This window comes from Monodelphis domestica, chromosome 2, assembly GCF_027887165.1.
Source record: "Monodelphis domestica isolate mMonDom1 chromosome 2, mMonDom1.pri, whole genome shotgun sequence".
NCBI classification, from domain to species: Eukaryota; Metazoa; Chordata; class Mammalia; order Didelphimorphia; family Didelphidae; genus Monodelphis; species Monodelphis domestica.
Genome location: NC_077228.1, coordinates 195,982,686 through 196,054,774, shown reverse-complemented (window position 1 = coordinate 196,054,774; position 72,089 = coordinate 195,982,686). Strand labels below are relative to the sequence as shown.

The 72,089-nt window shown below is 36.6% G+C and overlaps 3 protein-coding genes across 3 annotated transcripts; 1 reads left to right on the top strand and 2 right to left on the bottom strand.

Moving 5' to 3' along the window:
- Positions 1-17,767: 17,767 nt before the first annotated feature.
- LOC100013378 (keratin-associated protein 4-3-like) lies at positions 17,768-18,857 on the bottom strand. Its single transcript, XM_007482226.2, has one exon. It carries the CDS (start codon positions 18,832-18,834, stop codon positions 18,298-18,300), a length of 537 nt encoding a protein of 178 aa, XP_007482288.2. The 5' UTR covers positions 18,835-18,857; the 3' UTR covers positions 17,768-18,297.
- Positions 18,858-28,216: 9,359 nt separating this feature from the next.
- Positions 28,217-53,227, top strand: LOC103101854 (kielin/chordin-like protein). Its single transcript, XM_056814664.1, has 5 exons — positions 28,217-28,716; positions 31,486-31,527; positions 31,647-31,677; positions 42,177-42,753; positions 52,127-53,227. The coding sequence occupies exons 1-5, from the start codon at positions 28,239-28,241 to the stop codon at positions 52,685-52,687; spliced, it is 1,689 nt and encodes a 562-aa protein (XP_056670642.1). The 5' UTR covers positions 28,217-28,238; the 3' UTR covers positions 52,688-53,227.
- LOC103094450 (keratin-associated protein 9-1-like) lies at positions 41,838-42,768 on the bottom strand. Its single transcript, XM_007505530.3, has one exon. The coding sequence runs from the start codon at positions 42,744-42,746 to the stop codon at positions 42,249-42,251; it is 498 nt and encodes a 165-aa protein (XP_007505592.1). The 5' UTR covers positions 42,747-42,768; the 3' UTR covers positions 41,838-42,248.
- Positions 53,228-72,089: the final 18,862 nt, after the last annotated feature.

The following is a 72,089-nucleotide window of genomic DNA, read 5'->3' as shown; positions in this document are numbered from 1 at the left end:
GTTATTTTAATTTGCATTTCTATAATCAAAAGGGATTTAGAACATTTTCCATATGATTGCTTATTGATAGTTTTGAGACCTTCATCTGAAAACAGCCTATTCATTAACTTTGACCATTTATCAATTGGGGAATTACTTGCATTCTTATGAATTTGATTAATTTCTTTATATACTTGAGAAATTAGTCCTTTATCCAAGAAATTTTTTATGAATTTTTTTTCACATTTTGTTGCTTCCCTTCTAGTCTTGGTTGAATTGGTTTTGTTTGTACAAAACTTTTTAATTTAATATAATCAAAATCATTCATTTTACATCTTGTTGTAATGTTCTCTATTTTATTTGGTCTTATATTCTTCCCTTCTCTGTAAATCTGACAGGGAAACTATTCTATGCCCCCCTAATTTACTTACAATATCACTCTTTATGTTTAAATATCATACCCATTTTGACCTTATCTTGGTATATAAGCTGTAAGATGTTAATCTAAAGTCTAAACCTAACATTAGTCACACTATTTTCCAATTTTCCCAGAATTTTTGTCAAATAGTGAGTTCTTATGCCCAAAGCTAGGATCTTTGGGTTTATCAAACACTAGATTGCTGAGGTCATTTACCTATAGTCTATTGTATTGATCTATTCTTCTATCTCTTAGCCAGGCCAGATTGTTTGGATGATTACTGCTTTATAGTAAAATCTAAGATCTGGTACTGGTAAGTCAGCATCCATCACAGTTTTTTCATTAGTTCCCTTAATATTCTTGACAATTTGGTCTTTCAGATGATTTTTATTATTTTTCCTAGTTCTGTAAAATAGTTTTGGTGGTTTGATAGATATGGCACTGAATAAGTAAATTGATGTAGATAAGATTATCATTTTCATTATATTAGCTCAACCTGCCAATGGGCAATTAATGTTTTTCCAATTGTTTACACCCAATTTTATTAGTGTGAAAAATACTTTCTAATTGTGTTCATATCATTCCTATGTTTCTATTGGCAAATAGATTCCTCAAATGACAACTGATGGTTTTTAAAAAATACTGCTTATTATTTTGAGGAAAGACCCTTTTATTCCTATACTTTCTAGTGTTTTAAATAGGAATGGGAGTTGTATTTTGTCTATGGCTTTTTCTGCATCTATTGAGATAATCATCTTATTTATGTTAGTTTGATTATTGATATGGTCAATTTTGCTGATGGTTTTCCTAATATTAAATCAGCCTTGTATTCCTAGTGTAAATCCCACCTGGTCATAGTGAAGAATCCTTATGTTGTATTGCTATAGTCTCTTTATATATCAAATCATACACACACATATATTGTACATATCATTTCATATTGTCATATGTACATATACATCATATCATCATACATCATCATATACTTCATATCATCATAATCAGCTTACTTCCCCACCCCCTTTCTAAGTATATTCCATCTATCTACTCTACTAATAAGAGTAAATTTTGAGAATTAAATATATCCTCTTTCCATGTAGAGATATATGCAATTTGACCGTAATGAGTTCCTTAAATTTTCTCTTTCATATTTACCTCTTTAGGCTTCTCTTGGGTTTGGACTCATGTTTGGACTTTGTTTTTTTTTTTTTTGGTCTGGCTTATTCCTTAGGAATGCTTGGAAATCTATCTTATTGAATGTCCATTCCCCCCCTCCCCCACAAAAAGGAATATACTTAGTTTTGCTGGATAGATAACTCTGGGTTGTAAACCTAGATCTTTCAACTTCCTAAATATCATATCCCATGCCTTCCAATACTTCAATGAAGAAGCTGATAGGTCATATGTGATCCTGATTGTAGCTCCATGGTATTTGAATTGTTTCTTTCTAACTGATTACTGTATTTTATCTTTGGCTTAGTGGCTCTTAAATTTAGTTATTATATTCCTGGAAGTTGTCATTTGAGGATTTCTCTCTGGAGGTGATCTGTGAATTCTTTCAATTTCAATTTTATTTTCTTGTTCAAGTATATGTGGGCAGTTTTCTTGCATAATTTCTTGCATTAAGATGTCCAAGCTTTTTTTTTTTCTTTTGGATTGTGGCGTTCAGGGAGTCTAATAATTCTTAAATTATCTCTCATCGATCTACTTTCTAGGTTAGTTGTTTTTTCAATAAGCAATTTCATGTTTCCTTCTGTTTTTTTTTTCACTGTTTTGATTTTGTTTTATTGTTTCTTGATTTCTCATGGAATCATTTGTTTCTAGCTGTTCAATTATATTTTTCAGGACCTGATTTTCCTCTGTCAGTTTTTGTTTCTCCTTTTTCAATGGGCCCATTTCTTTTTAGACTGCTTTCATTTCTCTTTCCCACATTTCCTCTACCTCTCTTAATTGGCTTCTGAAATCTTTTTTGACTTCTTCCATAATATGTGTCCAGTCCATATATTTCTTTTGGACTTTGTATGTCTTAGCTTTGCTTTCACCATTCCCTTCTGTGTGTGAAACTTGCTCTTTGCCTAAATAGAAATTCTTTAGAGTTAGGTGCTTTTTTGTTTGCTCATTTTTCCTATCTTTTTATAGGTAGATCCTGTTTTCTTTGGTGTTGGGGTGCCCTTTTAAACTTCATTTCTTCCTTGATGCCACCCTTAGCTTATTTTCTGAGTTTCTACTAATTTTGTTATTTGGAGATGGTATAATGGCCTGACAGCTGGGAGCTCTGAGGGCTTCCACCCACTACTAATTTAATTAATCCTTGAAATTATGATGGCTACATATTGGTTCTTTCACTCCTGTATTCATTTTGTGGCATTATTTTAATATTGGTTGGTATCTATTGCTCTTCTATGGATTCATATTGATTGTGTTGAGCTTGAGTTTTTTTTTCTGACATTTTCTTGCTGATATCTAATACTTATCTATCAACTCCAACAATTGTCCCTATGAATCAAAGGAAGCACTTTTTTAGGAGCTGATATCCCACCATGGTAAAAGGTCCTAGATCTCATGGCATGTTTGGTTCAATCCCTTTTCAGTCCCAATTTTCCCCTTTTTGAAAGCACTAGGGGACCATCATCCCTGGCTCACCTTGCAGCACCCAAAGGGCTCAGAGAAAATAATTCATGTACTTCTACTGCCACCACTACCACTTCCTCCTGCTCAAAGCTACTCGGAAATTTGTTTTTCAGGTAAAAAAGAAAGGTCACATCTAGTTATTTCTACAATGAATAGAAATTTCAATAGAACAGAATGCTATTGTCTATCAGTGATCATCAGTGATTCAGAAAATATTCTGAGGAACCACCCCCTGTGACAGAGGCTGGCACTAAAGAAAACGTGCCAGGCTGAAGAGTGTGTGAAAGTGATCACCTCAATGGGGGAGGGACACCAGGAGTTTGGAATCTGGAGGAGGAGAAGACTCAGGCTGGTAGAGGAGTTGGTCACCCTTGGTCTTGAGAAGCCAAAGACAGAAGGTGGGAAGAAGACTCTCCTGAGGGTTACCCACTTTTCCTGCTGGTGACTGGAAATCCTTCCCACCCCCCAACATTTCCCATTTGAAGGGACTTTCTGAAGAGAAATGCGAGCACACTTTACTTCAACTCCTGTTGCCCAGGGGTGAGTCAACCTGACTTTCTCTCAGGGGTCTCAGGCTGCCAAAGACTGAGTTCACCCCCAAACTCAAGGAGGGAGGGGAAAGGGTTTAGATAGAGACAGGGACCCACTTTTCCCCACTTTCCTTTTCCCATCCTTCCCTGCCCATTTTTCCTTTTGTATTACCTGATTGAGTTGACATTAAAAGTTGTCTGTTCCCCAAGGTGACTGTGAGTGAACAGATCAAGGGGAGACCCTTTGGTCTCGAGTAGTGGAGGGGGGACAAGAGCAAATTGGAGAGAGCAGCTTTAGCTAAGGAGGGAAGGCAGAAGGGGGAAAATCTTCAAACCCCCTATCCTTTCTCTGAGCCAACCCTAAATATCAGCTCTCTCCCCTGTACCACCCTTTGTGAAGGGAAGTTCTCCTCTCTTTCTGCCTCTCTATACTGAAAGACTGAACCCCTCGAAAAAAATTAACCTCCACCTTAAAATATACCCCTTATCCCTATACCCAATCGTTACTTTAATTGTGTGTGGACAGTCAGTGAATTAGTTGATGTATATATTAATTAAATACCAACAACATGCCAGACATAGTACTATGCCCTGGGGATAAAAATAATAGATAAACAACATAAAAACAATTATCCAAAAAGAAGTTACATCTGTAATGCATTTGAATTAATTGACAGAGACAGGTACTTGAATTTAGGACAATTCAAAAATATAGAGCACTTTTCTCAAGTTAATTTAGCTCTAGAAACAAGGGGCAACTTATCAGGAATGTTTTTGTATTTTCATGAGCATTTACTCAAGGTATTTTCACCATATACAAATTACATCCCTCTGTGAGTGATACAAAGACAGGGGAGAATTACATCAAAGACTAGCCTTTCAGCATCTCTCTCATGAGGACTAGAAATTGGAAAAAGGAAAAAAATAAACAGAGGACATGCATCTAATTTGGTTCAAAAGAAGAGTTTACATTTTATTTATGTTATTCAGACACACATGGGGAAAAGATCTCTGAGGTTGCTTTCAATTCTGTTATTCTGTGTGACACAGTGGCATGAAATTGAGCAGACAGAATAGAAAAGTAGAAGCATCCTAACAGATTAGAGGAAATACATTTTTCCCATCATCACAGAAATTATCTAATTTGAAGATCATTTTTTCCTCTTCCTAATTAATAATGAGAAAATAGGCAATTTCAAGTAATAAAGTGATAGCTGCTATTCGGCATGGTATAAAATAGCCCTGTCAAGTGAGGAGAAAATTAAACTCACGCTAACTCATTCCCATGGAAACCAACCCAGACACCTAACCCACCAACACCAAACTGTCAGCTCCTGTTGTGGCTCCACCTGTTGTGTCCTGAGCTGTGGCTCTGGCTGCTGTGCCTCTTGCTGTTGCTACCCTGCCTGATGCTTCAGGCCAGCCTGCTGCCAGAGCACCTACTGAAGAACCAACTCTAATAGGCCCACCTGCATTGTGTCCACCTGCTGCCACCCCAGCTGCTGTGGCCCTGCTGCTGCCAGCCTTGCTGCCTCCCCAGCTGTTGTGTGTCCAGCTGCTGCCATCCAACTTGCTGTGGATATAGATGCTCCCAACCTTGTTGCTGCCCCACCTGCTATCAGACCACGTGCTGCAGAACTACCTGCTGCTGACCAGCCTGCTGTTGCTCCTCTAGCTGTTAAATGTATGGACTAGTGCATGACTGCTGACCATCCTCACCCCATCCCAGGAAGACATCAATTCCCTTACTCATGTGAATCAGTATGAGTTCAGTTTGTACAATAAACTAATCATAAGCTGCCCTTCATGAGGCCATGTGGAAACCTCCATCAGTGGCTCCCTCCTTAGGTACCTTCTTCAGTGCAAATTATCACTTATCTGTTGGTCTCTTCCTCTTTCCTGGTCAACAACTTTGAAGGTATTATTTAGTCCATCAAGTCAAACCCTTACTTAATTCCCTAACTTTCTTCTTCCCATTGTTGGCCTCCAATCACCAGACTGTTCTGCTTCAGACGAAAATTAAATGCCATGCTTTATCTCACCCTAAGATTTTAATACTGAGATTTCAAAGATTTTTCATTCCTAGAGTCTCTCTTATGCTGATTTTACATAGTCTTCATGTCTGACAATGTCCAAATAAAACTCATGCTTCCTGGTAATAAACCAACCACAAACAAAGCACAGAGGTCCTGCTAATTCTTTCTTGTTTTGTTGATTTTCAGTATTGGAACAATTCGTAGAATCACATAATCACAGGACTTCAGATTCCATAGGATACTTAGCATCTATCTAGTGTCTCTGTTTAAAAATCTCCGAAGATGAGTAACTTATCATTGACCAAGGCTATTTTGGACAGCTATGATTGTTGGGAAAATTCCCCTATTAAAAAACCTAAAGTTTCCTCTTTGCTACTTCTTCTGGCTCCTGGTTCTGCCATCTAATTAAAACAAAATAAGTCCCTTTTCCACATGACATAACTTTAAATACTTGAAGACAGCTATCATGCCCATCTTGAGTCTTCTTTTTTCTAAGACAAATTCCTCTGTTTTTTCAAACTCTTCTCAGATGGTATGACCTTAAACCTTCACCATATTTGTATTTTTCCTCTGTATGCTCTCCAGCTTAAGGAGAAGAACATGGGCCTAGTCAATTTCCATCACATGTTTTTAAATTATGTTTTGAAAACAACATGCTATAGTTGAATACTGCCTATCCCATAAAGTCCAAATTAGTTGATGCTTCATTTCTCTGCTACCCTATTCTTTTTTAAGCTTAATCTGTAGTATTAACATTTTCTCTATTTTATTTTTTGGGGGTCACCATTTATTTTAATTTTCATAAATGACAATATAATATGTAGCGCAGCAATAATATAAAATAAAATTCTTTCAATATATAATAAATTGTAACAAATATTCTTATATAAAAGAAGCATATCCTCATATCAACTATGTCCAAAAATCTGTCTCACTATCTTTTATCCCTCCTTTCCACTTTTCCCCCCACTCTAAGAAGGCAGGTAATATGATATAGTTTGTACATATGTTATCATATTTTCCAACTGTACATGTGGTGAAACAAGACATATATCTCTGTTGCCCCAATTCTTTACCTATTACACTTGCATTTTGTGATAATAAAAAACACAAAGGAAAGATTTCTTCATGAATGACCTCGATTTTTTTTCTTTGGCATACTAGGAAAGATTTTCAGAAGTAAGGAAGTAGAAGAGAGAGCTATGAGAAGTTTAAGAATGGATTTTTAAGATTGTGGATAAAAACAACCTAGTAATTATCTGTGTCTAACATAAAAGAATATACAGAACATTAATAAATTTTTTATCTAATCTGACTTGAAAAAACCAATCAGGTAATTGAAATCTCATTCTTTAAAAATTACAGGTGCTGTAGCAATTGTAGAGCACAATTCCTTGAGTATGCACATGTTAAAACTGGAAATTTGATCATCTAAAAAATGCAAAACCATGGATGATGGAAGTTTTAGCCTTGGAAATAATGAAAAATGAGATAAAAGACTTTGCATATAAGTACTTTCTCTTTCATTCAGTATTGGAAAAATTAAGTGTTTTATATAGACAGACAGACAGATTCTTCCAATCATGTTCTGGAAATAAACATAAACCATTTATCTATAACTGTAATGTATGTCTCATTGGAATATCCTGACCATTTATGTTTGGGAAATATCAATAGGATTATTACAAAGTAGGGAAAGATGTAAAAGTGGATAATTTAAATGATCTGGGAGATTGGAGTACATACATGAAAAGGAACTTAAAAATTAATACAGGACTTCCAGGTAAACATGGTAGCAGTATAGATCCAGGACTCTTGGTCTCCCCACCACCTACTGATATAGACTACCTCAGAAGGCTAAAAAAAACACCCAAATTCATATGAATGATGGGACTCCACAGTAGGGTACAGCTTTGATGGTATGTGGGATTTGGGCATTTCTATACTATAAGGGGGTGAAATAGCTTCCACTAAAACATGAGCTCATCAACTCTCCCCCACCTCACACACATGGAAATAGTGCCCTAGAGTCAAAACCAGTGCACTAGAAACAGTGAGTGAGTGAGGAGCACCTCTAGAGTGAGTGAGGGGCACCTCTAGGTCCTTGTCAGCTGACTAAGAGGACCAAAGGCCTACACCTGAGAGGAGCTAGACCTGATGATACTCCAACAGACTGAAGAGCACAGACCTTGGGCACCCATGGAGATAGCACAGAAAAGGTCAGGAAACAGTAGAAGCTGCTGAGAATCGAGAGGTGGACTGTGGCAAAAATCATGCTCCTTAGATCCATACCCTGAGAGCCTGCCCTCCTCACTCAGATTTCTGACTCTAAAGGGAAGGAAAAAGAAGCATAATGATGGCAAACAATGCCCAGGAAAAAAACAACTTCCCAACACCAAGAAGAACAAGAAGGCATTGACCCCAAATAATGTTTATGGAGGAAAAATCCAGACTACAGAGGAAATAGGAGAAGAGGACATACAATTAAATGCATCCAAACCTTACAAAAAATGGAAATTGGCCATAAGCTCTTGAAGAATTTAAATTGGAGCTTATAAAAAAGATTGATGAATTTTGGCAAGAAAAGTGGGAAATATTTCAAATAGAAAATAATAGTTTAAAGGACAAGGACTCCCAACTGGAGACCAAAATTAAATAGCTAGAAGACATGAAAAGCAGGATAGACCAAACCAAAAAGGGAAATCAAAAGATTATAGTGAAAAACCAGTCTTTAAAGACCATAATTAGGCAATTGGAAGTCAATGATCTCTCAAAACAACAAGAATTAATGAAGCCAAGTCAAAAGACTGAAAATAGAAGAGAACAAAAATATCTCACTGACAAGATGATAGACCATAAAAACTGGTCTTGAAGAGACAATTTTAGAATCATTGGTCTACCTGAAAACCCAGAAATAAACAGAAATCTTGATATCATTCTACCAGAAATTATTAAAAAAAAAAACTGCCTCGATTTTCTTCAACAAGAGGGCAAAATAGACATTGAAAGAGTTCATCAAATACCCTCTACAGTAGATCCTCAAAAGATAAACCCCGGGAATGTAATTGCCAAGTTCAAGAGCTTCCAAGCAAAGGAGAAATTTTTACAAGAAGCCAAAAATTGACAATTCAGATAACAAGGGGCACTAATCAGGATTACACAAGATCTGGCAGATTCCCCACTAAAAGACCTCAAGGCTTGGAATTTGATATTCAGAAAGGCAAGAGAATTGGATCATCAACCAAGGATCACCCACCCATCAAAATTGATTATATATTTCTAGGGGAAAATATGGGAATTCAACAAAATAGAAGATTTACTAGTATTTGTAAAGAAAAGATCAGAAATAAGTAGAAAGTTTTTATATACAAACACAAAAAAATCAAAAGAAATATGAAAAGGTAAATAAGAGACGGGAAAAGGGAAAAAAAATCATTGAAATTTTCTTCCTTAAGGGCTTAAATAAGATCAAATTGTTCATATTCAAATATGGAAAATGTTATTTGTAACTCTCAAAATTATATTCACTATTATAATAATTAGAAGAATTATTCATAGGTAAAGATTGAGGGGTCTAAAATGGTATGGGAAAAAAAGAAAAAGGGAGGGGAAAATGGATGATGGCACCAAGAGAAACTTGAAGGAATAAGATAAATAGGATAAAAATTGTCCATGTATTAGGACATAAAAACATTGCAAACCAGTACAATAAAGCAGAAATAATAAATGCAACCTTCTCAGATCACAATGCACTGAAAAAAATAATTAGTAAGGGTACATGGAGAGGCAAATTAAAAATTAACTGGAAATTAAACAACACGATTCTCCAAAATCAATTAGTTAAAGAACATATCATAAAAACATTTAATAATTTCATTGAAGAAAATGACAATGATGAGACATCATTTCAAAATCTATGGGATGCAGCCAAAGCAGTACACAGGGGGAAATTTATATCCTTGAGTTCATATATTAAGAAACTAGAGAGGGCAGAGGTCAATGAATTGGACATGCAAATTAAAAAACTAGAAAGTGAACAAATTAAAAATCCTCAGATGAAGACTAAATTAGAGATCCTAAAAATCAAAGGAGAAATGAATAAAACTGAATGTCAAAGAACTATTGATTTAATAAATAAGACTAGAATCTGGTCACCGAGGCTGAGACGCTCCATATTGTTCCGCCCTTCCAGGAGGGTTTGGCCTCAGAGCACATTCAGCCCAACCTAGCTGAACTTAATCCCATCAAAGTCTTCAGAGTTCAGGGAAGCCCAAGCTCCAACACCCCTCCCCCACAGACTGCACAGAGAGAGATCTTCTGTCAAAGCTCCAAGAGGTGAGTCTGACAGAAAAGCCCAAAACCAAAAATAAAATAAAATAAGAGGAGCAAGAGCACAGACAAATATGGGGAGGGAAGAAGGGGGCAAATATGAGCAAACACCAGAAAAAGAAGAAAGAAATTACAATAGACAGCTTCTATACAGGCAATGAAGAGAGAGGCAATGGAACAGAGCAGGAGGAAATCAAACAAGCAATAAAACAGAAATCCAAGCAAATTGGATACAGGCTTTTGAAGAACTCAAAATGCAATTCAAAACACAATTAAGAGAGGCTGAAGACAATTGGGAAAATAATTTTAAAACTAAGATAAATCATCTGGAAACAGAGGCACATGAACTAAAATGAGAAAACAGTGTCCTGAAAGCCAAAATAACCAGTTTGAAAATGAGGCAAAGAAGATGAAAGGTAAGGCAAAGGAGATGAAAGATGAGGTAAAGAGGATGAAAGATGATGTCCAAAGAAAATCAGACCAGAAGGAGAAGGATGACCAAAAAGCCAGGGATGGAATCCAATCTTCAAGAACCAGAATACAACAACTAGAATCAAGTGACTTCACAAGTCAGCAGGACACTATAAAACAAAATTTAATGAATGAAAAAATTGAAGAAAATATGAAACATCTCATTCACAAAACAGAAGATTTAGAAAATTGTTCCAGGAGAGACACCTTAAGAATCGTTGGTCTACCAGAATACCATGACAAAAGGAAAAGCCTGGAAATCATACTACAGGAAATTATTCAAGAAAACTGCCCTGACATTCTAGAAAAAGAAGGAAAAGTGGAAATTGAAAGAATCCACAGATTACCTCCTGTATTTAATCCCCAACTGACAACACCCAGGAATGTTATAGCCAAATCCCAGAACTATCAAACCAAAGAAAAAAATATTACACGCTGCCAAGAAGAAGTCATTCAGATATCATGGAACGACAGTGAGGATAACATCAGATATGGCTGCATCTACACTGAAGGACCAAAAGGCATGGAATATGATATTCCACGGAAACTAAGTCTTCAACCAAGAATCAACTACCCAGCAAAACTTATTATATTCTTACTAGGCAAAGTATGGTCATTCAACAAAATAGAAGAATTCCAAGAATTAGTAAAGAAAAGACCAGACCAGAAAAGAAAATCTCATGTCCAAGAACAGAACTCAAGAGAATCATCAAAAGGTAATTGAAAAAGAGGGGAAAAAAGAAAAACAAAACAAAACAACAACAACGACAACATTTTTTAAAGAGACTCAATATGTTAAAATGATATGTATCCCTATAAGAAAAGTGGTCATTGGTAAATCTTAAGAACTGTTGTTATCACCTGGGCAGCTAGAAGAATTACATGTAGAGGGAACAGTGACAAACTGTATAGGATGAAATATCAAGACATAAATAGGTATATAGATATATGTATGCATAAATACATATACATATATAAATACATACATATATGTATATATACATATATACATATGCATAAATACATATACAAATACATATATATATACAACTAGAGCTAAAAAAGAGGTTAATACTAAAAGAAATGGGAAAATAAACTGAAGGGGGTAGATTTATATGTCACAAACAAGCACATAGCAGGAAGGGGAAGAACATCAGTACACTGGAAGGGTAAAGAGGTTGGAGATAGGAAATACTCAACTCGTACGTGAATTGAAATTGACTCAAAGAGGGAAGAACAATCCAATCCATTAGGGCAGAGAATTGATTTGTGCCCTATAGGGAAATAGAAGGGTAACAAACGGACTGGTGGGGAGAGAAGTAGATCAAGGGAGGGAGAGGGTGGGGGGGGGAATTTAAAAGGACTGTAAAGAAAATAAGGGGGAAATAAGAAGGGAGGGGGAAGAAAGGGAAGTAAAATAAGGTTGGGAATTAGGGGAACTGATAAAAATAAACAATGGTGTGGAAGGAATTAGTGAAAGAAGAAAAGAGTAATACTAGGAGTAGAAATCAAAATGCTGGGAAATATACAGCTGGTAATCATAACTCTGAATGTGAATTGAAAGAACTCACCCATAAAAAGCAAGCAAATAACAGAGTGGATTAGAATCCAAAACCCTACCATATGCTGTCTACAAGAAACACACATGAGGAAGTTAGAGATGCATAGGGTCAAAGTAATAGGATGGAGCCAAATCTACTGGGCATCAACTGATAAAAAGAAGGCAGGAGTGGCAATCATGGTATCTGACAAAGTCAAAGTAAAAATAGATCTGATTAAAAGCATAGGGGTTGTAATTACATCCTGATAAAAGACAGGATACACAATGAGGAAATAACAGTACTCAACATGTATGCACCAAATGACATGTCATCCAGATTTCTAAAGGAGAAACTAGTGGAGCTCAGGGATGAAATAGATAGAAAAGCCATGCTAGTGGAAGACATGAACCTTCCTCTCCCCGAACTAGATAAATCAAACCAAAAAATGAATAAGAAATAGGTAAGAGAAGTGAATGAAATCTTAGAAAAATTAGAGTTAGTAGATATGTGGAGGAAAATAAATAGGGACAAAAAGGATTACACCTTCTTTTCAGCAGCACATGGTACATTCACAAAAATTGACTGTGTATTAGGATATAAAAACATTGTAAACAAGTGCAATAGAGCAGAAATAATAAATGCAACCTTCTCAGATCACAATGCAATGAAAATAATAATTAGTAAGTGTATATGGAGAGGCAAATCAAAAATTAATTGGAAATTAAACAATACAATTCTCCAAAATTGATTAGCTAAAGAACAGATCATAGAAACAATTAATAATTTCATTGAAGAAAATGTCAAAGATGAGACATTGTTTCAATACCTATGGGGTGCAGCCAAAGCAGTACTCAGGGGGACTTTAATATCCTTGAGTTCATATATTAAGAAACTAGAGAGGGCAGAGGTCAATGAATTGGACATGCAAATTAAAAAACTAGAAAGTGAACAAATTAAACATCCTCAGATCAAGACTAAATTAGAAATCCTAAAAATCAAAGGAGAAATGAATAAAATTGAAAGTCAAAGAACTATTGATTTAATAAATAAGACTTGAAACTGTTACTCTGAAAAAAACCCAAATAAAATAGTCAAAGTACTGGTAAATCTAATTAAAAAAAAGAAAGAAGAAAACCAAATTGACAGTATCCAAGATGAAAAGGGAGATCTCACCAATAATGAAGAAAAATTTAAGGCAATTATTAAAAACTAGTATGTCCAATTATATGGCAATAAATATGGCAATCTAGGTGATATGGATGAATATTTACAAAAATATAAATTGCCTAGACTAACAGAGGAAGAAATAGATTAACTGAACAACCCCATATCAGAAACAGAAATTGAACAAGCCATCAAAGAACTCCTTAAGGAAAAATCCTCAGGTCCAGATGGATTCACAAATGAATTCTGGCAAACATTTAACTAATCTCAATATTATACAAACTATTTGACAGAATAAGCAAAGAAGGAGTTCTACCAAATTCCTTTTATGACACAAATATGGTTCTGATTCCAAAGCCAGGCAGGTAAAAAACAGAGAAAGAAAACTATAGACCAATCTCCTTAATGAACATAGATGCAAAAATCTTAAACAGGATACTGGCAAAAAGACTCCAGCAAGTCATCCCAAGGGTTATTTATTATGACCAGGTAGGACTCACACCAGGAGTGGAAACGTTGGTTCAATATGAGGAAAACCATACACATAATTGACCATATTAACAAGCAAATTGTCAAAAATTACATAATGATCTTAATACATGCAGAAAAAGTCTTTGACCAAATACAACACCCGTTCCTATTGAAAACAATAGGTCTTTCCTAAAAATAATAAACAGTATATATCTAAAACCATCAGCAAACATCATCTGCAATGGGGATATACTAGAAGCCTTCCCAATAAGATCAAGAGTGAAACAAGGATGCCCATTATCACCTCTATTATTTAACATTGTACTAGAAACACTTGTTGTACTGATTAGAGAAGAAAGAGGAATTGAAGGCATTCAATAATAAATTCAATAAAATAGGCAATGAGGAGACCAAGCTATCACTCTTTGCAGATGATATAATGGTCTACATAGAGAGTCCTAGAGAATCAACCAAAAAGCTAGTTGAAAGAATCAAAAACTTTAGCGAAGTTGCAGGATACAAAATAAACACATATAAGCATTGCTATATATCTCCAACACATCTCAGCAGCAAGAAAGAGAAAGAGAAATTCGACTTAAAATAACAACAGACAATATGAAGTAATTAGTAATATATCTGCCGAGACAAACAGAGGAACTCTATGAACACAACTACAAAATACTCTCCACACAATTAAAACTAGATCTAAACAATTGGAAAAACATTGATTGCTCATGGGTAGGACGAGCTAACATAATAAAAATGACAATCCTACCCAAATTAATTTACCTATTTAGTGCCATACCCATTGAACTACCAAAAACTTTTTTTTACTGAATAATAAAAAGCCATAACAAAGTTCATTTGGAGGAACAAAAGATCAAGGATATCCAGGGAAATCATGAAAAAAAAAATGCAAAGGAAGGAGGACTTGCAGTCCCAGATCTCAAACTATACTATAAAGCAGTGGTCATCAAAACAATTTGGTACTGGCTGAGAGACAGAAAAATCACAAAATGTAAAATAAATAATTTTGATTACATCAAATTAAAAAGTGTTTGTACAAACAAAACCAATGCATCCAAAATTAGAAGGGAAGCAACAAATTGGGAAACAATCTTCATAACAAAAACCTTTGACAAAGGTCTAATTACCCAAATTTATAAAGAACGAAACCAATTGTACAAAAAATCAAGCCATTCTCCAATTGATAAATGGGCAAGGGACTTGAATAGGCAATTTTCAGTTAAGGAAATCAAAACTAATAATAAGCACATGAAAACATGTTCTAAATCTCTTATAATCAGAGAAATGCAAATCAAAACAACTCTGAGGTATTACCTCACACCTAGCAGATTGGCTAACATGACAGCAATGGAAAGTAATGAATGCTGGAGGCAATGTGGCAAAGTTGGGACATGAATGCATTGCTGGTGAAGTTGTGAATTGATCCAACCAAAGTTTTTAAAACTATTTTATTTTCTCAATTGCATATAATAACAATTTGAATATGCTTTCTGAAATTATGAGGTCCAAAATAGCTGCCTTCTTTCTCTCTTTCCTCTCTGAGATGCTAAGTGATTTGAATTACATTATAAATGTATGATCATGGAAAAGCCTTTGAGAACCCAGTATGACTTTTTTTCTCATGATCAGACATTCGCAGGGAAGAATGAAGGAATTTAAGCTATTGTCTAAAAATCCTAGCTCTAGTCTATGATACTCTTGCCTTAACTAGAGTTAAGCTTCAAAAATTTATTCGTTTTTCTGGAATCTCTGATGAGAATCATTCATAGAATTAGGAACAACTAGGAAAAGAAAAATGGCACATTCACCCACATAGTTCTTCCTCAGCATGATATCATACGTGACAATGATTTCTATTCTTTTCTACAATCACTTGTTCTCTAGGGAGTCACCTGGAGTGGATGATAATCTCCAGGATTGACAGATTTGAGGAGGCATTGCCCATTCCTAACTATGGGAGCTGGGAAGAGAAAAGACTTCTTTAGTTACACAAGACAACAACTTTTCTTTGATCTGCATATTTTACAACTCAATGGGCTTTATGCAATTAATTTGGGGATCCCAAGAAGCATATAGGGCAAGAGTTACCTACTCTTGCTTAAAGACGTCATTCTGTAGAAAGTCTTGCTTTTCTGATACATGGAACGAGAAAGAGAAAACAGAGAAGGATTATATATTTTACCAGGATGCCACATGGTTGACTAGAATTTGAACAGGGAGAGAACTTTGTCAGAATAGATGTTGTTCTTCATCTTTTGGTTTTGAAGAGGACCAATGAAATCATGAGCATGAAGTCTTGACTTGCATGTGAGTTGGATTTTAGTGAGGCATAATGGAGTGAAGTGGTTTACATCATTCTCTCTTTCAGACTTATTGAAGTCCAGTGGCTGGATGAAAAGTTGAGATGACTAATAATGGCCCAGGATGAAAAGAATGACCTTTGAGGATCCTTGATTTCTGACCAAATTCTTAACTACACCAGAGTGCCTGCTTCAGCTACCTTCATGGCTATCAGAATTAACTGTTCTCATTTTTTTTCTTGCTCATTCCTTCAGGGGAAGAATTCATGAGCTTAGAAGGGAAATTTTCCAGGAGAAAAGAAATAAAGCTAAAACATTCATAGGTAGGTGAATCACATTGCAAATACTAAAATACCCTGACATTTTTGGGTGACAATGCTCCTGGAGCAAGCAACACAAATGTGCCTTCAAACCTTGAGCCAAGACCATATGGACAATGCTGGAGAAATGCAGAAGCCTTTAGACCCTTCCCCATGTGAGTGTAGACCCCAAGAGAGCAGGAGACAATTTCCAGGGACATTAAAGTATGGTGGGTGAGGTCAGTCTGAGAAGGAAATCATCTGGCAGACAGCCACTGGAAGTGGGTAGAGTGAAGCTACCTTCTGGTAGATTCCCATTTTATCAAATTATTTTTTGATAAGTAGTTATGGGACAGGTTTTGATTACTCCATTGACAATGCATGTGCCCCTAAGGGCTTTAAATATCCTATAGAAAAATATAGAAGCATAATGCTATCAAATAGCTTATTGGGTCTGTCAAATACAAAATAAACTGATTTGGGGTGGCAGTCATGGCAACCTTTAAAAAATCATTCTGGATAAGTGCAATTTTTTCCTAGGGCTGCCAATGCCATGAGAATGTCAGATCGCCATGTGACGCTCTAGTTGGGCCTCGCCAGTTATGTCTCTAATTTCGAGGAAGTGTAGGGGCCAGAGGCATTTGTATCAATTCAAGTTTTGGGTAGCATTCAATAGAGGTAGAATTTATGATAAACAATGTTTTCCTTGACTTCTTGGTGCCCCAAAAGGTTGCAGCCCTTTAAAGGCTTTTATCCTCAATGGTGGCATATGAAATTGGAATTATTATCAAACAAATACCTACATGGCATTGAAAGAGAAATTTTCCAGCATTAAAATTATCCACATTAGCATATATGAGTACAAATAAATGTTGACTTCACATCTTTTTACTTACCACATCTGGCTTGTACCTAAAGAGATCATTTGTCTTCTTTACCCTAAATCTAAACTCTACTTTGAAGAAATAATGATTCTCTAGAGAGGGCAAGAATTGGAGGAAATTTTAAGTTATGCCCAGATTTTAATTTTCCTAAGAATTTTATTCCATTTTGTTCACAGTTATTCTCCATACATTGTTGACTACAAGTAGAGATCTTTTCCCATTGTTCCTAAGTGACCCATTATAACATTTTTTCTCTTCTTCCCACACTAGCTAGCATTTTGTCTTTCTGCAAAGGTCTTTTCCCCTCAATTATAATGACAAGGATCTTGATCCCACAATGACCATTCACCAAGTCTATCTGGGCTGTGATGCAGATATAACAAAGTGATCCATGGGAGAGTGCAAGTCACACACTCCCACGGTACACTCTCTGTAGAAGAAGGAACCTGAGGGGCATGTATATATGACACATGTATGTGTGAATACTTGGTGGAAAAAAGAAAAAAGAATGAACTTCACTGACTTGGTTCAAAACAATTTACAATTTCCAAAGAATGAATGACCAAGTATATGACCGTCATTATTCTTGTTCAATTCTAGGATTTGTTTTGAGTTACTCAAGCATTGACAAAGAACACAGAAAAGGAAAGAATTAGCCAAATTTCCAGATTCTCTTAATGGCTTGGAAGTTTTATTTGGAATTTGAGAAACACTAACAAAAAGACAAATTGTTATGACAGGGAATTGGGGAGATCCATCTTTGGCATCTTGGTGTTAGCTAAAACATTGGTTGGGTTGGCAGCAGCTAGAAATACAGCAGCTGGGGTGGCAGCAGCCAGAGCCACAACTTGGATCACAGCCGGTGGAGCCACTACAGGAATAATATTCTTCTTCTAGTCAATCAGCACACCCCAGTGACCAAAAGTCAAGGAAGAAGATAATGGGCGTTGGGGGGTTGGCAGAATGAGTAAGCATTTTAGTTGATGGATTTTAATTCAATAAAAGTTAGTGTTCATATGGAGATGGATGGCCAGAGAGAGCTGTCATTAGATGATATGAAGGTACTGGTTTTTGTTTCCCAATGGTTCTCATGTGGATCGATTGGTAACTGATTACAATGAACCACCTGTTCTCCTAGTGAGGCAGATGAAGAAGGGAGCTGGTAGCTGTCTGATATAGATTAGGGATGGTAGACAATTGCACATAGATGGGAGAGCTCAACAGCAGGATGACCCACAGCAGGCTGGTCTGCAGCAGGTGGTTCTACAACAAGTAGTCTGGCAGCAGCAGGGCTGGCAGCAGCTAGATGTGCAGCAGGTAGGGCGGCAGCAAGGTTGGCAGCAGCTAGAAATACAGCAGGTGGGGCGGCAGCAGGGCTGGCAGCAGCTGGGGCGACAGCAGCTAGTTATGCAGCAGGTAGGGCGGCAGCAAGGTTGGCAGCAGCTAGGTGTGCAGCAAGTGGGGCGGCAGCAGGGTTGGCAGCAGTTGGACCCACAGCAGCTGGGGCGACAACAGCTAGAAATACAGCAGCAGGGGTGGCAGCAGGGCTGGCAGCAGCTGGACCCAGAGCAGCAGGGGCGGCAGCAGGGCTGGCAGCAGCTAGTTATGCAGCAGGTAGGGCGGCAGCAGGGCTGGCAGCAGCTGGACCCACAGCAGCTGGGGCGGCAGCAGCTAGAAATACAGCAGCTGGGCTGGCAGCAGCCAGAGCCACAGCTTGGGCCACAGCAGGTGGAGCCACAACAGGAACTGACCATGGTGTTGGTAGGTTGAGCTTCTGGGTTTGTTTGCAGGTGAGTGTGTTACTTGAGTATGAAAGTCTGCTGGCCTGGTAAGCCTCTTTTATACCCCAAGGCTAAGTAGTTGCTATTGCTAGGTCCCATTTATTTCCTTATTGTTTTTCCTCATGGAAAGGTGATACTAAAATTAGTCAGTGGCATTCTTCAGTTTAAATGTTTTAATTCAGACAGACAAATAACTTTCCATTCAAGACTTCCCAATGTAGTCTTTATATCTGAATCACCTTTTGTGTTTTACACCTTATTTATATATCCCTGAAAGCATCCCATCATTGTTTGGACACCAGTAATTAGGTAATCATTCCTTTTCTCAAGTCTAAATATACCTCACTTTCACATCTTCCCGGGGTTCCTAGTTCTAGACCAGGTAGAACAAAACGACTTCCTACCTTTAACATTCCAGTCATTCAAACACTGGAATACAGTTTTCCTTAGGACTCCAATGCTCTTTCTTCGTTCAAGAAGATTATGGATACATTTCTCTTGGATTTTTCTTTCAGTTTCTAGGTCAGGAAAGACTTGAGGAAGAATTCTGCCATTGAAACATAGAATAAGAAAACTTTCTGGTTGAAAAGTGGCTTTGTCCTCCAATCAAGGAAACAGATGTGAAGGTCAGAAGAAATGGACAATGGTTTTTTGGTTACAAACAGAGTTGATTCTAATTGTTCTACCATTTGTTTTGGAGTCCAATTAAGGGAAGCAAGAGAGATAATTGACCAAAATCCATTTATTGTGTTTAGATGTCCTTAATTAAAGTGAGCCTTATGACTGTATTCATAACTGTCTTCCACTAGAATATTTTATCAAGGGGTTTACACATATACCACAGTATTTTCTACTTGAAATATGCTCTAATAGATAGGAATCTTAAATGCATGACATTTATAGGATCTCTCATGGAGAAAGACCAGAGACTTTTGGAGGGGACACTTCTTTAATCCCATTTGATGGTGGCAGAAGAAATTTGCCTAAGAAATTGAAACATTTTTGTATGGGGCTACTTGAGCTTACTTTGCCATGAATATTAATCATACTAATGAGAAATTCTATGTATAATTAAATTAAATTCAACTAGTCTCCATTGATTTGAATATCCACTGGATTTTGGAGATAGAAGGAAGCTCAGAGTTTATATAGCCCAATACTTGAATTTTTAAATTGATGGTACTGAGCTTTAGAGAAAGGAAATATTTTCCCCTAGAATATACTCCTAGGAAATGACAAGATTTTATCAAATATCAAAAATCTATCAAATATTCTATCATAGTTAAAATTATATTTCTTTCTTTCTCTTTTTTTTCATTCATCTATAGAAACAATTTTTACAGGTTTGTGGACATTTTTTCCTTTAGATTCTCTCCCTCACTCCTTGCCCCCTCACCGAGACAGTAAATGGTCTAGTAGTGGTTATGCCAATGCTTTTATGTAGGACATATTTCCATATTCCTCAAGCTATGAGAGAAGACACATAACACACTACAATTAAAAAAAATTCATGGAGGAAATAAAGGTAGAGCTGTCATGCTTTGATTTTCAAAAAGATTCCAACAGTTCCTTCTTTGGCTTTGTATAACATTTTTTAAAAATCATGCATCCCTTGGGATTACCTTTGGACCTGGATTATTTTTTTAAACCCTTACCTTCTGTCTTGGAGTCAATACTGTGTATTGTCTCCAAGGCAAAAGAGTGGTAAGGGCTAGGCAGTGGGGGTCAAGTGACTTGCCCAGGGTCACACAGCTGGGAAGTGTCTGAGGCCAGATTTGAACCCTGGCTCTAGGCCATCTCTAGGCCTGGCTCTCAAACCACTGAGCTACCCAGTTGCCCCCCAGACCTGGATTTTTGAATAATGGTTTAATCCTTCATGTCTGATCATCATAAAGTATTTCTTTTGCTGTATATACTGTTATCCTGGTTCGGCCCACGTCATTTGCATCAGATCGTATACGTCTTTCCAGATTTTTCTGAATTCATCCAGTTTGTCATTTCTTATAACACGATGGTATTCCATTACAACCATATACCACAACTTGTTCATCCATTTCCTAATCCACCACCTCAGTTTCCTATGCTTTACCAATATAAATAGAGCTGATAAAAAATGTTTGTTCAAGTAAGTCCTGTTCCTCTCTCTCTGATCTCTTTGGGATATAGACCCAGTAGTGGTATTACTAGGTCAAAGGGTATATATGGCTTTGTGGCCCTTTGAATGCATTCCAGATTGTTCTACAAAAAGACTGTTTCACTTCACAGTTCCACCAACAGTGTTTTGGTGTCCTAATTTTCCCACAACCCCAACAACTTTTAACATTTTCCTTATTGGTCATATTAGCCAATAAGGTAAAGGTGAGGTGCTATCTCAGAGTTGTTTTAATTTACCAATAATATATATTAATAATAAATAGATTTGGAGTTTGGAATATTTTGGAATTATGGAATTTGGAATCATGCTCAAAGGGTTTTCAAAGACTGCCTGCCCCTCGATCCAAGCATACCACTGCTGGGTTTGTACCCTAGAGAGTTAATAATGAAAAATGCATGTACAAAATATTCATAGCCTCACACATTGTGATGGCAAACAATTAGAAAATGAGGGGATTTCATTTGATTGGGGAATGGCTGAACAAATTGTCATATCTGCTGGTGACGGAATCCTATTGTCCTGAAAGGAGTAATGAACTGAAGGAATTCCATGTGAACTGGAAAGACCTCCAGGCATCGATGCAGAGCAAAAGGAGAAGAACCAGGAGAACATTGAATGAAGAGATGTTTACACTGTGGCCCAATGACATGTAAGGGGCTTCGCTACTAGCAGCAATGCAATGTTCCAGGAAAATTCTGAGGGACTTAGGAGAAAGAACACTATCTTCATCCAGAGAAAGAATTGTGGGAGTAGAAACACAGATGAAAGACATTTCCTGATCTCATGGTTCAATGGGGATGTGATTGGAGATATAGACTCTAAATGATCACTGTATTGCAAATATTTTAATAATATGGAAATAGGTCTTGATCATGATACCTGTAAAACCCAGTTGAATTGTGCATGGGCTACAGGAGGGGAGATTGGGAGGGGCAGAACATGAATCATGTAAACATCGAAAAATATTCTGAATTTAGTAATTACTTTTAAAAAAGGATTATACATAGACAGTGGGTGGTGAAGTAAGGTGAATAGGATGATATGATATTTTTAATAATCATGAAGTGAAAAAGAGGATTGCACTAGAACAAAAGGGAAGGGAGAAATGGAATGGGGTGAGTTATCTCACCTAAAGAGCTGTTCAACACTATTGCAGTGGAGGGGAGGATGAGCGAGGTGATGGGCAATGCTTCAACTTTACTCTCATCATAACTGGCTCAGAGAAGGAATAACAACCATGCTCAATGAGGTGTAGAACCCTATCTTACCCTATAGAGAAGTAGGAGGTAGGGGAATAAGACAAGGGAAGGGAGATGCTAATAGGAGGGAGGGTGAAGTGTCAAGGGCAGCAAAAAGTAAAATATTGCTTAGGAGAGACAGATCATAAACAAAAAGAGCAGGATCAAAAGGGGAATGTAAGATAGGGAAGAATAATCACAATGTGAATGTGAATGGGATGAATTCACCCATAAAATGGTAAAACCTCCTAAATTATTAAAGGAGAAATTAAATGAACATCAGGAGGAAATAAGCAGAAAAACCACACTAGTGGGTGACCCCAACTTCCTCTTTCCGATCTAGATAAATCAAATGAGAAATAAATAAGAAATAAGTAAAGAAGTGAAAGAAATCTTAGTAAAGATAGAACTTACAGATGCCTGAAGAGAACTGAATGGCAATAGAAAGGAATATACCTTTTATTTTCAGCAGTTCATGGTTCCCACACAAAAGCTGACCTAGAAATAGAGCATTAAAAACTTCACAACCAAGTGCAGAAAAGCAGAAATAATAAATGTGTTCATTTCAGATCATAAATTACAATAAAATGATAGTCAATACAGTTCCATGGAAAGATGAATAATAAAAATTGGAGACTAAGTAATCTACTGGTATAAAGAAGGGTGAGTAAAAAACTAATTAGAGAAATAATCAATAGTTTTATTAATGAGAAGCACAACAAGGAGATGACATACCAAAATTTCTGGGATACAGCCAAAGCAATATTTTGGGGATATATTATCTCTCTAAAAGTCTTATATCCATAAAATGGAGAAAATGCAGATCAATGAATTGGGCATGCTATTAAAAAAAACAACAATTAGAAAAAGAGTAAATTCAGAATAGTCTTTTGAAGACTAGATTGGAAATCCTAAAATGTAAAGAGGACATTAATAAAGTGAGAATAAGAGAAGCATTGAATTAATAAATAAGAGTAGGAGTTTCATGAAAATCAAATAAAATAGACAGTATCGATTAATTAGATTTTAAAAAGGAAAGAAAAGAAAATCAAATAATCAGTATCAAAAAGGAAAAGGTTGAGCTGATCATCAATGAAGAAAAAATTAAAGCAATCATTAGAAATTATTTTGCCCATGTATTATCAACACATCTGACAATTTCAGAGAAATGGATGAATATCTACAAAAATATGAATTGCTTAGTTTAGCAAAAGAGAAATTCAAATCTTTTAATTAGCCCATATCAGAAAAAGAAGTTGAACAAGTCATCAATGAACTCCCTAAGAAAGTGTCCCCAGAGCCAGATGGATTCACAAGTGTATTTTGCCAAGCATTTAAAGAACAATTTATCCCAATACTATATAACCTATTTGGGCAAATAGGCAGAGAAGAAACCTTGCCAAATTTTTATTTTAGGAAACAGATATGGTATTGTTACTTAAGCCAAGAAGAACAAAAGTAGAGAAAGAAAATTATAGGCCAGTTTCATTAATGAATATAGTTGTGATGATTTCAAATAAGATATTAGCAAGGAGACTACAGTAAAATATCGCAAAGATCAGTCACTTTCCAAACCAACAGAAATCACATGATTATATAAGTAGATGCAGAAAAAACCTTTGAGAAAATACATCACCCTTTCTATTAAAAACACTAGAAAGCATAAGAAAAAATGGTTCACTCCTTTACATAATGAGTAATATCTACCTAAAACCTTCACCAAATATCATCTGCAGTGGGGATAAGTTAGAAGCCTTTCCAATAAGAACAGGAGTGAATCGAGGATGCCCATTATCTACACTATTATTTAATACTGTATTAGAAATGACAGCTTTAACAGCAAGGAAAGAAAGGGAAATGGAAGGAATAAAAAGTAGGCAATGGGGATACTAAACTATCACTCTTTGCAGATGATATGATGGTATACTTAGCCAATCCACTAAAGAAAAGTAGTTGGAATAATGAATTACTTTAGTAAGTTGTGGGATGCAAAATAAAAAATCATCAGCATTTCTATACATTACCAACAAAATCCAGCAGCAAAAGTTAGAAAGATCAATTCCATTCAAAATCACTCTAAGGAATATAAAAAGAAAGATATTTGCAAAGGCAAGGACAGGAATTATAGGAACACAATCACAAAACAATTTTCACAGAAATAAAATCCAGTCTAAACAATTGGAAAATATTAATTGCTCTTGGGTATGCCAAGCTAATATAATAAAAAGGATAATTTTACCTAAATTAATTTATTTTTCAGTGCCATACCCATTAAACAACCAAATAATTATTTTATAGAACTGGAAAAAATAATAACAAAATTGATGTGGAAGAACAAAGGGTCAAGAATATCAAGGGAACTAATGGAAAAAAAAATGTGAAGGAAGGAGGCCTATCAGTACCAAATCTCAAACTGTACTATAAATCAGCAATCATCTAAACAATCTGTGCTGGTTAAGGAAGAGAATGGTAGGTTAGTGGACTAGATTAGACATACAATGATAAGGGGTCAAAATGACCTTATGAACCTAATGTTTGATAAACCCAAGGATTCCAGCTTTTGGAATAAGAACTCACTCTTCAACAAATTCTGCTGGGAAAATTGGAAAAGACTAAGGCAGAAGCTTGGTATAGACCAATATCTTGCACTCTATACCAAGATAAGGTCAAAATGGATATATGATTTAGACATACACAGTAATACCATCAATAAATTAGGGGGACACGGAATAGATTACCAGGCAGAGCTTTGGAGAAGGGAAGAATTTATGACCAAACAAGAGGCCAAGATTATTAGAAGATATAAATGAATAATTTTGATTATATCCCATTAAAAAGCTTTTGTACAAACACAACGAATGTAACCAAGATTAGAAGCAATTCAACAAAATGGGAAATTTTTTTGAACAACTGTTTGTGAGAAAGGTCTAATTTCCCAAATTTATAGAGTACTAAGTCAAAATCTTTAGATCTCATTATATCCTCCTGAGCTTGTGCCTTTCTCTTCCTTATATCCACAATAATTTTCAATGACTAAAGATTTCTTTTTTATATCTGTTCATTTTCTTAGCCTTTTTCTTGACTTATATTTATATATTAAAGTTTGGCTCAGTTCTGCATGTGGAGTGGGCATTCTCCTTCACTTCAGGTTTTTGTTTTTTTTCTGCTACTCTCAGACCTAGTTCTGGGTTTTTGCAAATTTCAGCTCTTACAAGGTTGTGTTTCCTAAAGAGAGATGTGTTCAGTGCTTGTTGGGCATGAGCTCTGCTTTGCAACCCACTATAATCATTCCATTCTAACTTGCAACTACAATTCAGCTTCCTAATTCTGCTAGTCCTTCCCCTTCCCCTGAGACTGTGATCCAGAGCCTCATATGGCCTATGTAACAGAATCTTGCACTCAGTGCAACAAAGGATCCCCATAATGTCCTTCTAACCATATTTCAGACCTCCGTACTCCCTATGAACTGAGAGTTTTGATGCCTGCTTCCTACTTCTGACTCAGTTTCCCCAAAGTCCAGCTATAAGCATTCACTGACTAGACTCAGTGCCTTACTAAAGGCTTGTACTGAGGTTGAAAACCTTGAGGATTGAGTATGAAATTGCTTTATTGTTGGCTTAGGAAAAGTCTCAAGGCCTTACAACTGGCTTGGGTTCAGGTTTGAAACCTTGAGCCATGAGGGAAGAGACAGTGGCTTGCTATTGGCTTGAAGCAGGGCTCCTCACTGTGGGCTACACTCCCCTGTGGCCCCAGTGAAATGTACTTTTCCTCCTGATTTTCCAGATCATCTTGAACTAAGACATTATCTCACATTTTCCCCTTTTGTTGGTTCTAACACTCTAGAATTTCTTTTGGAATATTATTTTAATGTTGTTTGGAGGGTTTTTATGGAGGGGTTAGGGCTTCCTTGCCTCTACTCTGACAGCTTGGTTCTACTCTGTTACTATCTGAAAAATTTGGTACAAGTATTTTTATTCTCTTCAACCATTTCTCATCTCATGATTTATGTATGACCTCCCTTTATGATTATTCATCTTTGTTTCTACCTAATCCCTTTATCTAGATCTCATCATTGCCTTAATTCTCTCTAATCTCTGGTTCTTCCTCCACATAATTGTCAAAGGGAGATTCTCAAATTGTAGGTCCAACCAGGTTACTTGCTTGTTCAAGAAATTCTAGCAAGTTTCCCAAGCTGTCTTAATTCTACTGCGTTACGTGTCCTGATTATTTCCAAATTCTCCTATCCAGGATTGTTTGCGTATATTTGCTTGCTTGTTCATGCCATTAAATTGTGATCTCCTGGACATCAGACTGTCTTTTCCATCTTTTTTGTATAAAAAGAACAAAATATATTTTATTACATTATATACACATATGTATCCATGCGCACGCGCGCGCGTGTGTTTGTGCATGTACTGAGATATCTCAATACTTAGCAGATCACCTGGTACCCAGTTGAGACTTAAGAACATTCTATTGAGGAATTGACTGCCTCCCATTTTCTTTAGCATAAACCATGAACTCATCTGTTTGGCATTGACAGATCAACCTTTGCACAGTGACAACAACCTACCCTAACATAGGCACAGATGGCATGTTCCTAAAATTGTCAGATGAAACACAACTGGGCAGGACAAATGTGACACTAACTGGTGGGGTTAGAATCCAAATAGATCTTTTGAGCACGCATGAATAGAATAAAATGAAGTGTAAAGGAGAAACTACAAACTTTAATACAAAAATTATTAACTTTTCAAGTACAAAATTATAGAAGGATCCTGTCTACCAGGATGATTAGAAAGCTGTTTGTCTGAAAAAGATCGTAGTGTTTAGTGGTCAATTACTTCAGTATAAGTCATCAGTGACAGGGATGTCAAGTTAAGATCAAATACTTCCAAGTGGAAGAACATTTCAATTTCTTAATCAAATGTTTTCTGCTGCCATCAAATGGAATAGAGAGGAGTTACCTTCAAAGATTTATAATCTTTCTACTTCACTGAACTAATAGCCATGCATTTAAGACCACCATCCAGTACAGCACAGCTAGTCATCCTGAGCAGAAAGTGTTGTGGTGTGTGTTGAGATCAACATACTAGGTACAAACATTATGGTTGGGAGATACTTAGGAATACAGTCATAATGCTCACTTTAATTTGGCATATCTTAACACAACAGTGAGACATTGGTCAATTACCTCTCTCACTTCCCTCAATTTGACTCAAAGACAAATGACAGAACAATTATGTTGAACTCTAATTGTATGCAAGGAAACAGTGTACATTCCTTCTGAGCTTCAGGGCTATTTCCTGGAGGGAGGACAAAGTCACTAAGAAGATTTCATCTTCTCTATTCAGTGATGGAAATCTTCCTTAACTGGTGTAACTATTTTCTGGCACAGAAGTGAAAACAAAAGTATAAGAGAAATGTGTCCATCAAGAGAACACATTGGGGATTCATGAAAAATGTCTTCTCATCTTGGGATGATTCTTTGGTTGAAGCCAAATATTTATCTTGTGACATTAGGTCCAAGAGGCCAGAATTAGGAGAAATGAAAAGAAGTGGGAGAGAGGCATATTTAGGCTTGAGAGAAGGAACAACTACCTAATTACTGGTGTCCAAACAGTAATAGAATATTTCCAGGTATATAGATACATAGGGTAAAAGTCAAGGGATGATTCAGAAATAAAGAATGAAATGGGAAGACTTAAATAGAAAGGATGGCTGTGTTTTGTTTGCTTGTTTGTTTTTCTTTTTTTTAGTTGTATTTCTATCTGAGTTAAAATATTTATCCTAAAGAAGTCCACTGACTAATTTGATTATCACTTTTTCATCAGGAAAAACAATAAGGAAATAAATGGGACCTAGCAATAGCAACTACTTAGCCTTGGAGTATAAAAGAGGCTTACCAGGCTAGCAGACTTTCATACTCAAGTAACTCACTCACCTGGAAAGAAACCCTTCTAAAAGCTCAACCTACCAACACCATGGTCAGTTCCTGTTGTGGCTCCACCTGCTGTGGTCCAAGCTGTGGCTCTGGCTGCTGCCGGCCCAGCTGCTGTATTTCTAGCTGTTGTCGCCCCACCTGCTGTGGGTCCAGCTGCTGCCAACCTTGCTGCTGCCGCCCTACCTGCTGCATAACTAGCTGCTGTCGCCCCAGCTGCTGCCAGCCCTGCTGCTGCCCCACCTGCTGTATTTCTAGCTGCTGCCAACCTTGCTGCCGCCCTACCTGCTGCACATCTAGCTGCTGCCAGCCCTGCTGTCCCCCCTGCTGTTGTATTTCTAGCTGTTGTCGCCCCAGCTGCTGCCAGCCTTGCTGCCGCCCCACGTGCTGTATTTCTAGCTGCTGCCAACCTTGCTGCCGCCCTACCTGCTGCACATCTAGCTGTTGCCAGCCCTGCTGCTGCCGCCCCACCTGCTGCCATATTACCTGTTGCAGAACCAACTGTTGCAGACCAGCCTGCTGTGGGACTTCTTGCTGCTGAGCTCTCACACCTCTGTTCAATTGCTCACCATTCCTAACTAATGTCAGCCACCACCTCCCTTCTTCCTTCTTGCTTCAGGGCAAGGAGAGCTTTCATGGCAATCCAATAGGAAACAATCCACACCTTGATTTCTGCAATGATTAGTTTTCTGTTTACCTCCTTGTTCTACATGGATATCAAAGTTTTATCTCATTGAGCTCCATCAACTAAAAATCTTACCTATTCTCTTAAACCCTCAAGATCTTCCTTCCTCAGCTTTGGTCACAAAACTTGGCTCTGTGACAGGAACGTCATTGCTCATGTTTTAGCTCACAACAAGATTTGAATACAAAGATTCTCAAGGTGTTTCTTGTCCAGATTCCCTCTCCTAACCGTTGCTTTTGTCTTATTGTTTGTCAACTTGCAAATAAAACGTCCAGACAATTCATGAATTCTTTGTCTTGGCTAATTCTTTCTTTTTATATGTTCTTTGTCAATTCTTGGACAATTTTTTAAAAAATCACAGAATTGTCATTTCAAAGTCATTTCAGGAGCCATTTAGTATAATATGGGCTCCAAAGGAATGCTATCATGCACTTGACATGTGGTCATCCAGTCTCTACATATTATAGCGTGTTTTGTGAAAAGTCTATAAAGTTTGTTATTATTCTTTTTCCCAAATAATTCACACACATGTTTCATATATGCACACCAATTGTCCTCCATTTGCAGAGATTTTGTTATGTGACTATATGAATTACCCTCTCCCATGGATCACTTTATCATATCTTCGTGTCAAATCACGGAGAGAGTTGGTGAATGGTCATCATGGGATTAAGATCCTTGCTATGATCAAAGAGGGGGAAAGAACCAAAAATTCAGAGTGCTGGTGATGGAAGAAGAGAAAAATTTATGTTTTAATGGGCAACTTATCAACAATGGGTAAGAATCTGATTTCATACATGAACAATGTAGTATAAACATTTTTAGTAAACTCCAAATGGGCATCATTTCTAACTTCCTCCCTATTCCTCCCTTGAAAATGTTGCCAATAAATCAGTATTTCTTCATAACAGAGCTTAGACACAAGGTAGATAAGAAAAGTAGTCTCCTAAGGTATAACCAGGCTGCCCACTCTGCGCTGCCTCCCCATCTCCTTCCTCACTGCATGTGTTCAATGCTCTGAGCCTGGCACATCCCTGCTCACAAGGTGCTCCCTCCAGTCCAGCACCTTTGCCTGCCCAGAGGTTCCAGCTGTCCCTAGAGGCTTAGGTATCTAGATGGGGGTGGGGGGAATCCTGGGACCTTTCTTCTCTCTTCCGCTTAAACCCGACTGTTCTCAAATTTCAGCTTGGGGGGGGGGGGATTACCTTTTAAATCCAGTCCAGCAGGAGGGTTTTCTTGGCTCTGCCTTGTTGTTAGGTTTGATTTTCAGTCCCCTGGGAGCATTTACATTGTAATTGGTAAGGAAAGGTATTCAGAGGTCTGAACTTTCACTTCCTCTATGTGGACACCTTGACTCCACCCCTCTTTGGCAACATTTTCAAGGGAGGAATAGGGAGGAAGTTAGAAATGATGCCCATTTGGAATTTACTAAAAATGTTTATTTCCTGAATCTCCATACTATGTTGTTCATGTATGGAATCAGATTCTTACCTATTGTTGATAAATTGCCCATTATAACAGAAATTTTTCTCTCTTCCCACCCCAGCACTCTGTATTTTTTTTCTCCTCTTTGACAATAGCAAGCATCTTAATCCCATGATGACCATTCACCAACTCTCTCCATGATTTCACACAAAGATATGATAAAGTGATCTGTGGGAGAGTGTAAGTCATACAGTCCCATAAGAAAATCTCCACTGATTGAGGATAATTGGTGTGCAAATATTTGAAACATGAGAGTGTGAATTATTTGGAAAAAATAATAACATACTTTATTCACTTTTGAATCCATTTGGCTCTGGGGACATTTTCTTAGTGAATTCATTGATGACTTGTTCAATTTCTTTTACTGATATGGGATAATTAAAAGATTTGATTTCCTCTTTTGCTAATCTCAGCAATTCATATTTTTGTAGATATTCATCTATTTATCTGAAATTGTCAGATGTGTTGATAATACCTGGGCAAAATAATTTCTAATGATTGCTTTAATTTTTTCTTCATTGTTGATGATCAGTTTAGCCTTTTCATTTTTGATACTGATTATTTGATTTTCTTTTTTCCTTTTTAAAATCTAATTAATTGATACTTTATATTTTATTTGGTTTTTTTTTCATGAAACTCCTACTCTGATTTATAAATCCAATGGTTCCCTTCTCTCACTTTATTAATGTCCCCTTTACATTTTAGGATTTCCAATTTAGTCATCAAATGACAATTTTGAATTTACTCTTTTTCTAGTTGTTTTTTTTTTACTTGCATGCCCAATTCATTGATCCACATTTTCTTCTTTTTTATGGATGTAAGACTTTTAGAGAGATAATATATCCCCAAAATATTGCTTTGGCTGTATCCCAGAAATTTTGATATGTCATCTCATCATTGTGCTTCTCATTAATAAAATTGTTGATTTTTTTCTCTAATTAGTTTGTTGACTCACCCTTCTTTATACCACTAGATTATTTAGTCTCCAATTTTTTTTATTTATCTTTCCATGGAGCTGTATTGATTATCATTTTCGTTGTATTTTATGATCTGAAATGGATACATTTATTATTTCTGTTTTTCTGCACTTGGTTGTGAAGTTTTAATGCTCTATTTCTAGGTCAGCTTTTGTGTGGGAGCCATGAACTGCTGAAAATGAAAGGTATATTCCTTTCTATTGCCATTCAGTTCTCTTCAGGCATTTTTAAGTTCTAAATTTTCTAAGATTTAATTCACTTCCTTTACTTGTTTCTTGTTTATTTTTTTATTTGATTTTTCTAGATCCGAAAGAGGAAGTTGGGGTCCCCCACTAGTATGGTTTTTCTGCTTATTTCCTCCTGATGTTCATTTAATTTCTCCTTTAATAATTTAGGAGGCTATACCGTTTTATGGGTGAATTCATCCCATTCACATTCACAGTCATAATTATTCTCCTCTGTCTTATATTCCCCTTTTGATCCTGCTCTTTTACCTTATGATCTGTCTCTGCTCACCAATGTTTTACTTGTTGGCACCCTTGACACTTCACCCTCCCTCCTATTTCAACCTCCCATCCCTTGTCTTATTCCCCAACCTCCTACTTCTCTATAGGGTAATATAGGTTTCTATACCCCATTGAGTATGGTTGTTATTCTCTCTCTGAGCCAGTTATGATGAGATTAAAGTTGAAGCATTGCCCATCACCTCCCTCATCTTCCCCTCCACTGCAATAGTATTGAACATCTCTTTAGGTGAGATAACGCACCACATTCCATTTGCCCCTTCCCTTTTGTTTTAGTGCAATCTTCTTTTTCACTTCATGATTTTTAAAAAATATCATATCATCCTAGTCACCTTACTTCCCCACTCTCTGTCTATGTATAATCCTTTTTTAAATGTAATTAATTAATTTAGAATATTTTTCGATGGTTACTTGATTCATGTTCTTTTCCTCCCCTTCTCAATCCCCCTCCCCCCCCCCCGTAGCCAATGCACAATTCAACTGGCTTTTACAAGTATCATTAACCAAGATCTATTTCCATATTTTGGAAATATTTGCAATACATTGCTTTTATTGTGTACATTGTTCTCCTGATTCTACTCACTTTACTTTGTATAACTTCATATAAATCTTCACAAATCTTTCAGAAACATCAGCTTCCTCTTTCTTACATTACATTACATTACATTACATTACATTACATTACATTACATTACATTACATTACATTACATTACAAGAAATTCCCATTTCTTACATCACAGTAGTTTCATCACAATCACTCACCACAATTTGCTCAGACATTCCCCAGCTGATGAGCATCCCCTCAGTTTCCAGTTCCTTGCCACTTCAAAAAGCACTGCCATAAATATTTTTGTATGTATGGATCCTTTTGTTTTCCTTTAATATTCTTGGTATATAGACCTTGAATCAATATTGCTGGGTCAAATGGATTGCACAATATTATAGCCTTTTGCACATATTCACGAAGATGATGTCACAGGGAATGCAACATCTACCATTTACTCCCAAGGTGGGAAGGCCTCAGGTCTGAACTCAGTGATAGACTCTGTGACTCTGCTTTAGAATTTTCAACGTAGAATGCCATAGTAAATAGAGTCCTTGGTTTGAGGTCAAAAGACTTGGATTAAAATTGCATTTCTGCTATTTTCACTTTGTATGACCTGGTGCAAATTGCTTAAGCTCTGAGTTCTTCAGAGGCCATCTAAAATAATGAACTCTGATGATGAAAAAGTATGACCTCCAGAAACATTTGCATCAATTCAGCTTTTAGTTAGCACTCAATACTAGATGCAGGATTTCTGGTAAATTCCTTCCTTTCTATTTTTTTACTTCTGAGTGCTGAAAAAGGTGTAGCTCATCAAAGGACTTTAGCCTCAATAGTAGCATATGAAGTTTGAATCATTACCCAATAAATACCTACAGGGCATGGAAAGTGAACTTTTCTAGCACTAAAATTATATGAATTAATAGATATGTGTACAAATGTTCCCATATTCTCACTCCCTATATATCAGTTATACCTTAGGAGACTAGTTTTCTTATCTACCTTGTGTCTAAGCTCTGTTCTGAAGAAATACTGATTTATTGGCAACATTTTCAAGTGTAATATTTATTGGGAAAGGAAATAGGATTGGGAAAAAAGGGGGATAATGGGAGGTTTGTATGGGGTATGGAGGAGTTAAGGGGAGAGAGGATATATAGTTTGGTGAGACAAGGGAGGGAGATGCCCCCTGCTAAGAGGAAGCAGCAGGGGTCCGATAAAGCCTGTTTGTTCTGGAATGACTGAACTGAAGTTCAGCTCCCTCTATGCTCAGAAAAGATAGTCCACTTATCTGACTGCGAATTCAAATAATATAAAGTTTAATAATCCAGTTGGAATTGGAGTTTTTCCTTAGCTTCAGAGTATAGGGCCAGGCCCTAGAGGCTGTCAGAGGGTTCTATATCAGTCCAGTTTTGTATAATTCAGAATCTTAGCAGTAGATAGAAAGCAAATAAGAACAAATTTGACCTTAAGAGGCCTGTGTCTTCCAGCTGAACCAAGAAGAGTATGCCACTCCAGACTGGGAAACACTAAGTCTGGAGGATTTAAGAAAAACTGCAACTTACATATTTTCAGGTCATAAAGAACTGCTAGAGGAAAAGGATGAAATAATAAAAGACCTTAAATCCAAGATCAAGGAGGCAAATATCTCAAGTAAATATAAAGAAATTGAAGAAATAAAAAAATCTAGCCACTCTGCAATTGTACAAACCCACAAGAAATTACATACAAAGCAATCAAAGGAGAAATTTACCCAGATGTTTCTTCTGTGGAAAAATGGGTCACATGGTTCGAGACTGTTATTTAAAGGCACAATTATTCCAAGCTAATAACAAACCAAGGTCTTGGAAAAGCAATGTAAAGTATAGCAGCAATAATACACAAACAAATACAAAATGTTGTGATTGTAATTGCAAGAAATCATTGCAAGCACCAAATTTAGAAAGCATGGAGAGGTACATTCAACAAGGAGGGAAACCACGTTATTCGCAAGTAGTCTCAGGTGCTGTCAAACAAAGTCAGTTATGAAGCCAGGTGTATGGGGTATCATCAAAAAGGAAAAATGGAAAAGGAAAAGGGAAAAAGGAAAAGGAAGGAGACTGCATGCAAATAGAACTTGGGGTTCCAAAAGCTCAAAATAAAACTAAAGAACAGATAGAAGAAGAAATCCAACTAGATAATGATGTAACAGAGATTAAAGAGAAATTTTTTGGAACAGTAGAACAAACTACAAAGAAAGAGGAAGAAACTGAACTGGCAACAGTCTGTAATACACAAATTGTAAATGAATTAATTGAAGCATATGAGCAAACAATAGAAGGGTCCAATGGGGAGGAAAAGGAAATAACAGAAAACATTCAAATTAGCAGACCTCCTGGAGACAATGGCATGGAAAGCTGGGATTATATTACAAAAGAAAATACCATTGACACAATAGAAAAGTCAACTTTAAATCCTTATGCAGAAGAATTCCACCCAATAGTAAATGCACAACAAAAAGCAAACACAAACATTATGTCATCCTTAAGTCTGCATGATAAAGCAATTTCCTTGCAAACTGATGATGAATTGCAAAATGTATGTTCAAAGCAACAAGAAAAGTCTATAGATGAAGAACAAAACTGGGATTTGAATAAAATAGAAATAGAGGCACCTATGGTCCAAGTGTGGCAACAAAATGAGAACACAGAACCTAGGGTTATGATAAAAGTGGGTAATGAGATCTACCCAGCTCTTATTGATACAGGAGCAACTAAATCTGTTTTAAAAACATCTCCCGAAAACAGCCAAATCACAAGTTACATCCAAGATAAAGAGCTTGCAAAAGACTTGGGTAATATAGAAATCACCAAGCAAGAGTCAATGCAAGACAAGATTCACACGAATCACTATATTCAATAATGTTTGATTCAGAAAATGAAGAAGACCAAGAACTTTATGAATATATGAAACCTTATGATCAAGATCACAAAGCTTTACAAGAAGAGGAGATGCATGATTTAATTAACAACTCAAATCAAGAACAAACGATCTAGTCAGAAGAGTTAGTTAAGGAAATAAACTACACAATCACATTAGAAGAAATGCTGGCAGCATTGGGAGTCAAGAATTACCAAGAACTTTATGAAAAGTATGTGGAAGTGGATAAAGTGGATAAAGACACTAATTTTGCAGTACAAGAAAATCATATACCTGATCCAAAACAAAAGAAAGAAGAAGCAAACAATGTAATGCTCCTATCACATCTTTCTTTCTCTGACGTAGAACTTCTCACAAACTAGACTGTCAATTAACAAAATATATACAAGCTTTAAAGACAAGAATAGCAGAATTGCATGAAATGGACTTGATACAACAAACAGTACCCCTGGATTACAATTTGCACAACATCAAACCAGGAGACATAGTGTACTTAAAAATTTTTTTTCAATAGAAAATTGGCTACAGACATAAAATGGACTGGACCAACAGCTATAAAAGTTGCAGGGAAAGACTCATGGTTTCACTGTTCCCATGTGAAACCAGAAAAAGTTCAACATCACTGTAACAGACATAGAAGATAATTAGACAAAAGATAGTGCTGAGAAATGAAAACAAAAACTGATTAACATAAAAAATAAAACACAAAGAAATAATAGTGACACATAATGTTCGAGACAACTTTCCAGCTGAGAGGAAAAACAACCCAGAGGAAAAGCAACCCAGAGGAAAAGCATCCCAGAGGAAAAGCATCCCAGAGGAAAAGCATCCCAAAGGAAAATATTTTAAACCAGCCCAGAGGAAAAGCATCAAGAAAAGATGCTAGAGACAAGAAACAAAGAGGAAAAGCTGAAATGGACAGCTAAGATTTTGAACTTTGTAAATTTGTTTATATAAGAGGACAGATCAGAAATGAGATTTATATGTAAGACTGAGTATGTTGAAATAATAAAACAAAATAATTTCACATATTAGGGAAATAGCATGCATCACTAAATAACATGGAAGAAAGAAGAGATCCATCAGTCAACATGAGAAGTGGAAATCTGAAGAAACTTGATAAGTATTAATTCAACACAACACTATTAGACACAAAAAACAGAATCACAAACTGACATACTGAGAGACTTTGTTTATATAAACAAGTGTCTGAAATTGTATTTATGAAAAATGTAAATATGTATATAGTTAGTTCCATAAAGTCTTAGGCAAATAGAAAGATCAATAGATATTTCTAATTGACTGACATCATGACATGGAACAAGGTGTATTATTGTATTATATGTAAATAATTTCTATACATTATGTCTTAGTTTTAGTTGACGTAGAGTAAGTAGTATTAGCATTAAGATTCAAATTGTTTGTAATAGTTTTGTTCAACATTTATTGTACTGAATTTATTGTAAAAACGCCAAACTACCCTTGCCCAAACTTTCCTGCTAAGAATTCCTTAGAGTAGATGTAGTAAATTGGTAACTATAATATAAATATGTGACCTTGGGAAGGACACAACAAAAAAAAGAGGAAGATTGTGGAAAGGAAACTAGACTGACAGTTTGTGGGGGAGGGGGCCAACAGGGAGTGGCAGTTGGGTCTTGTGACTACCACTTCCTTCCTGCCATGGGGGAATTGCTGCCTGGTGTTGGAGGAGGTAGGAGCTTGTTCAGCCCAGTCTGGAGTGGCATGCTCTTCTTGGTTCAGCTGGAAGACACAGGCCTCTTAAGGTCAAATTTGTTCTTATTTGCTTTCTATCTACTGCTAAGATTCTGAATTATACAAAACTGGACTGATATAGAACCCTCTGACAGCCTCTAGGGCCTGGCCCTATACTCTGAAGCTAAGGAAAAACTCCAATTCCAACTGGATTATTAAACTTTATATTATTTGAATTCGCAGTCAGATAAGTGGACTATCTTTTCTGAGCATAGAGGGAGCTGAACTTCAGTTCAGTCATTCCAGAACAAACAGGCTTTATCGGACCCCTGCTGCTTCCTCTTAGCAGGGGGCATCTCCCTCCCTTGTCTCACCAAACTATATATCCTCTCTCCCCTTAACTCCTCCATACCCCATACAAACCTCCCATTATCCCCCTTTTTTCCCAATCCTATTTCCTTTCCCAATAAATATTACACTTGAAAATGTTGCCAATAAATCAGTATTTCTTCAGAACAGAGCTTAGACACAAGGTAGATAAGAAAACTAGTCTCCTAAGGTATAACTGATATATAGGGAGTGAGAATATGGGAACATTTGTACACATATCTATTAATTCATATAATTTTAGTGCTAGAAAAGTTCACTTTCCATGCCCTGTAGGTATTTATTGGGTAATGATTCAAACTTCATATGCTACTATTGAGGCTAAAGTCCTTTGATGAGCTACACCTTTTTCAGCACTCAGAAGTAAAAAAATAGAAAGGAAGGAATTTACCAGAAATCCTGCATCTAGTATTGAGTGCTAACTAAAAGCTGAATTGATGCAAATGTTTCTGGAGGTCATACTTTTTCATCATCAGAGTTCATTATTTTAGATGGCCTCTGAAGAACTCAGAGCTTAAGCAATTTGCACCAGGTCATACAAAGTGAAAATAGCAGAAATGCAATTTTAATCCAAGTCTTTTGACCTCAAACCAAGGACTCTATTTACTATGGCATTCTACGTTGAAAATTCTAAAGCAGAGTCACAGAGTCTATCACTGAGTTCAGACCTGAGGCCTTCCCACCTTGGGAGTAAATGGTAGATGTTGCATTCCCTGTGACATCATCTTCGTGAATATGTGCAAAAGGCTATAATATTGTGCAATCCATTTGACCCAGCAATATTGATTCAAGGTCTATATACCAAGAATATTAAAGGAAAACAAAAGGATCCATACATACAAAAATATTTATGGCAGTGCTTTTTGAAGTGGCAAGGAACTGGAAACTGAGGGGATGCTCATCAGCTGGGGAATGTCTGAGCAAATTGTGGTGAGTGATTGTGATGAAACTACTGTGATGTAAGAAATGGGAATTTCTTGTAATGTAATGTAATGTAATGTAATGTAATGTAATGTAATGTAATGTAATGTAATGTAATGTAAGAAAGAGGAAGCTGATGTTTCTGAAAGATTTGTGAAGATTTATATGAAGTTATACAAAGTAAAGTGAGTAGAATCAGGAGAACAATGTACACAATAAAAGCAATGTATTGCAAATATTTCCAAAATATGGAAATAGATCTTGGTTAATGATACTTGTAAAAGCCAGTTGAATTGTGCATTGGCTACGGGGGGGGGGGGAGGGGGATTGAGAAGGGGAGGAAAAGAACATGAATCAAGTAACCATCGAAAAATATTCTAAATTAATTAATTACATTTAAAAAAGGATTATACATAGACAGAGAGTGGGGAAGTAAGGTGACTAGGATGATATGATATTTTTTAAAAATCATGAAGTGAAAAAGAAGATTGCACTAAAACAAAAGGGAAGGGGCAAATGGAATGTGGTGCGTTATCTCACCTAAAGAGATGTTCAATACTATTGCAGTGGAGGGGAAGATGAGGGAGGTGATGGGCAATGCTTCAACTTTAATCTCATCATAACTGGCTCAGAGAGAGAATAACAACCATACTCAATGGGGTATAGAAACCTATATTACCCTATAGAGAAGTAGGAGGTTGGGGAATAAGACAAGGGATGGGAGGTTGAAATAGGAGGGAGGGTGAAGTGTCAAGGGTGCCAACAAGTAAAACATTGGTGAGCAGAGACAGATCATAAGGTAAAAGAGCAGGATCAAAAGGGGAATATAAGACAGAGGAGAATAATTATGACTGTGAATGTGAATGGGATGAATTCACCCATAAAACGGTATAGCCTCCTAAATTATTAAAGGAGAAATTAAATGAACATCAGGAGGAAATAAGCAGAAAAACCATACTAGTGGGGGACCCCAACTTCCTCTTTCGGATCTAGAAAAATCAAATAAAAAAATAAACAAGAAACAAGTAAAGGAAGTGAATTAAATCTTAGAAAATTTAGAACTTAAAAATGCCTGAAGAGAACTGAATGGCAATAGAAAGGAATATACCTTTCATTTTCAGCAGTTCATGGCTCCCACACAAAAGCTGACCTAGAAATAGAGCATTAAAACTTCACAACCAAGTGCAGAAAAACAGAAATAATAAATGTATCCATTTCAGATCATAAAATACAACGAAAATGATAATCAATACAGCTCCATGGAAAGATAAATAAAAAAAATTGGAGACTAAATAATCTAGTGGTATAAAGAAGGGTGAGTCAACAAACTAATTAGAGAAAAAAATCAACAATTTTATTAATGAGAAGCACAATGATGAGATGACATATCAAAATTTCTGGGATACAGCCAAAGCAATATTTTGGGGATATATTATCTCTCTAAAAGTCTTACATCCATAAAAAAGAAGAAAATGTGGATCAATGAATTGGGCATGCAAGTAAAAAAAAAACAACTAGAAAAAGAGTAAATTCAAAATTGTCATTTGATGACTAAATTGGAAATCCTAAAATGTAAAGGGGACATTAATAAAGTGAGAGAAGGGAACCATTGGATTTATAAATCAGAGTAGGAGTTTCATGAAAAAAAAACCAAATAAAATATAAAGTATCAATTAATTAGATTTTAAAAAGGAAAAAAGAAAATCAAATAATCAGTATCAAAAATGAAAAGGCTAAACTGATCATCAACAATGAAGAAAAAATTAAAGCAATCATTAGAAATTATTTTGCCCAGGTATTATCAACACATCTGACAATTTCAGATAAATAGATGAATATCTACAAAAATATGAATTGCTGAGATTAGCAAAAGAGGAAATCAAATCTTTTAATTATCCCATATCAGTAAAAGAAATTGAACAAGTCATCAATGAATTCACTAAGAAAATGTCCCCAGAGCCAAATGGATTCAAAAGTGAATAAAGTATGTTATTATTTTTTCCAAATAATTCACACTCTCATGTTTCAAATATTTGCACACCAATTATCCTCAATCAGTGGAGATTTTCTTATGGGACTGTATGACTTACACTCTCCCACAGATCACTTTATCATATCTTTGTGTGAAATCATGGAGAGAGTTGGTGAATGGTCATCATGGGATTAAGATGCTTGCTATTGTCAAAGAGGAGAAAAAAAATACAGAGTGCTGGGGTGGGAAGAGAGAAAAATTTCTGTTATAATGGGCAATTTATCAACAATAGGTAAGAATCTGATTCCATACATGAACAACATAGTATGGAGATTCAGGAAATAAACATTTTTAGTAAATTCCAAATGGGCATCATTTCTAACTTCCTCCCTATTCCTCCCTTGAAAATGTTGCCAAAGAGGGGTGGAGTCAAGGTGTCCACATAGAGGAAGTGAAAGTTCAGACCTCTGAATACCTTTCCTTACCAATTACAATGTAAATGCTCCCAGGGGACTGAAAATCAAACCTAACAACAAGGCAGAGCCAAGAAAACCCTCCTGCTGGACTGGATTTAAAAGGTAATCCCCCCCCCCCCAAGCTGAAATTTGAGAACAGTCGGGTTTAAGCGGAAGAGAGAAGAAAGGTCCCAGGATTCCCCCCACCCCCATCTAGATACCTAAGCCTCTAGGGACAGCTGGAACCTCTGGGCAGGCAAAGGTGCTGGACTGGAGGGAGCACCTTGTGAGCAGGGATGTGCCAGGCTCAGAGCATTGAACACATGCAGTGAGGAAGGAGATGGGGAGGCAGCGCAGAGTGGGCAGCCTGGTTATACCTTAGGAGACTACTTTTCTTATCTACCTTGTGTCTAAGCTCTGTTATGAAGAAATACTGATTTATTGGCAACATTTTCAAGGGAGGAATAGGGAGGAAGTTAGAAATGATGCCCATTTGGAGTTTACTAAAAATGTTTATACTACATTGTTCATGTATGAAATCAGATTCTTACCCATTGTTGATAAGTTGCCCATTAAAACATAAATTTTTCTCTTCTTCCATCACCAGCACTCTGAATTTTTGGTTCTTTCCCCCTCTTTGATCATAGCAAGGATCTTAATCCCATGATGACCATTCACCAACTCTCTCCGTGATTTGACACGAAGATATGATAAAGTGATCCATGGGAGAGGGTAATTCATATAGTCACATAACAAAATCTCTGCAAATGGAGGACAATTGGTGTGCATATATGAAACATGTGTGTGAATTATTTGGGAAAAAGAATAATAACAAACTTTATAGACTTTTCACAAAACACGCTATAATATGTAGAGACTGGATGACCACATGTCAAGTGCATGATAGCATTCCTTTGGAGCCCATATTATACTAAATGGCTCCTGAAATGACTTTGAAATGACAATTCTGTGATTTTTTAAAAAATTGTCCAAGAATTGACAAAGAACATATAAAAAGAAAGAATTAGCCAAGACAAAGAATTCATGAATTGTCTGGACGTTTTATTTGCAAGTTGACAAACAATAAGACAAAAGCAACGGTTAGGAGAGGGAATCTGGACAAGAAACACCTTGAGAATCTTTGTATTCAAATCTTGTTGTGAGCTAAAACATGAGCAATGACGTTCCTGTCACAGAGCCAAGTTTTGTGACCAAAGCTGAGGAAGGAAGATCTTGAGGGTTTAAGAGAATAGGTAAGATTTTTAGTTGATGGAGCTCAATGAGATAAAACTTTGATATCCATGTAGAACAAGGAGGTAAACAGAAAACTAATCATTGCAGAAATCAAGGTGTGGATTGTTTCCTATTGGATTGCCATGAAAGCTCTCCTTGCCCTGAAGCAAGAAGGAAGAAGGGAGGTGGTGGCTGACATTAGTTAGGAATGGTGAGCAATTGAACAGAGGTGTGAGAGCTCAGCAGCAAGAAGTCCCACAGCAGGCTGGTCTGCAACAGTTGGTTCTGCAACAGGTAATATGGCAGCAGGTGGGGCGGCAGCAGCAGGGCTGGCAACAGCTAGATGTGCAGCAGGTAGGGCGGCAGCAAGGTTGGCAGCAGCTAGAAATACAGCACGTGGGGCGGCAGCAAGGCTGGCAGCAGCTGGGGCGACAACAGCTAGAAATACAACAGCAGGGGGGACAGCAGGGCTGGCAGCAGCTAGATGTGCAGCAGGTAGGGCGGCAGCAAGGTTGGCAGCAGCTAGAAATACAGCAGGTGGGGCAGCAGCAGGGCTGGCAGCAGCTGGGGCGACAGCAGCTAGTTATGCAGCAGGTAGGGCGGCAGCAGCAAGGTTGGCAGCAGCTGGACCCACAGCAGGTGGGGCGACAACAGCTAGAAATACAGCAGCTGGGCCGGCAGCAGCCAGAGCCACAGCTTGGACCACAGCAGGTGGAGCCACAACAGGAACTGACCATGGTGTTGGTAGGTTGAGCTTTTAGAAGGGTTTCTTTCCAGGTGAGTGAGTTACTTGAGTATGAAAGTCTGCTAGCCTGGTAAGCCTCTTTTATACTCCAAGGCTAAGTAGTTGCTATTGCTAGGTCCCATTTATTTCCTTATTGTTTTTCCTGATGAAAAAGTGATAATCAAATTAGTCAGTGGACTTCTTTAGGATAAATATTTTAACTCAGATAGAAATACAACTAAAAAAAAGAAAAACAAACAAGCAAACAAAACACAGCCATCCTTTCTATTTAAGTCTTCCCATTTCATTCTTTATTTCTGAATCATCCCTTGACTTTTACCCTATGTATCTATATACCTGGAAATATTCTATTACTGTTTGGACACCAGTAATTAGGTAGTTGTTCCTTCTCTCAAGCCTAAATATGCCTCTCTCCCACTTCTTTTCATTTCTCCTAATTCTGGCCTCTTGGACCTAATGTCACAAGATAAATATTTGGCTTCAACCAAAGAATCATCCCAAGATGAGAAGACATTTTTCATGAATCCCCAATGTGTTCTCTTGATGGACACATTTCTCTTATACTTTTGTTTTCACTTCTGTGCCAGAAAATAGTTACACCAGTTAAGGAAGATTTCCATCACTGAATAGAGAAGATGAAATCTTCTTAGTGACTTTGTCCTCCCTCCAGGAAATAGCCCTGAAGCTCAGAAGGAATGTACACTGTTTCCTTGCATACAATTAGAGTTCAACATAATTGTTCTGTCATTTGTCTTTGAGTCAAATTGAGGGAAGTGAGAGAGGTAATTGACCAATGTCTCACTGTTGTGTTAAGATATGCCAAATTAAAGTGAGCATTATGACTGTATTCCTAAGTATCTCCCAACCATAATGTTTGTACCTAGTATGTTGATCTCAACACACACCACAACACTTTCTGCTCAGGATGACTAGCTGTGCTGTACTGGATGGTGGTCTTAAATGCATGGCTATTAGTTCAGTGAAGTAGAAAGATTATAAATCTTTGAAGGTAACTCCTCTCTATTCCATTTGATGGCAGCAGAAAACATTTGATTAAGAAATTGAAATGTTCTTCCACTTGGAAGTATTTGATCTTAACTTGACATCCCTGTCACTGATGACTTATACTGAAGTAATTGACCACTAAACACTACGATCTTTTTCAGACAAACAGCTTTCTAATCATCCTGGTAGACAGGATCCTTCTATAATTTTGTACTTGAAAAGTTAATAATTTTTGTATTAAAGTTTGTAGTTTCTCCTTTACACTTCATTTTATTCTATTCATGCGTGCTCAAAAGATCTATTTGGATTCTAACCCCACCAGTTAGTGTCACATTTGTCCTGCCCAGTTGTGTTTCATCTGACAATTTTAGGAACATGCCATCTGTGCCTATGTTAGGGTAGGTTGTTGTCACTGTGCAAAGGTTGATCTGTCAATGCCAAACAGATGAGTTCATGGTTTATGCTAAAGAAAATGGGAGGCAGTCAATTCCTCAATAGAATGTTCTTAAGTCTCAACTGGGTACCAGGTGATCTGCTAAGTATTGAGATATCTCAGTACATGCACAAACACACGCGCGCGCGTGCGCATGGATACATATGTGTATATAATGTAATAAAATATATTTTGTTCTTTTTATACAAAAAAGATGGAAAAGACAGTCTGATGTCCAGGAGATCACAATTTAATGGCATGAACAAGCAAGCAAATATACGCAAACAATCCTGGATAGGAGAATTTGGAAATAATCAGGACACGTAACGCAGTAGAATTAAGACAGCTTGGGAAACTTGCTAGAATTTCTTGAACAAGCAAGTAACCTGGTTGGACCTACAATTTGAGAATCTCCCTTTGACAATTATGTGGAGGAAGAACCAGAGATTAGAGAGAATTAAGGCAATGATGAGATCTAGATAAAGGGATTAGGTAGAAACAAAGATGAATAATCATAAAGGGAGGTCATACATAAATCATGAGATGAGAAATGGTTGAAGAGAATAAAAATACTTGTACCAAATTTTTCAGATAGTAACAGAGTAGAACCAAGCTGTCAGAGTAGAGGCAAGGAAGCCCTAACCCCTCCATAAAAACCCTCCAAACAACATTAAAATAATATTCCAAAAGAAATTCTAGAGTGTTAGAACCAACAAAAGGGGAAAATGTGAGATAATGTCTTAGTTCAAGATGATCTGGAAAATCAGGAGGAAAAGTACATTTCACTGGGGCCACAGGGGAGTGTAGCCCACAGTGAGGAGCCCTGCTTCAAGCCAATAGCAAGCCACTGTCTCTTCCCTCATGGCTCAAGGTTTCAAACCTGAACCCAAGCCAGTTGTAAGGCCTTGAGACTTTTCCTAAGCCAACAATAAAGCAATTTCATACTCAATCCTCAAGGTTTTCAACCTCAGTACAAGCCTTTAGTAAGGCACTGAGTCTAGTCAGTGAATGCTTATAGCTGGACTTTGGGGAAACTGAGTCAGAAGTAGGAAGCAGGCATCAAAACTCTCAGTTCATAGGGAGTACGGAGGTCTGAAATATGGTTAGAAGGACATTATGGGGATCCTTTGTTGCACTGAGTGCAAGATTCTGTTACATAGGCCATATGAGGCTCTGGATCACAGTCTCAGGGGAAGGGGAAGGACTAGCAGAATTAGGAAGCTGAATTGTAGTTGCAAGTTAGAATGGAATGATTATAGTGGGTTGCAAAGCAGAGCTCATGCCCAACAAGCACTGAACACATCTCTCTTTAGGAAACACAACCTTGTAAGAGCTGAAATTTGCAAAAACCCAGAACTAGGTCTGAGAGTAGCAGAAAAAAAACAAAAACCTGAAGTGAAGGAGAATGCCCACTCCACATGCAGAACTGAGCCAAACTTTAATATATAAATATAAGTCAAGAAAAAGGCTAAGAAAATGAACAGATATAAAAAAGAAATCTTTAGTCATTGAAAATTATTGTGGATATAAGGAAGAGAAAGGCACAAGCTCAGGAGGATATAATGAGATCTAAAGATTTTGACTTAGTACTCTATAAATTTGGGAAATTAGACCTTTCTCACAAACAGTTGTTCAAAAAAATTTCCCATTTTGTTGAATTGCTTCTAATCTTGGTTACATTCGTTGTGTTTGTACAAAAGCTTTTTAATGGGATATAATCAAAATTATTCATTTATATCTTCTAATAATCTTGGCCTCTTGTTTGGTCATAAATTCTTCCCTTCTCCAAAGCTCTGCCTGGTAATCTATTCCGTGTCCCCCTAATTTATTGATGGTATTACTGTGTATGTCTAAATCATATATCCATTTTGACCTTATCTTGGTATAGAGTGCAAGATATTGGTCTATACCAAGCTTCTGCCTTAGTCTTTTCCAATTTTCCCAGCAGAATTTGTTGAAGAGTGAGTTCTTATTCCAAAAGCTGGAATCCTTGGGTTTATCAAACATTAGGTTCATAAGGTCATTTTGACCCCTTATCATTGTATGTCTAATCTAGTCCACTAACCTACCATTCTCTTCCTTAACCAGCACAGATTGTTTAGATGATTGCTGATTTATAGTACAGTTTGAGATTTGGTACTGATAGGCCTCCTTCCTTCACATTTTTTTTTCCATTAGTTCCCTTGATATTCTTGACCCTTTGTTCTTCCACATCAATTTTGTTATTATTTTTTCCAGTTCTATAAAATAATTATTTGGTTGTTTAATGGGTATGGCACTGAAAAATAAATTAATTTAGGTAAAATTATCCTTTTTATTATATTAGCTTGGCATACCCAAGAGCAATTAATATTTTCCAATTGTTTAGACTGGATTTTATTTCTGTGAAAATTGTTTTGTGATTGTGTTCCTATAATTCCTGTCCTTGCCTTTGCAAATATCTTTCTTTTTATATTCCTTAGAGTGATTTTGAATGGAATTGATCTTTCTAACTTTTGCTGCTGGATTTTGTTGGTAATGTATAGAAATGCTGATGATTTTTTATTTTGCATCCCACAACTTACTAAAGTAATTCATTATTCCAACTACTTTTCTTTAGTGGATTGGCTAAGTATACCATCATATCATCTGCAAAGAGTGATAGTTTAGTATCCCCATTGCCTACTTTTTATTCCTTCCATTTCCCTTTCTTTCCTTGCTGTTAAAGCTGTCATTTCTAATACAGTATTAAATAATAGTGTAGATAATGGGCATCCTCGATTCACTCCTGTTCTTATTGGAAAGGCTTCTAACTTATCCCCACTGCAGATGATATTTGGTGAAGGTTTTAGGTAGATATTACTCATTATGTAAAGGAGTGAACCATTTTTTCTTATGCTTTCTAGTGTTTTTAATAGAAAGGGTGATGTATTTTCTCAAAGGTTTTTTCTGCATCTACTTATATAATCATGTGATTTCTGTTGGTTTGGAAAGTGACTGATCTTTGCGATATTTTACTGTAGTCTCCTTGCTAATATCTTATTTGAAATCATCACAACTATATTCATTAATGAAACTGGCCTATAATTTTCTTTCTCTACTTTTGTTCTTCTTGGCTTAAGTAACAATACCATATCTGTTTCCTAAAATAAAAATTTGGCAAGGTTTCTTCTCTGCCTATTTGCCCAAATAGGTTATATAGTATTGGGATAAATTGTTCTTTAAATGCTTGGCAAAATACACTTGTGAATCCATCTGGCTCTGGGGACACTTTCTTAGGGAGTTCATTGATGACTTGTTCAACTTCTTTTTCTGATATGGGCTAATTAAAAGATTTGAATTTCTCTTTTGCTAAACTAAGCAATTCATATTTTTGTAGATATTCATCCATTTCTCTGAAATTGTCAGATGTGTTGATAATACATGGGCAAAATAATTTCTAATGATTGCTTTAATTTTTTCTTCATTGATGATCAGCTCAACCTTTTCCTTTTTGATACTGATTATTTGATTTTCTTTTCTTTCCTTTTTAAAATCTAATTAATCGATACTGTCTATTTTATTTGATTTTCATGAAACTCCTACTCTTATTTATTAATTCAATGCTTCTCTTATTCTCACTTTATTAATGTCCTCTTTACATTTTAGGATTTCCAATCTAGTCTTCAAAAGACTATTCTGAATTTACTCTTTTTCTAATTGTTGTTTTTTTTAATAGCATGCCCAATTCATTGATCTGCATTTTCTCCATTTTATGGATATAAGACTTTTAGAGAGATAATATATCCCCAAAATATTGCTTTGGCTGTATCCCAGAAATTTTGGTATGTCATCTCCTTGTTGTGCTTCTCATTAATAAAACTATTGATTATTTCTCTAATTAGTTTTTTACTCACCCTTCTTTATACCAGTAGATTACTTAGTCTCCAATTTTTATTATTCATCTTTCCATGGAACTGTATTGACTATCATTTTATTGTAATTTATGATCTGAAATGAACACATTTATTATTTCTGCTTTTCTGCACTTGGTTGTGAAGTTTTTAATGCTCTATTTCTAGGTCAGCTTTTGTGTGGGAACCATGAACTGCTGAAAATAAAAGGTATATTCCTTTCTATTGCCATTCAGTTCTCTTCAGGCATCTGTAAGTTCTATCTTTACTAAGATTTCTTTCACTTCTTTACTTATTTCTTATTTATTTCTCATTTGATTTATCTAGATCGGAAAGAGGAAGTTGGGGTCACCCACTAGTGTGGTTTTTCTGCTTATTTCCTCCTGATGTTCATTTAATTTCTCCTTTAATAATTTAGGAGGTTTTACCATTTTATGGGTGAATTCATCCCATTCACATTCACATTGTGATTATTCTTCCCTATCTTACATTCCCCTTTTGATCCTGCTCTTTTTGTTTATGATCTGTCTCTCCTAAGCAATATTTTACTTTTTGCTGCCCTTGACACTTCACCCTCCCTCCTATTAGCATCTCCCTTCCCTTGTCTTATTCCCCTACCTCCTACTTCTCTATAGGGTAAGATAGGGTTCTACACCTCATTGAGCATGGTTGTTATTCCTTCTCTGAGCCAGTTATGATGAGAGTAAAGTTGAAGCATTGCCCATCACCTCGCTCATCCTCCCCTCCACTGCAATAGTGTTGAACAGCTCTTTAGGTGAGATAACTCACCCCATTCCATTTCTCCCTTCCCTTTTGTTCTAGTGCAATCCTCTTTTTCACTTCATGATTATTAAAAATATCATATCATCCTATTCACCTTACTTCACCACCCACTGTCTATGTATAATCCTTTTTTAAAAGTAATTACTAAATTCAGAATATTTTTCGATGTTTACATGATTCATGTTCTGCCCCTCCCAATCTCCCCTCCTGTAGCCCATGCACAATTCAACTGGGTTTTACAGGTATCATGATCAAGACCTATTTCCATATTATTAAAATATTTGCAATACAGTGATCATTTAGAGTCTATATCTCCAATCACATCCCCATTGAACCATGAGATCAGGAAATGTCTTTCATCTGTGTTTCTACTCCCACAATTCTTTCTCTGGATGAAGATAGTGTTCTTTCTCCTAAGTCCCTCAGAATTTTCCTGGAACATTGCATTGCTGCTAGTAGCGAAGCCCCTTACATGTCATTGGGCCACAGTGTAAACATCTCTTCATTCAATGTTCTCCTGGTTCTTCTCCTTTTGCTCTGCATCGATGCCTGGAGGTCTTTCCAGTTCACATGGAATTCCTTCAGTTCATTACTCCTTTCAGGACAATAGGATTCCGTCACCAGCAGATATGACAATTTGTTCAGCCATTCCCCAATCAAATGAAATCCCCTCATTTTCTAATTGTTTGCCATCACAATGTGTGAGGCTATGAATATTTTGTACATGCATTTTTCATTATTAACTCTCTAGGGTACAAACCCAGCAGTGGTATGCTTGGATCGAGGGGCAGGCAGTCTTTGAAAACCCTTTGAGCATGATTCCAAATTCCATAATTCCAAAATATTCCAAACTCCAAATCTATTTATTATTAATATATATTATTGGTAAATTAAAACAACTCTGAGATAGCACCTCACCTTTACCTTATTGGCTAATATGACCAATAAGGAAAATGTTAAAAGTTGTTGGGGTTGTGGGAAAATTAGGACACCAAAACACTGTTGGTGGAACTGTGAAGTGAAACAGTCTTTTTGTAGAACAATCTGGAATGCATTCAAAGGGCCACAAAGCCATATATACCCTTTGACCTAGTAATACCACTACTGGGTCTATATCCCAAAGAGATCAGAGAGAGAGGAACAGGACTTACTTGAACAAACATTTTTTATCAGCTCTATTTATATTGGTAAAGCATAGGAAACTGAGGTGGTGGATTAGGAAATGGATGAACAAGTTGTGGTATATGGTTGTAATGGAATACCATCGTGTTATAAGAAATGACAAACTGGATGAATTCAGAAAAATCTGGAAAGACGTATACGATCTGATGCAAATGACGTGGGCCGAACCAGGATAACAGTATATACAGCAAAAGAAATACTTTATGATGATCAGACATGAAGGATTAAACCATTATTCAAAAATCCAGGTCTGGGGGGCAACTGGGTAGCTCAGTGGTTTGAGAGCCAGGCCTAGAGATGGCCTAGAGCCAGGGTTCAAATCTGGCCTCAGACACTTCCCAGCTGTGTGACCCTGGGCAAGTCACTTGACCCCCACTGCCTAGCCCTTACCACTCTTTTGCCTTGGAGACAATACACAGTATTGACTCCAAGACAGAAGGTAAGGGTTTAAAAAAATAATCCAGGTCCAAAGGTAATCCCAAGGGATGCATGATTTTTAAAAAATGTTATACAAAGCCAAAGAAGGAACTGTTGGAATCTTTTTGAAAATCAAAGCATGACAGCTCTACCTTTATTTCCTCCATGAATTTTTTTTAATTGTAGTGTGTTATGTGTCTTCTCTCATAGCTTGAGGAATATGGAAATATGTCCTACATAAAAGCATTGGCATAACCACTACTAGACCATTTACTGTCTCGGTGAGGGGGCAAGGAGTGAGGGAGAGAATCTAAAGGAAAAAATGTCCACAAACCTGTAAAAATTGTTTCTATAGATGAATGAAAAAAAAGAGAAAGAAAGAAATATAATTTTAACTATGATAGAATATTTGATAGATTTTTGATATTTGATAAAATCTTGTCATTTCCTAGGAGTATATTCTAGGGGAAAATATTTCCTTTCTCTAAAGCTCAGTACCATCAATTTAAAAATTCAAGTATTGGGCTATATAAACTCTGAGCTTCCTTCTATCTCCAAAATCCAGTGGATATTCAAATCAATGGAGACTAGTTGAATTTAATTTAATTATACATAGAATTTCTCATTAGTATGATTAATATTCATGGCAAAGTAAGCTCAAGTAGCCCCATACAAAAATGTTTCAATTTCTTAGGCAAATTTCTTCTGCCACCATCAAATGGGATTAAAGAAGTGTCCCCTCCAAAAGTCTCTGGTCTTTCTCCATGAGAGATCCTATAAATGTCATGCATTTAAGATTCCTATCTATTAGAGCATATTTCAAGTAGAAAATACTGTGGTATATGTGTAAACCCCTTGATAAAATATTCTAGTGGAAGACAGTTATGAATACAGTCATAAGGCTCACTTTAATTAAGGACATCTAAACACAATAAATGGATTTTGGTCAATTATCTCTCTTGCTTCCCTTAATTGGACTCCAAAACAAATGGTAGAACAATTAGAATCAACTCTGTTTGTAACCAAAAAACCATTGTCCATTTCTTCTGACCTTCACATCTGTTTCCTTGATTGGAGGACAAAGCCACTTTTCAACCAGAAAGTTTTCTTATTCTATGTTTCAATGGCAGAATTCTTCCTCAAGTCTTTCCTGACCTAGAAACTGAAAGAAAAATCCAAGAGAAATGTATCCATAATCTTCTTGAACGAAGAAAGAGCATTGGAGTCCTAAGGAAAACTGTATTCCAGTGTTTGAATGACTGGAATGTTAAAGGTAGGAAGTCGTTTTGTTCTACCTGGTCTAGAACTAGGAACCCCGGGAAGATGTGAAAGTGAGGTATATTTAGACTTGAGAAAAGGAATGATTACCTAATTACTGGTGTCCAAACAATGATGGGATGCTTTCAGGGATATATAAATAAGGTGTAAAACACAAAAGGTGATTCAGATATAAAGACTACATTGGGAAGTCTTGAATGGAAAGTTATTTGTCTGTCTGAATTAAAACATTTAAACTGAAGAATGCCACTGACTAATTTTAGTATCACCTTTCCATGAGGAAAAACAATAAGGAAATAAATGGGACCTAGCAATAGCAACTACTTAGCCTTGGGGTATAAAAGAGGCTTACCAGGCCAGCAGACTTTCATACTCAAGTAACACACTCACCTGCAAACAAACCCAGAAGCTCAACCTACCAACACCATGGTCAGTTCCTGTTGTGGCTCCACCTGCTGTGGCCCAAGCTGTGGCTCTGGCTGCTGCCAGCCCAGCTGCTGTATTTCTAGCTGCTGCCGCCCCAGCTGCTGTGGGTCCAGCTGCTGCCAGCCCTGCTGCCGCCCTACCTGCTGCATAACTAGCTGCTGCCAGCCCTGCTGCCGCCCCTGCTGCTCTGGGTCCAGCTGCTGCCAGCCCTGCTGCCACCCCTGCTGCTGTATTTCTAGCTGTTGTCGCCCCAGCTGCTGTGGGTCCAACTGCTGCCAACCCTGCTGCCGCCCCACTTGCTGCACACCTAGCTGCTGCCAACCTTGCTGCCGCCCTACCTGCTGCATAACTAGCTGCTGTCGCCCCAGCTGCTGCCAGCCCTGCTGCCGCCCCACCTGCTGTATTTCTAGCTGCTGCCAACCTTGCTGCCGCCCTACCTGCTGCACATCTAGCTGCTGCCAGCCCTGCTGCTGCCAGACTACTTGTTGTAGAACCACCTGCTGCAGACCAGCCTGCTGTGGGTCATCCTGCTGTTGAGCTCTCCCATCTATGTGCAATTGTCTACCATCCCTAATCTATATCAGACAGCTACCAGCTCCCTTCTTCATCTGCCTCACTAGGAGAACAGGTGGTTCATTGTAATCAGTTACCAATCGATCCACATGAGAACCATTGGGAAACAAAAACCAGTACCTTCATATCATCTAATGACAGCTCTCTCTGGCCATCCATCTCCATATGAACACTAACTTTTATTGAATTAAAATCCATCAACTAAAATGCTTACTCATTCTGCCAACCCCCCAACGCCCATTATCTTCTTCCTTGACTTTTGGTCACTGGGGTGTGCTGATTGACTAGAAGAAGAATATTATTCCTGTAGTGGCTCCACCGGCTGTGATCCAAGTTGTGGCTCTGGCTGCTGCCACCCCAGCTGCTGTATTTCTAGCTGCTGCCAACCCAACCAATGTTTTAGCTAACACCAAGATGCCAAAGATGGATCTCCCCAATTCCCTGTCATAACAATTTGTCTTTTTGTTAGTGTTTCTCAAATTCCAAATAAAACTTCCAAGCCATTAAGAGAATCTGGAAATTTGGCTAATTCTTTCCTTTTCTGTGTTCTTTGTCAATGCTTGAGTAACTCAAAACAAATCCTAGAATTGAACAAGAATAATGACGGTCATATACTTGGTCATTCATTCTTTGGAAATTGTAAATTGTTTTGAACCAAGTCAGTGAAGTTCATTCTTTTTTCTTTTTTCCACCAAGTATTCACACATACATGTGTCATATATACATGCCCCTCAGGCTCCTTCTTCTACAGAGAGTGTACCGTGGGAGTGTGTGACTTGCACTCTCCCATGGATCACTTTGTTATATCTGCATCACAGCCCAGATAGACTTGGTGAATGGTCATTGTGGGATCAAGATCCTTGTCATTATAATTGAGGGGAAAAGACCTTTGCAGAAAGACAAAATGCTAGCTAGTGTGGGAAGAAGAGAAAAAATGTTATAATGGGTCACTTAGGAACAATGGGAAAAGATCTCTACTTGTAGTCAACAATGTATGGAGAATAACTGTGAACAAAATGGAATAAAATTCTTAGGAAAATTAAAATCTGGGCATAACTTAAAATTTCCTCCAATTCTTGCCCTCTCTAGAGAATCATTATTTCTTCAAAGTAGAGTTTAGATTTAGGGTAAAGAAGACAAATGATCTCTTTAGGTACAAGCCAGATGTGGTAAGTAAAAAGATGTGAAGTCAACATTTATTTGTACTCATATATGCTAATGTGGATAATTTTAATGCTGGAAAATTTCTCTTTCAATGCCATGTAGGTATTTGTTTGATAATAATTCCAATTTCATATGCCACCATTGAGGATAAAAGCCTTTAAAGGGCTGCAACCTTTTGGGGCACCAAGAAGTCAAGGAAAACATTGTTTATCATAAATTCTACCTCTATTGAATGCTACCCAAAACTTGAATTGATACAAATGCCTCTGGCCCCTACACTTCCTCGAAATTAGAGACATAACTGGCGAGGCCCAACTAGAGCGTCACATGGCGATCTGACATTCTCATGGCATTGGCAGCCCTAGGAAAAAATTGCACTTATCCAGAATGATTTTTTAAAGGTTGCCATGACTGCCACCCCAAATCAGTTTATTTTGTATTTGACAGACCCAATAAGCTATTTGATAGCATTATGCTTCTATATTTTTCTATAGGATATTTAAAGCCCTTAGGGGCACATGCATTGTCAATGGAGTAATCAAAACCTGTCCCATAACTACTTATCAAAAAATAATTTGATAAAATGGGAATCTACCAGAAGGTAGCTTCACTCTACCCACTTCCAGTGGCTGTCTGCCAGATGATTTCCTTCTCAGACTGACCTCACCCACCATACTTTAATGTCCCTGGAAATTGTCTCCTGCTCTCTTGGGGTCTACACTCACATGGGGAAGGGTCTAAAGGCTTCTGCATTTCTCCAGCATTGTCCATATGGTCTTGGCTCAAGGTTTGAAGGCACATTTGTGTTGCTTGCTCCAGGAGCATTGTCACCCAAAAATGTCAGGGTATTTTAGTATTTGCAATGTGATTCACCTACCTATGAATGTTTTAGCTTTATTTCTTTTCTCCTGGAAAATTTCCCTTCTAAGCTCATGAATTCTTCCCCTGAAGGAATGAGCAAGAAAAAAAATGAGAACAGTTAATTCTGATAGCCATGAAGGTAGCTGAAGCAGGCACTCTGGTGTAGTTAAGAATTTGGTCAGAAATCAAGGATCCTCAAAGGTCATTCTTTTCATCCTGGGCCATTATTAGTCATCTCAACTTTTCATCCAGCCACTGGACTTCAATAAGTCTGAAAGAGAGAATGATGTAAACCACTTCACTCCATTATGCCTCACTAAAATCCAACTCACATGCAAGTCAAGACTTCATGCTCATGATTTCATTGGTCCTCTTCAAAACCAAAAGATGAAGAACAACATCTATTCTGACAAAGTTCTCTCCCTGTTCAAATTCTAGTCAACCATGTGGCATCCTGGTAAAATATATAATCCTTCTCTGTTTTCTCTTTCTCGTTCCATGTATCAGAAAAGCAAGACTTTCTACAGAATGACGTCTTTAAGCAAGAGTAGGTAACTCTTGCCCTATATGCTTCTTGGGATCCCCAAATTAATTGCATAAAGCCCATTGAGTTGTAAAATATGCAGATCAAAGAAAAGTTGTTGTCTTGTGTAACTAAAGAAGTCTTTTCTCTTCCCAGCTCCCATAGTTAGGAATGGGCAATGCCTCCTCAAATCTGTCAATCCTGGAGATTATCATCCACTCCAGGTGACTCCCTAGAGAACAAGTGATTGTAGAAAAGAATAGAAATCATTGTCACGTATGATATCATGCTGAGGAAGAACTATGTGGGTGAATGTGCCATTTTTCTTTTCCTAGTTGTTCCTAATTCTATGAATGATTCTCATCAGAGATTCCAGAAAAACGAATAAATTTTTGAAGCTTAACTCTAGTTAAGGCAAGAGTATCATAGACTAGAGCTAGGATTTTTAGACAATAGCTTAAATTCCTTCATTCTTCCCTGCGAATGTCTGATCATGAGAAAAAAAGTCATACTGGGTTCTCAAAGGCTTTTCCATGATCATACATTTATAATGTAATTCAAATCACTTAGCATCTCAGAGAGGAAAGAGAGAAAGAAGGCAGCTATTTTGGACCTCATAATTTCAGAAAGCATATTCAAATTGTTATTATATGCAATTGAGAAAATAAAATAGTTTTAAAAACTTTGGTTGGATCAATTCACAACTTCACCAGCAATGCATTCATGTCCCAACTTTGCCACATTGCCTCCAGCATTCATTACTTTCCATTGCTGTCATGTTAGCCAATCTGCTAGGTGTGAGGTAATACCTCAGAGTTGTTTTGATTTGCATTTCTCTGATTATAAGAGATTTAGAACATGTTTTCATGTGCTTATTATTAGTTTTGATTTCCTTAACTGAAAATTGCCTATTCAAGTCCCTTGCCCATTTATCAATTGGAGAATGGCTTGATTTTTTGTACAATTGGTTTCGTTCTTTATAAATTTGGGTAATTAGACCTTTGTCAAAGGTTTTTGTTATGAAGATTGTTTCCCAATTTGTTGCTTCCCTTCTAATTTTGGATGCATTGGTTTTGTTTGTACAAACACTTTTTAATTTGATGTAATCAAAATTATTTATTTTACATTTTGTGATTTTTCTGTCTCTCAGCCAGTACCAAATTGTTTTGATGACCACTGCTTTATAGTATAGTTTGAGATCTGGGACTGCAAGTCCTCCTTCCTTTGCATTTTTTTTTTCATGATTTCCCTGGATATCCTTGATCTTTTGTTCCTCCAAATGAACTTTGTTATGGCTTTTTATTATTCAGTAAAAAAAAGTTTTTGGTAGTTCAATGGGTATGGCACTAAATAGGTAAATTAATTTGGGTAGGATTGTCATTTTTATTATGTTAGCTCGTCCTACCCATGAGCAATCAATGTTTTTCCAATTGTTTAGATCTAGTTTTAATTGTGTGGAGAGTATTTTGTAGTTGTGTTCATAGAGTTCCTCTGTTTGTCTCGGCAGATATATTACTAATTACTTCATATTGTCTGTTGTTATTTTAAGTCGAATTTCTCTTTCTCTTTCTTGCTGCTGAGATGTGTTGGAGATATATAGCAATGCTTATATGTGTTTATTTTGTATCCTGCAACTTCGCTAAAGTTTTTGATTCTTTCAACTAGCTTTTTGGTTGATTCTCTAGGACTCTCTATGTAGACCATTATATCATCTGCAAAGAGTGATAGCTTGGTCTCCTCATTGCCTATTTTATTGAATTTATTATTGAATGCCTTCAATTCCTCTTTCTTCTCTAATCAGTACAACAAGTGTTTCTAGTACAATGTTAAATAATAGAGGTGATAATGGGCATCCTTGTTTCACTCTTGATCTTATTGGGAAGGCTTCTAGTATATCCCCATTGCAGATGATGTTTGCTGATGGTTTTAGATATATACTGTTTATTATTTTTAGGAAAGACCTATTGTTTTCAATAGGAACGGGTGTTGTATTTGGTCAAAGACTTTTTCTGCATGTATTAAGATCATTATGTAATTTTTGACAATTTGCTTGTTAATATGGTCAATTATGTGTATGGTTTTCCTCATATTGAACCAACGTTTCCACTCCTGGTGTGAGTCCTACCTGGTCATAATAAATAACCCTTGGGATGACTTGCTGGAGTCTTTTTGCCAGTATCCTGTTTAAGATTTTTGCATCTATGTTCATTAAGGAGATTGGTCTATAGTTTTCTTTCTCTGTTTTTTACCTGCCTGGCTTTGGAATCAGAACCATATTTGTGTCATAAAAGGAATTTGGTAGAACTCCTTCTTTGCTTATTCTGTCAAATAGTTTGTATAATATTGAGATTAGTTAAATGTTTGCCAGAATTCATTTGTGAATCCATCTGGACCTGAGGATTTTTCCTTAAGGAGTTCTTTGATGGCTTGTTCAATTTCTGTTTCTGATATGGGGTTGTTCAGTTAATCTATTTCTTCCTCTGTTAGTCTAGGCAATTTATATTTTTGTAAATATTCATCCATATCACCTAGATTGCCATATTTATTGCCATATAATTGGACATACTAGTTTTTAATAATTGCCTTAAATTTTTCTTCATTATTGGTGAGATCTCCCTTTTCATCTTGGATACTGTCAATTTGGTTTTCTTCTTTCTTTTTTTTAATTAGATTTACCAGTACTTTGACTATTTTATTTGGGTTTTTTTCAGAGTAACAGTTTCAAGTCTTATTTATTAAATCAATAGTTCTTTGACTTTCAATTTTATTCATTTCTCCTTTGATTTTTAGGATTTCTAATTTAGTCTTGATCTGAGGATGTTTAATTTGTTCACTTTCTAGTTTTTTAATTTGCATGTCCAATTCATTGACCTCTGCCCTCTCTAGTTTCTTAATATATGAACTCAAGGATATTAAAGTCCCCCTGAGTACTGCTTTGGCTGCACCCCATAGGTATTGAAACAATGTCTCATCTTTGACATTTTCTTCAATGAAATTATTAATTGTTTCTATGATCTGTTCTTTAGCTAATCAATTTTGGAGAATTGTATTGTTTAATTTCCAATTAATTTTTGATTTGCCTCTCCATATACACTTACTAATTATTATTTTCATTGCATTGTGATCTGAGAAGGTTGCATTTATTATTTCTGCTCTATTGCACTTGTTTACAATGTTTTTATATCCTAATACACAGTCAATTTTTGTGAATGTACCATGTGCTGCTGAAAAGAAGGTGTAATCCTTTTTGTCCCTATTTATTTTCCTCCACATATCTACTAACTCTAATTTTTCTAAGATTTCATTCACTTCTCTTACCTATTTCTTATTCATTTTTTGGTTTGATTTATCTAGTTCGGGGAGAGGAAGGTTCATGTCTTCCACTAGCATGGCTTTTCTATCTATTTCATCCCTGAGCTCCACTAGTTTCTCCTTTAGAAATCTGGATGACATGTCATTTGGTGCATACATGTTGAGTACTGTTATTTCCTCATTGTGTATCCTGTCTTTTATCAGGATGTAATTACAACCCCTATGCTTTTAATCAGATCTATTTTTACTTTGACTTTGTCAGATACCATGATTGCCACTCCTGCCTTCTTTTTATCAGTTGATGCCCAGTAGATTTGGCTCCATCCTATTACTTTGACCCTATGCATCTCTAACTTCCTCATGTGTGTTTCTTGTAGACAGCATATGGTAGGGTTTTGGATTCTAATCCACTCTGTTATTTGCTTGCTTTTTATGGGTGAGTTCTTTCAATTCACATTCAGAGTTATGATTACCAGCTGTATATTTCCCAGCATTTTGATTTCTACTCCTAGTATTACTCTTTTCTTCTTTCACTAATTCCTTCCACACCATTGTTTATTTTTATCAGTTCCCCTAATTCCCAACCTTATTTTACTTCCCTTTCTTCCCCCTCCCTTCTTATTTCCCCCTTATTTTCTTTACAGTCCTTTTAAATTCCCCCCCCCACCCTCTCCCTCCCTTGATCTACTTCTCTCCCCACCAGTCCGTTTGTTACCCTTCTATTTCCCTATAGGGCACAAATCAATTCTCTGCCCTAATGGATTGGATTGTTCTTCCCTCTTTGAGTCAATTTCAATTCACGTACGAGTTGAGTATTTCCTATCTCCAACCTCTTTACCCTTCCAGTGTACTGATGTTCTTCCCCTTCCTGCTATGTGCTTGTTTGTGACATATAAATCTACCCCCTTCAGTTTATTTTCCCATTTCTTTTAGTATTAACCTCTTTTTTAGCTCTAGTTGTATATATATATGTATTTGTATATGTATTTATGCATATGTATATATGTATATATACATATATGTATGTATTTATATATGTATATGTATTTATGCATACATATATCTATATACCTATTTATGTCTTGATATTTCATCCTATACAGTTTGTCACTGTTCCCTCTACATGTAATTCTTCTAGCTGCCCAGGTGATAACAACAGTTCTTAAGATTTACCAATGACCACTTTTCTTATAGGGATACATATCATTTTAACATATTGAGTCTCTTTAAAAAATGTTGTCGTTGTTGTTGTTTTGTTTTGTTTTTCTTTTTTCCCCTCTTTTTCAATTACCTTTTGATGATTCTCTTGAGTTCTGTTCTTGGACATGAGATTTTCTTTTCTGGTCTGGTCTTTTCTTTACTAATTCTTGGAATTCTTCTATTTTGTTGAATGACCATACTTTGCCTAGTAAGAATATAATAAGTTTTGCTGGGTAGTTGATTCTTGGTTGAAGACTTAGTTTCCGTGGAATATCATATTCCATGCCTTTTGGTCCTTCAGTGTAGATGCAGCCATATCTGATGTTATCCTCACTGTCGTTCCATGATATCTGAATGACTTCTTCTTGGCAGCGTGTAATATTTTTTTCTTTGGTTTGATAGTTCTGGGATTTGGCTATAACATTCCTGGGTGTTGTCAGTTGGGGATTAAATACAGGAGGTAATCTGTGGATTCTTTCAATTTCCACTTTTCCTTCTTTTTCTAGAATGTCAGGGCAGTTTTCTTGAATAATTTCCTGTAGTATGATTTCCAGGCTTTTCCTTTTGTCATGGTATTCTGGTAGACCAACGATTCTTAAGGTGTCTCTCCTGGAACAATTTTCTAAATCTTCTGTTTTGTGAATGAGATGTTTCATATTTTCTTCAATTTTTTCATTCATTAAATTTTGTTTTATAGTGTCCTGCTGACTTGTGAAGTCACTTGATTCTAGTTGTTGTATTCTGGTTCTTGAAGATTGGATTCCATCCCTGGCTTTTTGGTCATCCTTCTCCTTCTGGTCTGATTTTCTTTGGACATCATCTTTCATCCTCTTTACCTCATCTTTCATCTCCTTTGCCTTACCTTTCATCTTCTTTGCCTCATTTTCAAACTGGTTATTTTGGCTTTCAGGACACTGTTTTCTCATTTTAGTTCATGTGCCTCTGTTTCCAGATGATTTATCTTAGTTTTAAAATTATTTTCCCAATTGTCTTCAGCCTCTCTTAATTGTGTTTTGAATTGCATTTTGAGTTCTTCAAAAGCCTGTATCCAATTTGCTTGGATTTCTGTTTTATTGCTTGTTTGATTTCCTCCTGCTCTGTTCCATTGCCTCTCTCTTCATTGCCTGTATAGAAGCTGTCTATTGTAATTTCTTTCTTCTTTTTCTGGTGTTTGCTCATATTTGCCCCCTTCTTCCCTCCCCATATTTGTCTGTGCTCTTGCTCCTCTTATTTTATTTTATTTTTGGTTTTGGGCTTTTCTGTCAGACTCACCTCTTGGAGCTTTGACAGAAGATCTCTCTCTGTGCAGTCTGTGGGGGAGGGGTGTTGGAGCTTGGGCTTCCCTGAACTCTGAAGACTTTGATGGGATTAAGTTCAGCTAGGTTGGGCTGAATGTGCTCTGAGGCCAAACCCTCCTGGAAGGGCGGAACAATATGGAGCGTCTCAGCCTCGGTGACCAGATTCTAGTCTTATTTATTAAATCAATAGTTCTTTGACATTCAGTTTTATTCATTTCTCCTTTGATTTTTAGGATCTCTAATTTAGTCTTCATCTGAGGATTTTTAATTTGTTCACTTTCTAGTTTTTTAATTTGCATGTCCAATTCATTGACCTCTGCCCTCTCTAGTTTCTTAATATATGAACTCAAGGATATAAATTTCCCCCTGTGTACTGCTTTGGCTGCATCCCATAGATTTTGAAATGATGTCTCATCATTGTCATTTTCTTCAATGAAATTATTAAATGTTTTTATGATATGTTCTTTAACTAATTGATTTTGGAGAATCGTGTTGTTTAATTTCCAGTTAATTTTTAATTTGCCTCTCCATGTACCCTTACTAATTATTTTTTTCAGTGCATTGTGATCTGAGAAGGTTGCATTTATTATTTCTGCTTTATTGTACTGGTTTGCAATGTTTTTATGTCCTAATACATGGACAATTTTTATCCTATTTATCTTATTCCTTCAAGTTTCTCTTGGTGCCATCATCCATTTTCCCCTCCCTTTTTCTTTTTTTCCCATACCATTTTAGACCCCTCAATCTTTACCTATGAATAATTCTTCTAATTATTATAATAGTGAATATAATTTTGAGAGTTACAAATAACATTTTCCATATTTGAATATGAACAATTTGATCTTATTTAAGCCCTTAAGGAAGAAAATTTCAATGATTTTTTTTCCCTTTTCCCGTCTCTTATTTACCTTTTCATATTTCTTTTGATTTTTTTGTGTTTGTATATAAAAACTTTCTACTTATTTCTGATCTTTTCTTTACAAATACTAGTAAATCTTCTATTTTGTTGAATTCCCATATTTTCCCCTAGAAATATATAATCAATTTTGATGGGTGGGTGATCCTTGGTTGATGATCCAATTCTCTTGCCTTTCTGAATATCAAATTCCAAGCCTTGAGGTCTTTTAGTGGGGAATCTGCCAGATCTTGTGTAATCCTGATTAGTGCCCCTTGTTATCTGAATTGTCAATTTTTGGCTTCTTGTAAAAATTTCTCCTTTGCTTGGAAGCTCTTGAACTTGGCAATTACATTCCCGGGGTTTATCTTTTGAGGATCTACTGTAGAGGGTATTTGATGAACTCTTTCAATGTCTATTTTGCCCTCTTGTTGAAGAAAATCGAGGCAGTTTTTTTTTTTAATAATTTCTGGTAGAATGATATCAAGATTTCTGTTTATTTCTGGGTTTTCAGGTAGACCAATGATTCTAAAATTGTCTCTTCAAGACCAGTTTTTATGGTCTATCATCTTGTCAGTGAGATATTTTTGTTCTCTTCTATTTTCAGTCTTTTGACTTGGCTTCATTAATTCTTGTTGTTTTGAGAGATCATTGACTTCCAATTGCCTAATTATGGTCTTTAAAGACTGGTTTTTCACTATAATCTTTTGATTTCCCTTTTTGGTTTGGTCTATCCTGCTTTTCATGTCTTCTAGCTATTTAATTTTGGTCTCCAGTTGGGAGTCCTTGTCCTTTAAACTATTATTTTCTATTTGAAATATTTCCCACTTTTCTTGCCAAAATTCATCAATCTTTTTTATAAGCTCCAATTTAAATTCTTCAAGAGCTTATGGCCAATTTCCATTTTTTGTAAGGTTTGGATGCATTTAATTGTATGTCCTCTTCTCCTATTTCCTCTGTAGTCTGGATTTTTCCTCCATAAACATTATTTGGGGTCAATGCCTTCTTGTTCTTCTTGGTGTTGGGAAGTTGTTTTTTTCCTGGGCATTGTTTGCCATCATTATGCTTCTTTTTCCTTCCCTTTAGAGTCAGAAATCTGAGTGAGGAGGGCAGGCTCTCAGGGTATGGATCTAAGGAGCATGATTTTTGCCACAGTCCACCTCTCGATTCTCAGCAGCTTCTACTGTTTCCTGACCTTTTCTGTGCTATCTCCATGGGTGCCCAAGGTCTGTGCTCTTCAGTCTGTTGGAGTATCATCAGGTCTAGCTCCTCTCAGGTGTAGGCCTTTGGTCCTCTTAGTCAGCTGACAAGGACCTAGAGGTGCCCCTCACTCACTCTAGAGGTGCTCCTCACTCACTCACTGTTTCTAGTGCACTGGTTTTGACTCTAGGGCACTATTTCCATGTGTGTGAGGTGGGGGAGAGTTGATGAGCTCATGTTTTAGTGGAAGCTATTTCACCCCCTTATAGTATAGAAATGCCCAAATCCCACATACCATCAAAGCTGTACCCTACTGTGGAGTCCCATCATTCATATGAATTTGGGTGTTTTTTTTAGCCTTCTGAGGTAGTCTATATCAGTAGGTGGTGGGGAGACCAAGAGTCCTGGATCTATACTGCTACCATGTTTACCTGGAAGTCCTGTATTAATTTTTAAGTTCCTTTTCATGTATGTACTCCAATCTCCCAGATCATTTAAATTATCCACTTTTACATCTTTCCCTACTTTGTAATAATCCTATTGATATTTCCCAAACATAAATGGTCAGGATATTCCAATGAGACATACATTACAGTTATAGATAAATGGTTTATGTTTATTTCCAGAACATGATTGGAAGAATCTGTCTGTCTGTCTATATAAAACACTTAATTTTTCCAATACTGAATGAAAGAGAAAGTACTTATATGCAAAGTCTTTTATCTCATTTTTCATTATTTCCAAGGCTAAAACTTCCATCATCCATGGTTTTGCATTTTTTAGATGATCAAATTTCCAGTTTTAACATGTGCATACTCAAGGAATTGTGCTCTACAATTGCTACAGCACCTGTAATTTTTAAAGAATGAGATTTCAATTACCTGATTGGTTTTTTCAAGTCAGATTAGATAAAAAATTTATTAATGTTCTGTATATTCTTTTATGTTAGACACAGATAATTACTAGGTTGTTTTTATCCACAATCTTAAAAATCCATTCTTAAACTTCTCATAGCTCTCTCTTCTACTTCCTTACTTCTGAAAATCTTTCCTAGTATGCCAAAGAAAAAAAATCGAGGTCATTCATGAAGAAATCTTTCCTTTGTGTTTTTTATTATCACAAAATGCAAGTGTAATAGGTAAAGAATTGGGGCAACAGAGATATATGTCTTGTTTCACCACATGTACAGTTGGAAAATATGATAACATATGTACAAACTATATCATATTACCTGCCTTCTTAGAGTGGGGGGAAAAGTGGAAAGGAGGGATAAAAGATAGTGAGACAGATTTTTGGACATAGTTGATATGAGGATATGCTTCTTTTATATAAGAATATTTGTTACAATTTATTATATATTGAAAGAATTTTATTTTATATTATTGCTGCGCTACATATTATATTGTCATTTATGAAAATTAAAATAAATGGTGACCCCCAAAAAATAAAATAGAGAAAATGTTAATACTACAGATTAAGCTTAAAAAAGAATAGGGTAGCAGAGAAATGAAGCATCAACTAATTTGGACTTTATGGGATAGGCAGTATTCAACTATAGCATGTTGTTTTCAAAACATAATTTAAAAACATGTGATGGAAATTGACTAGGCCCATGTTCTTCTCCTTAAGCTGGAGAGCATACAGAGGAAAAATACAAATATGGTGAAGGTTTAAGGTCATACCATCTGAGAAGAGTTTGAAAAAACAGAGGAATTTGTCTTAGAAAAAAGAAGACTCAAGATGGGCATGATAGCTGTCTTCAAGTATTTAAAGTTATGTCATGTGGAAAAGGGACTTATTTTGTTTTAATTAGATGGCAGAACCAGGAGCCAGAAGAAGTAGCAAAGAGGAAACTTTAGGTTTTTTAATAGGGGAATTTTCCCAACAATCATAGCTGTCCAAAATAGCCTTGGTCAATGATAAGTTACTCATCTTCGGAGATTTTTAAACAGAGACACTAGATAGATGCTAAGTATCCTATGGAATCTGAAGTCCTGTGATTATGTGATTCTACGAATTGTTCCAATACTGAAAATCAACAAAACAAGAAAGAATTAGCAGGACCTCTGTGCTTTGTTTGTGGTTGGTTTATTACCAGGAAGCATGAGTTTTATTTGGACATTGTCAGACATGAAGACTATGTAAAATCAGCATAAGAGAGACTCTAGGAATGAAAAATCTTTGAAATCTCAGTATTAAAATCTTAGGGTGAGATAAAGCATGGCATTTAATTTTCGTCTGAAGCAGAACAGTCTGGTGATTGGAGGCCAACAATGGGAAGAAGAAAGTTAGGGAATTAAGTAAGGGTTTGACTTGATGGACTAAATAATACCTTCAAAGTTGTTGACCAGGAAAGAGGAAGAGACCAACAGATAAGTGATAATTTGCACTGAAGAAGGTACCTAAGGAGGGAGCCACTGATGGAGGTTTCCACATGGCCTCATGAAGGGCAGCTTATGATTAGTTTATTGTACAAACTGAACTCATACTGATTCACATGAGTAAGGGAATTGATGTCTTCCTGGGATGGGGTGAGGATGGTCAGCAGTCATGCACTAGTCCATACATTTAACAGCTAGAGGAGCAACAGCAGGCTGGTCAGCAGCAGGTAGTTCTGCAGCACGTGGTCTGATAGCAGGTGGGGCAGCAACAAGGTTGGGAGCATCTATATCCACAGCAAGTTGGATGGCAGCAGCTGGACACACAACAGCTGGGGAGGCAGCAAGGCTGGCAGCAGCAGGGCCACAGCAGCTGGGGTGGCAGCAGGTGGACACAATGCAGGTGGGCCTATTAGAGTTGGTTCTTCAGTAGGTGCTCTGGCAGCAGGCTGGCCTGAAGCATCAGGCAGGGTAGCAACAGCAAGAGGCACAGCAGCCAGAGCCACAGCTCAGGACACAACAGGTGGAGCCACAACAGGAGCTGACAGTTTGGTGTTGGTGGGTTAGGTGTCTGGGTTGGTTTCCATGGGAATGAGTTAGCGTGAGTTTAATTTTCTCCTCACTTGACAGGGCTATTTTATACCATGCCGAATAGCAGCTATCACTTTATTACTTGAAATTGCCTATTTTCTCATTATTAATTAGGAAGAGGAAAAAATGATCTTCAAATTAGATAATTTCTGTGATGATGGGAAAAATGTATTTCCTCTAATCTGTTAGGATGCTTCTACTTTTCTATTCTGTCTGCTCAATTTCATGCCACTGTGTCACACAGAATAACAGAATTGAAAGCAACCTCAGAGATCTTTTCCCCATGTGTGTCTGAATAACATAAATAAAATGTAAACTCTTCTTTTGAACCAAATTAGATGCATGTCCTCTGTTTATTTTTTTCCTTTTTCCAATTTCTAGTCCTCATGAGAGAGATGCTGAAAGGCTAGTCTTTGATGTAATTCTCCCCTGTCTTTGTATCACTCACAGAGGGATGTAATTTGTATATGGTGAAAATACCTTGAGTAAATGCTCATGAAAATACAAAAACATTCCTGATAAGTTGCCCCTTGTTTCTAGAGCTAAATTAACTTGAGAAAAGTGCTCTATATTTTTGAATTGTCCTAAATTCAAGTACCTGTCTCTGTCAATTAATTCAAATGCATTACAGATGTAACTTCTTTTTGGATAATTGTTTTTATGTTGTTTATCTATTATTTTTATCCCCAGGGCATAGTACTATGTCTGGCATGTTGTTGGTATTTAATTAATATATACATCAACTAATTCACTGACTGTCCACACACAATTAAAGTAACGATTGGGTATAGGGATAAGGGGTATATTTTAAGGTGGAGGTTAATTTTTTTCGAGGGGTTCAGTCTTTCAGTATAGAGAGGCAGAAAGAGAGGAGAACTTCCCTTCACAAAGGGTGGTACAGGGGAGAGAGCTGATATTTAGGGTTGGCTCAGAGAAAGGATAGGGGGTTTGAAGATTTTCCCCCTTCTGCCTTCCCTCCTTAGCTAAAGCTGCTCTCTCCAATTTGCTCTTGTCCCCCCTCCACTACTCGAGACCAAAGGGTCTCCCCTTGATCTGTTCACTCACAGTCACCTTGGGGAACAGACAACTTTTAATGTCAACTCAATCAGGTAATACAAAAGGAAAAATGGGCAGGGAAGGATGGGAAAAGGAAAGTGGGGAAAAGTGGGTCCCTGTCTCTATCTAAACCCTTTCCCCTCCCTCCTTGAGTTTGGGGGTGAACTCAGTCTTTGGCAGCCTGAGACCCATGAGAGAAAGTCAGGTTGACTCACCCCTGGGCAACAGGAGTTGAAGTAAAGTGTGCTCGCATTTCTCTTCAGAAAGTCCCTTCAAATGGGAAATGTTGGGGGGTGGGAAGGATTTCCAGTCACCAGCAGGAAAAGTGGGTAACCCTCAGGAGAGTCTTCTTCCCACCTTCTGTCTTTGGCTTCTCAAGACCAAGGGTGACCAACTCCTCTACCAGCCTGAGTCTTCTCCTCCTCCAGATTCCAAACTCCTGGTGTCCCTCCCCCATTGAGGTGATCACTTTCACACACTCTTCAGCCTGGCACGTTTTCTTTAGTGCCAGCCTCTGTCACAGGGGGTGGTTCCTCAGAATATTTTCTGAATCACTGATGATCACTGATAGACAATAGCATTCTGTTCTATTGAAATTTCTATTCATTGTAGAAATAACTAGATGTGACCTTTCTTTTTTACCTGAAAAACAAATTTCCGAGTAGCTTTGAGCAGGAGGAAGTGGTAGTGGTGGCAGTAGAAGTACATGAATTATTTTCTCTGAGCCCTTTGGGTGCTGCAAGGTGAGCCAGGGATGATGGTCCCCTAGTGCTTTCAAAAAGGGGAAAATTGGGACTGAAAAGGGATTGAACCAAACATGCCATGAGATCTAGGACCTTTTACCATGGTGGGATATCAGCTCCTAAAAAAGTGCTTCCTTTGATTCATAGGGACAATTGTTGGAGTTGATAGATAAGTATTAGATATCAGCAAGAAAATGTCAGAAAAAAAAACTCAAGCTCAACACAATCAATATGAATCCATAGAAGAGCAATAGATACCAACCAATATTAAAATAATGCCACAAAATGAATACAGGAGTGAAAGAACCAATATGTAGCCATCATAATTTCAAGGATTAATTAAATTAGTAGTGGGTGGAAGCCCTCAGAGCTCCCAGCTGTCAGGCCATTATACCATCTCCAAATAACAAAATTAGTAGAAACTCAGAAAATAAGCTAAGGGTGGCATCAAGGAAGAAATGAAGTTTAAAAGGGCACCCCAACACCAAAGAAAACAGGATCTACCTATAAAAAGATAGGAAAAATGAGCAAACAAAAAAGCACCTAACTCTAAAGAATTTCTATTTAGGCAAAGAGCAAGTTTCACACACAGAAGGGAATGGTGAAAGCAAAGCTAAGACATACAAAGTCCAAAAGAAATATATGGACTGGACACATATTATGGAAGAAGTCAAAAAAGATTTCAGAAGCCAATTAAGAGAGGTAGAGGAAATGTGGGAAAGAGAAATGAAAGCAGTCTAAAAAGAAATGGGCCCATTGAAAAAGGAGAAACAAAAACTGACAGAGGAAAATCAGGTCCTGAAAAATATAATTGAACAGCTAGAAACAAATGATTCCATGAGAAATCAAGAAACAATAAAACAAAATCAAAACAGTGAAAAAAAAAACAGAAGGAAACATGAAATTGCTTATTGAAAAAACAACTAACCTAGAAAGTAGATCGATGAGAGATAATTTAAGAATTATTAGACTCCCTGAACGCCACAATCCAAAAGAAAAAAAAAAAGCTTGGACATCTTAATGCAAGAAATTATGCAAGAAAACTGCCCACATATACTTGAACAAGAAAATAAAATTGAAATTGAAAGAATTCACAGATCACCTCCAGAGAGAAATCCTCAAATGACAACTTCCAGGAATATAATAACTAAATTTAAGAGCCACTAAGCCAAAGATAAAATACAGTAATCAGTTAGAAAGAAACAATTCAAATACCATGGAGCTACAATCAGGATCACATATGACCTATCAGCTTCTTCATTGAAGTATTGGAAGGCATGGGATATGATATTTAGGAAGTTGAAAGATCTAGGTTTACAACCCAGAGTTATCTATCCAGCAAAACTAAGTATATTCCTTTTTGTGGGGGAGGGGGGGAATGGACATTCAATAAGATAGATTTCCAAGCATTCCTAAGGAATAAGCCAGACCAAAAAAAAAAAAAAACAAAGTCCAAACATGAGTCCAAACCCAAGAGAAGCCTAAAGAGGTAAATATGAAAGAGAAAATTTAAGGAACTCATTACGGTCAAATTGCATATATCTCTACATGGAAAGAGGATATATTTAATTCTCAAAATTTACTCTTATTAGTAGAGTAGATAGATGGAATATACTTAGAAAGGGGGTGGGGAAGTAAGCTGATTATGATGATATGAAGTATATGATGATGTATGATGATATGATGTATATGTACATATGACAATATGAAATGATATGTACAATATATGTGTGTGTATGATTTGATATATAAAGAGACTATAGCAATACAACATAAGGATTCTTCACTATGACCAGGTGGGATTTACACTAGGAATACAAGGCTGATTTAATATTAGGAAAACCATCAGCAAAATTGACCATATCAATAATCAAACTAACATAAATAAGATGATTATCTCAATAGATGCAGAAAAAGCCATAGACAAAATACAACTCCCATTCCTATTTAAAACACTAGAAAGTATAGGAATAAAAGGGTCTTTCCTCAAAATAATAAGCAGTATTTTTTAAAAACCATCAGTTGTCATTTGAGGAATCTATTTGCCAATAGAAACATAGGAATGATATGAACACAATTAGAAAGTATTTTTCACACTAATAAAATTGGGTGTAAACAATTGGAAAAACATTAATTGCCCATTGGCAGGTTGAGCTAATATAATGAAAATGATAATCTTATCTACATCAATTTACTTATTCAGTGCCATATCTATCAAACCACCAAAACTATTTTACAGAACTAGGAAAAATAATAAAAATCATCTGAAAGACCAAATTGTCAAGAATATTAAGGGAACTAATGAAAAAACTGTGATGGATGCTGACTTACCAGTACCAGATCTTAGATTTTACTATAAAGCAGTAATCATCCAAACAATCTGGCCTGGCTAAGAGATAGAAGAATAGATCAATACAATAGACTATAGGTAAATGACCTCAGCAATCTAGTGTTTGATAAACCCAAAGATCCTAGCTTTGGGCATAAGAACTCACTATTTGACAAAAATTCTGGGAAAATTGGAAAATAGTGTGACTAATGTTAGGTTTAGACTTTAGATTAACATCTTACAGCTTATATACCAAGATAAGGTCAAAATGGGTATGATATTTAAACATAAAGAGTGATATTGTAAGTAAATTAGGGGGGCATAGAATAGTTTCCCTGTCAGATTTACAGAGAAGGGAAGAATATAAGACCAAATAAAATAGAGAACATTACAACAAGATGTAAAATGAATGATTTTGATTATATTAAATTAAAAAGTTTTGTACAAACAAAACCAATTCAACCAAGACTAGAAGGGAAGCAACAAAATGTGAAAAAAAATTCATAAAAAATTTCTTGGATAAAGGACTAATTTCTCAAGTATATAAAGAAATTAATCAAATTCATAAGAATGCAAGTAATTCCCCAATTGATAAATGGTCAAAGTTAATGAATAGGCTGTTTTCAGATGAAGGTCTCAAAACTATCAATAAGCAATCATATGGAAAATGTTCTAAATCCCTTTTGATTATAGAAATGCAAATTAAAATAACTCTGAGGTATCACCATACACTCATCAGGTTGGCTAATATAACAGTAAAAGAAAGTGAAAAATGTTGGAAGGGTTGTGGCAAAATTGGGATACTAATACATTGTTGGTGGAATTGTGAACTAATCCAACCTCTATGTGTAGCAATTTGGAACTATGTCCGGAGGACTTCAGAACTATGTATATCCTTTGATCTTGCAATTCCATGACTAGATCTGTATCCCAAAGAGATTTTTAAAAGTGGGAAAAGGATCTACTTGTACAAAAATGTTCATAGCAGCTCTTTTGGTGGGAGCAAAGAATTATAAATTGAGGGGATGTCTATCAATTTGGAAATGGTTGAACAAATTGTGGTATATGATGCTGATGGAATACTATTGTGCTATAAGAAATTATGAGCAGAATGATTTCAGAAAAGACTGGAAAAACATACATGAACTGATGCAAAGCAAAATAAGTAGAAATATTGTACAGAGTAACAGCAATATTGTATGATAATTAGTTGTGAAAGAAAGCTACTCTCAGCTATACGAAGATCCAGTACAATTCTGAAGGACTTAGGACAAAGAATGCTAACCACCTTCAGAAAAAGAACTGCTGGAGTTGGAATGCAAATCAAAGCATATGATTTTTCACATTTGTTTGTATTTTCATTTTGTGGTTTTGGTTTTATATGAATATTTTCTTACAACAATGAGCAATATGGATATATGTTTTGCATAATACTTGTAAAATGAAGAAAAAAGAAAGAATGAAACACCTGAGAAATGAAGCATCAATTAAACTTTCCGAGATAAGTGATTCTAGACTATAACACATTATTTTCAAAATATATTTTATAACTATGTGGTAGAAATTGATTTGGTCAACGATCTCCTCCTTAAGCTAGTGGGCATACAGAGGAGGGAGACATAAATGGTAAAGGATTTTAATTTCATGGCATATGAAAATGGGCTGAGGGAACTTAGATGTTTGACCTAGAAAAAAGAAGACAGGAGGGATGTGAAAGCTATTTTCAAGAACTTAAAATATTGTCATATGGAACATGGACTTAATCTGCTTGAACCCAAGTGGAGGGACCAGGAGCCATGGGAAGAATTTGCAAAGT

Bases quoted from the DNA above. Each gene is read 5' to 3' on its own strand.
- LOC100013378 (XM_007482226.2), bottom strand. From the start codon at position 18,834: ATGGTCAGTTCCTGTTGTGGCTCCACCTGCTGTGGCCCAAGCTGTGGC.
- LOC103101854 (XM_056814664.1), top strand. From the start codon at position 28,239: ATGGTCAGTTCCTGTTGTGGCTCCACCTGCTGTGGTCCAAGCTGTGGC. The intron at 28,717-31,485 runs GTGGGACTTCTT...CTCTATTTCTAG, and splicing joins CTGTTGCAGACCAGCCTGCT to GTCAGCTTTTGTGTGGGAGC. The intron at 31,528-31,646 runs GTATATTCCTTT...TGATTTTTCTAG, and splicing joins TGAACTGCTGAAAATGAAAG to ATCCGAAAGAGGAAGTTGGG.
- LOC103094450 (XM_007505530.3), bottom strand. From the start codon at position 42,746: ATGGTCAGTTCCTGTTGTGGCTCCACCTGCTGTGGTCCAAGCTGTGGC.